At 35.6% G+C, this 55,573-nt stretch overlaps 3 protein-coding genes and 1 long non-coding RNA gene across 5 annotated transcripts; 2 read left to right on the top strand and 2 right to left on the bottom strand.

The window, feature by feature from the left end:
* Nucleotides 1-4,566: 4,566 nt before the first annotated feature.
* On the top strand, nucleotides 4,567-8,057 carry LOC140959678 (auxin response factor 18-like). The gene is made up of 5 exons (XM_073417627.1): nucleotides 4,567-4,859; nucleotides 4,995-6,244; nucleotides 6,729-7,546; nucleotides 7,658-7,720; nucleotides 7,853-8,057. The coding sequence occupies exons 2-5, from the start codon at nucleotides 5,171-5,173 to the stop codon at nucleotides 7,932-7,934; spliced, it is 2,037 nt and encodes a 678-aa protein (XP_073273728.1). The 5' UTR covers nucleotides 4,567-4,859; nucleotides 4,995-5,170; the 3' UTR covers nucleotides 7,935-8,057.
* Nucleotides 8,058-30,699: 22,642 nt separating this feature from the next.
* Nucleotides 30,700-34,653, bottom strand: LOC140959604 (ubiquitin-like protein 5). The gene is made up of 2 exons (XM_073417521.1): nucleotides 34,336-34,653; nucleotides 30,700-30,905 (listed from the first exon to the last, which is right to left on the bottom strand). The coding sequence occupies exon 1, from the start codon at nucleotides 34,564-34,566 to the stop codon at nucleotides 34,345-34,347; it is 222 nt and encodes a 73-aa protein (XP_073273622.1). The 5' UTR covers nucleotides 34,567-34,653; the 3' UTR covers nucleotides 30,700-30,905; nucleotides 34,336-34,344.
* Nucleotides 30,902-33,120, top strand: LOC140959605 (uncharacterized). The gene is made up of 2 exons (XR_012172015.1): nucleotides 30,902-31,035; nucleotides 31,167-33,120. It is a non-coding gene; the product is annotated as an uncharacterized lncRNA (long non-coding RNA).
* A 587-nt stretch (nucleotides 34,654-35,240) lies between the features above and the next one.
* On the bottom strand, nucleotides 35,241-44,030 carry LOC140958854 (uncharacterized). Of its 2 annotated transcripts, XR_012171846.1 has the most exons (20): nucleotides 43,660-44,030; nucleotides 42,716-42,819; nucleotides 42,501-42,587; nucleotides 42,271-42,346; nucleotides 42,094-42,168; nucleotides 41,921-41,974; nucleotides 40,885-40,944; nucleotides 40,644-40,760; nucleotides 39,603-39,697; nucleotides 39,297-39,502; nucleotides 38,694-38,791; nucleotides 38,212-38,315; nucleotides 37,900-38,065; nucleotides 37,496-37,618; nucleotides 37,331-37,413; nucleotides 37,004-37,142; nucleotides 36,867-36,896; nucleotides 36,640-36,710; nucleotides 35,447-36,444; nucleotides 35,241-35,396 (listed from the first exon to the last, which is right to left on the bottom strand). XR_012171846.1 is itself a non-coding variant. In XM_073416428.1 (19 exons), the coding sequence occupies exons 1-19, from the start codon at nucleotides 43,696-43,698 to the stop codon at nucleotides 35,631-35,633; spliced, it is 2,541 nt and encodes an 846-aa protein (XP_073272529.1). In that variant the 5' UTR covers nucleotides 43,699-44,030; the 3' UTR covers nucleotides 35,241-35,630. The 2 variants fall into 2 exon arrangements, 1 of the variants encoding a protein (XP_073272529.1); XM_073416428.1 differs by having other exon boundaries at nucleotides 35,241-36,444.
* Between the last annotated feature and the right edge of the window lie 11,543 nt (nucleotides 44,031-55,573).

Below are 55,573 nucleotides of genomic sequence, written 5' to 3' on the forward strand. Positions count from 1 at the left end.
TGAATTTGTTTGAACTTTCATGTTCGTAATCTTGATTTTGATGTTAACAAAACTTGTTATTTTGTTTTTAATAACTTTATCTAAGTACGCAGAAAGCTATCGAGCCAAAAATGAAGCTATCGAAGGCACAAGCTGAAAGGGCCAACTGATTGCCCATAACTGAACCAGTTCAACTTATTGACCAGCTGATAGGTAGTTCAGCAGAAGACCTTCAGAAGCTCGGCCAGCTGATGAAGAACTCAATTGATGACGAGCTCAGCTGACAAGTTCAGTTGAAGCAGTGAAATCAGTTCAGCTGACGAACCAACTGATTTCACCAAGCTAATTCAAGATCAGTTCAACTGACCAGTTCAGAACCGACCATTTTGCAGAACACGACAAGCTTATCTCAATGGAAACCAGCTGTGCGCATTTAAGAAAAGAATTGTCCAGTCAAAGGACAATAATAAACGTTGCAGTAGAGCTTAAAATCAAGACGTTCTAGAATGACTGTCGGAAAGGACAAGACGCAAATATCAAGGAACAGATTCTAATTGCAACGGACACATTTGATGATTCTTGATGAACAGTCTCATAGCCTATATAAATACAGACCAATACCATCGAAATAAGTGTGTGGAAAAACATATACATAAGTGTATGAAGAAAAAAGGCACGCTCAACTCATATTTGCTTTAAAGAAGCAATCAACCCAGATTTGAGGGAACATTTCAAAGTGTTATCAGATTAGATTAGAAGCACATTTCCCTCAGTGTGTGAGAATACTTTCATATCAGTTCTCACGCACACGCACACACACCATCACTCACATATACATAAAATAGACCGTATTGATAAGTTGTTTTGCTGTTTTGCTATTTAAATGTTGTGTGTTTTGCTGTTTAACTGTTGTTTTCAGACTGATTTAATCAGTTCGAGTTGTTATCAGTCAGTTATCACCATAATTGAACTGATATATGCAAGAAATGATTCCCCTCATTTCAGTTATTTAGTTCACAAAAGGTAAAAGGCTTTCAAATTAACCAGCTTTCTTAACGAAAGATTATTTTGAGTGTCTTTCGCTTGGTTTAAAACTAAACTCAATTTAATTCATCGGTATTTACATTCTTAGAACACGAGCTATTGAAGCTCATGGAGGATATTGTGTTTGAAGCTCCTTCGCTGGTGTCAGAACCGATCCTTTAGAATTGCATTATATTGACGTATATATTAGGTTTATATTATAGGTTTGATCATTGAAAAGCTTTGAAGTATATTTCAAAGAGACGTTAATTTAGTATTGAATTAATTGTACGATTATTTTGGGAATTAGAGTTATTTTGTTGATCGGAGTTGTCGGGATTTAATGGAGAGATAATTAGTTGATTTAAGCTCATTGTTTGAAAAGTTGGAGTTTAGCAAAATAAATTCAACTTTTGTGGTTTTGAGAAAATAGTTGGTTTAATTAAGATTTTTGGTATAATATGGTATTTATCGGCTTATTGTTATATTTTTTAGGACGAGGAGCTTTAAAGTTGCTTATTGATCATCGTTTGTTGGTACATGTATGTTACAGTTCGGCAACATACAACGGTAACACTTAAATAATATTTTAAGCATATTTATATGTTGTTATTATTGTTTATGTGATCATGTGAATTGTTTGAGTTGTTAAATGCCTTATTGAGTTATATGTTCAGTTATATGGCATTTAGTCTAGGGCATACTGTTATGAAATACATCTTGAGACATGTTGTTCTTGTTGACCAATTACTGTTATTCATTGTTATTCGACACTGGGTGTTGTATAACTTGGGATCTGGGTGTGGCTGATAGGCATATATTGATACTTTTGAAACCATAGTTAAGATTGATCAATCTCGTTGTTATTGTAGCCCTCGGGGTGAATGTTGGGATTGTAATATCCAGTTCTGGTTGTTGTGCCATTTATGTTATATATCGCAGCTGTATGAAGGCCGAGTTGGGGGTGTTGATTAGCACAGCCTGTCATACCTCACATACTTGGTAGAGCGGTTTAGCTGCATGACGATGTATCTCCCTTGTATGTTGTTGGAGCACTACTCTTGTTGATCATATCGTTCGTTTGGCTCTGTTTATCCCTTTGATATTGAGCTCTGTTCATTCATTTCATATTTCATCTACATATCATGATGCACAATTTATGTTATTGTTACGTTTGTTGAACTGTTTCATACCAGAATCATAGCATCAGTTGTTTACTGGGGACCGTTGTGGTTGCTTTTGGGCACCATGGTAGATCTCACGAATGGTTTTGCAGCACCAAACAGAGGTTCCGCTAGCGGAGCTCGTGAATGAGGTGGGATTGCTTGGTTCTGTCCATTGGATTCTCCCAGCTAGTCTTTATGGTTGTTTTGGTGTTTGTGTCAGTTCTATGTCATGTTTTATTATCAGGGGAGATGCCTCACGTATCTGTATTGTTATTTGGATTGATCGTTGTTGGGATCTTCTGAACTTCGATTTTCTGCCATTCTGAAATAAGTTGTCAAAACAATAAGTTGATACAAAATATTATAATAAAAAATAACACATATAAAATTTAATCGAAAATTTTAATAAGCATAAATTTTAAAAAAATATTTAATATATGACAAAATAAAAATTCAATATTCACTTTTCATATAAACAAATACTTGTTTTTGTATAGACAAATACTTGTTCTTCTTTTTTTGTTTGATTATTTTACTCTTCCTCCCCATTATTTATAATAAGAAAAGTTATGTCCCGAAATTCAGCATTCGCTTCCAGTATAAGTAAAAACTTATGTGAGACGATCTCACGGGTCGTATTTTGTAAGACGAATATCTTATTTGAGTTATCTATGAAAAAGTATTACTTTTTATGCTAAGAGTATTATTTTTTACTGTAATATCGATATGATTGACACGTTTCACAGATAAAGATTCGTGAGACCATCTTACAAGAGACATACTTTACGGTATAAGCAGACGCATAAAAAGCCGTTATAGCTTGCAGTGGACGCTGCACTCTGAAAATGCAAGGTCCCCCACATTTGGTGGGGTTTTGCAATATTACTACAACACCCCATACAAATTATTTTTAAAATATTTTTTCAAAAAAATTAATAATAAAAAACTCTTATTTTGTCATATTATTTATACATCTACTAATTATTTATCTTATATTAATCAAATAAATGAATTTAAATTACAATTATATCCTTAATAAATAATATTATTAATATTTTTTAAATGATTAAAAAAATAAAATGGTAATTTACAATCTTATTTCAAATTTAATCAATAAAATCAAACAAATTATTATTTATTATCAAATGAAATACATAATGAGATAAAAATTAGGAATCAACTTATGTAATAGACATCACATGATTCAATTAAATATCTTGAAATTTATTTTTATATAGAATTGATAAAGTTCTCTTAATCAAGCTACTGCCTGCGAGTCGCCCGTGCCTAATTTCAATTATCAATCTTACTTTATTTCCCTCATGATACTCTTATCTTGTAAAATTTTTACTACCTGAGAAATAGAACAAAAATATTATTAAATTCGTCGAGCTTCGATAATAGCTCAACAACATTATGTTTAATATATTTTTTATAAAATTAAATTATTTATCCAAACATTATTATCTTATTTCTAGTTCCATAGTTAACATATTATCGATCTATTATCAATAATTTATTTGTTACTATAAATATAAAATAAAAAAACAGTTAGAGAGACGCGCTTTGAGCAAAGTAGGCTCGAAAGTCGAGGGGTGTGGGGGGTAATATTAACCACGGTAAGAAGCAAGAACTGACAGGGAGAATTATAAATAACCAAGGTTAAATCTGTCAAGTCAAATAACTATTCTCCCTCAGAACCCGTACAGTTCGGACCAGCAGTAAAAAGGATGTTTCCTTGAATCTCGCGATATCTTTTTCAAACAGCACGACACGATATTTTCTCAACTACTCGACCTTTTGTTTGGCTTATATAAAGGAAACACAACATTATTACAAAATTTATTGTTAATTTTACTACTAATTAAATTTCAAGACATATTTAACTTTTTTTTTTAAAAAAAAATTAAATTCAGGGATACATTTCCGATCATTATGTTGAATTAAATATAGAATAATAATTGGAAAGAATTTAGGTTATATTTTTATGGAATAATCTGAATTTTGTGAGATGATTTCAACTCGAATTATTTCAAACGAATATGTAAAAGAACTGATTTGAAATCGAAACAAATATGAAATGTATGTATATTCGGACTATCCAACATATTTTTTATATCATTCGTCTTAATTTTTAATTAATTAAATTAAATTTAAAATCAAATCTTTCGATTAAAATACAATTTTATTGAATTTTGAAAGGAATATATATATTTGAAAAATATAATCATAAAAGAATGAAATATTTTTTTTTTCTAATTTATAAACGGCGTCGTTAACGTGGAGTGGAAGGGGTAATGAGGCCGTCAAGTATCTTTTAACAGAGCCAACGATTTTTGTGGCAATGTTTTGTTGTGATCGTTGCAACCAAATATTCCTACTCTACTAATCTGTAATGTATTCTTGTGTTTTTCTTTTCCTTTTATCTTTCTTGTTTCTCTTAAATGAATGAATCTCAGATTCGTAAATTACTCGCATTTTTCGTCGTCAATTCAAGAATCCTCTGTCCTGTCGACTCACTTACCCCACAAACACAGTTACATACATCCACTCTCAGTGTTTTTCCACTCCCACTTTGTGTGTAAAAAGTCCTGCAAACTCAAACCACTTTATCTAAATTCTGCAAGGAAATTGATTGTTAGCTCTCTGCTTTTTTGAAAGATGCAATTTTTGGCGTGCTTAGTGCTGTTGGTATGCTTTTTAATGAATGATAAATAATTCGTGATGGGATTTTGTTTTTAATTACTGTACTTGGTATTAGTGGCGTTGTTTCACAGTACCGGCTGTAATGATTTAATGTTTTTTTTCTTTTTGTTTTTGGCGCAGAGTTGAACGGTGTCCGGAATTGCCGATCCTTTTGAGATTGGTCGCTGCATTTACTGAAGAAGAAAGCTAAAAAGTTGAGATCTGTGTTGTTTATCGGAAGGAATTGAAAACATATATATAGAAGGAGCGAAGGACGAAAGAAAGTGCATTTTGGGTTTTGATAAGAAGGAAAAATCATGGATATGACTGAAAAATGCTTAAATTCTGAGCTGTGGCACGCCTGTGCCGGAGGCATGGTGCAAATGCCGTCTGTGAACTCGAAAGTCTTCTATTTCCCTCAAGGCCACGCGGAGCACACATTAACTGCTGTGGATTTCGGGGGTCTGCTCAGAATTCCGGCGATGATTTTATGCAGAGTTGGTGCTGTGCAATATTTAGCCGACCATGAAACTGACGAGGTTTACGCCAAAATTAGGCTGATCCCAGTTGGGAGCAACGAGCTTGGCTTGGAAGATGATGGGATTATGGGGATTAATGGATCTGATTCTAACGAAAAACCCAGTTCCTTTTCGAAGACGCTGACTCAATCTGATGCAAATAACGGTGGGGGATTCTCCGTCCCAAGATACTGCGCGGAGACTATTTTCCCACGGCTGGATTACACGGCGGACCCGCCAGTGCAGAATGTAATTGCTAAAGATGTACATGGGGAAACTTGGAAGTTTAGGCATATTTACAGGGGTACGCCGAGGCGGCATTTGCTGACTACTGGATGGAGCACTTTTGTGAATCAGAAGAAGCTGGTGGCTGGTGACTCAATTGTGTTCTTGAGGGCAGAAAATGGGGATCTTTGTGTCGGGATAAGGAGGGCGAAGCGGGGCGGCGGCGGCGTGGGTGGCACCGAATCCTCTTCTGTGTGGAGTTCGGTGAGTGCTGGAAACTATGGGGGATTTTCAGCGTTTTTGAATGGAGAAGAGAATAAGGCGATGATGCATAGGAGCTTTGGTAATGGGAATGTGAGGGAGAGGGGGCGAGTCAGGCCCGAATCTGTCGTTGAATCGGCTTTCTTGGCGGCCAATGGCCAGCCTTTTGAGGTGGTTTATTATCCAAGGGCGAGCACGCCTGAATTTTGCGTGAAGGCGGCATCTGTGACCGCTGCTATGAGGGTTCAATGGGGGTCCGGGATGAGGTTTAAGATGGCATTTGAAACGGAGGACTCGGCTCGAATCAGCTGGTTCGTGGGAACTATAGCTTCTGTTCAGGTTGTTGATCCCATTACATGGCCTAATTCAACATGGAGACTTCTTCAGGTGATACTCTTCTTCTCGAGTGTTTTTGTTGGTTGGGTTTTGGAATATTAGGTTGTTAGAACTTTTCTTTTCTTTTCTTTCCCAGCACAATTAGAATGAATGAAGATTCATTTATTCTCGGATTCACGTCTAATCATAATTTTGGAACTAAATGTTAGAAACTGAGTTTTCGGAGTAACTAGGATTTAAATAATTCTTCTTAATGTGCCTTGATTCGGGTACTTGATTATGAAGTTACTGCAATACTAGTTTGTAATGGTTGTGGAAAATCCGTTGTTGGTTTACTTATGAATCTTTGATTCAGCACAAGTCCTTTAATCAGATGCAAAACAAAGATATATCTTGTTTCTTCTCTTGCGTCCTTTGTATATTTTCTTCATATCTTCGCGATTCATCTGCTTCCGTCTAAGAAGGGAAAAAGTTTTTGAAAATGTACGGGTCTTTCACATGTTCTTACATTTGCTCGCACTAAATGTCATTACAGGTCACATGGGACGAACCAGATCTGCTGCAAAACGTGAAATGTGTTAGCCCGTGGCTAGTTGAAATGGTCACGAATATGCCAGTCCTCCATATTTCACCCTTCTCACCGCCGAGGAAAAAGTTGCGGTTTCCTCATCATCCAGATTTCCCTCTCGACGGCCAGTTTCCGATGCCGTCATTTCTAGGCAATCCCCTAGGTCCCAGCAGTCCCTTTTGTCATCTCCAAGACAACTTAACTGCAGGCATACAGGGAGCCAGGCATGCTCAAATTGGAGTCCCATTTTCGGATCTCCATCTTAACAACAAACTGCAGATGGGATTGTTTCCGGTCAGCATCCCACGGCATAACCCTCGGGCTAAAATTCCTGAAAAAATCTGTAAAAGCAATTTAGACGGTAATGAAAATATTTCTTGCTTGTTGAGCATGGGAAACTCTTGTCAGAAATCCTATGTGCATGATGGTGTCAAGAAACCACAATTTGTACTATTCGGTAAACCAATACTTACTGAGCAGCAGATGTCCTGTGGTAATGTTGATGAAAGCTTCGATCTTGATGGACAAGATCGTTCTAAGGGTTTGTCCAGTACCCAGTGTATGCTGAAACGAGCTGAACTTGGTCTCAACACCCATCTCTGCAAAGTGTTCTTGGAGTCGGAGGATGTGGGTCGTACCCTTGATTTGTCGGTTCTTGGATCCTACGAAGAGTTGTTTTTAATGTTAGAGAACATGTTCGGGATAGAAAGTTCGGAACTAATGAGCCATGTGTGTTATTTTGATGCAGCAGGTGCTGTTAATCGAGCGGGAGATGAACCGTTCAGGTTAAACTCATCGCCCCTCGGCCTTAATTTACACTCTATACTATTGCAAATCTCTTGATTTTACGTAGGAAAGACTCCGTGACATTCTAACCTCACCTCACGTACCTGCAGTGAGTTCAAGAAGACTGCTAAAAGATTGACGATTCTGATGCCGAGCAGTAACATTGCTGAAAGGTAAATGCCGATTTTCTTACCTATTCCTATATTATTTTTTCCTTTCCGATTTACTTGTATTTATGTGCCATACCCGACAATTCAAAATTGAGAAGTTCAAGAAACTGAAAAATGTAAAAATTTGAATTACAGGAAACGGATCACTGGTTTGCCGATGGCCGAACGTGGACTAGATTCATCGAAACAGGCAGGACCCTTGAGCATATTTGCATAGTAATAAAGGCCATTCAAGTGAGACATGAGATTATTAATGAATGTTTAATGTTATAAAGGACAAAAAAGTCACTAACTACTTTTTAAGGACCATTATCTGAAGAACTTTATGCATTTTTCATCAGTATCTCTTATTCAACACTCGGTGTCATGCATCAAGTTGAGTTGATGCATGGAAAATTTGTTCTGTGTTACCGTGTATGGTAGCGTCATCCCGATCCAGTTTCAAAGATGCTACAAAATTTTTTCAATACAATGCGGGTCTGCATGGAAAAATACATGTGATGTTCTTGTAACCTTTGGATTAGGTGTTGGAGTACTACCTATAGAGTAACATCGAAGAACTAGTGTATGGAATGTGGTGTTTACGAGTATCGTTTCAACGAAAAATGTATGACCGAACGAGTTTTACAGAGGGTACGAGAGGTTTGTGTTATGCCATTGTCTATCTGATTCTATGGATTTGTGTATTGGGGCGTAAATGAGCTGATCTCGAGTCAGGTCTTTTAAAGTTATGCATTTTTGCTGCTTGGTGAACTTTCCAACTCGACGAGCTAACTTTTGAGATCGAGTTGGTCTGTAATTATGTAAAATGTTAGGGAGGTAGCTCTAACGCAAAAAAAAATAAAATAAAATAAAATATTTTGAAGCCGAATTTGTAGGTGAAACACACATGGGATGATGATGCTTACAATTTTGGCATGCCCACGAGTTTGTCTACTGGTCGTACTCTTCGTGAATTGCTTTCATTTTGCGAGAAAGACCCTTCTGGGCCAACCCCAACATCGTGGAAATACGATAATGCCCTTATCCAAAATATTCCTCATTTTATACTTTAAAAATTTTCTTTTTCAAATCGAATTATATCTACATATTTAATTCATTTAAAAAATAACAGTATGTTTCTTTAAAAAAATTAGTTAATATAGGTAAATTAGTAAAACTAAAAAAAGATATAAATAAATTTAGAAACTGAATTATATATATATATATATATTTATAGAAAATTTGAATCGATAAGGGGGAAGTGGTCATGGATGGAGGGTCAAAATGAAATCTTTTGGACACGTGCGGTGCTGGGCAAAAGTTAATGAGCTTCGATTTTCAACTTTTTGGTATCGGTTCATATGATTTCGATGAGTCACATGTGGAATCTTCATTCCATGGCATCATTCTTTGACTAAACAAACACAAACCCCCCCATTTCATTACTAGTTTAGAAAGCCTGTCGCCAAATACATTATGCTCCTTTTTTTACTCTTACTTTTTTTTTTTTTTTTTTAAAAAAAATGTAAGCTTGCTTCTATATTTAGCATCTTGTTTCTTTTTTTTTTACTAATATATTCATATTAACTAAAGTCTTGAATACCCTCAAATGTATGAAAAACAAACAACCATGTATATATATTTGAGACGGAGAAAATAATAATAATAATAATATTCTTGAGTTTCGTTTAATTTTTTAATTTTTTTTTTTTTGAAATGGTGAACTATAATAGTATAATCAGTAATCGATTTAAACAAATTCAACTTGTTAAATCTAAAATCATTTCACAAATCCCATTAACAAAAGCATGAATTTCTACACACTCTTTCTTCATCCCAATGTATGGGCTCTGAGTTTTCAGTTCAAAAACCACGAATTGTGGAAACATCATGTTCCAAATGCATGGGATCACAAAATTTTTTATTTAAATATTCATATTTGACGATCGAAACACGATGATTGAGTTTATGTAGTCTTAAAAGACTAAAATCATATTTTTCTCATGGGCTATTTTTTTTTATTATTATATGTTGGGTGCAATAATTGTCTCTGTTTGGTAGAGCGATCGAACCGTGGTGCTTGAGCTGCTATGCGGTTTAAAATATTTGAATTGCACCATTATCGCTAGCTATAGCTTTTGGTAAAGCGGTAAGCACTCGGTGCTACATTATAACGTTTCAAGCACTCGACATGTTATTAGTATGAGAGATCGTATATTTGCTATATATTGATTGATTGCAAGCTTGTGCAGGAGAAACGTTTAGGATATAAAAATAATTAATAAAGTTTATTATATGGTTATCATTAACTGTACATTTTTTTATTGAATGACAATAACTAGACACAATGGCCATTAATGTTTGTCAATTAAGATAAAATCAAGAATAACATATTATACTCTCTTTTCTTTTGATGAAAGTCAAAACATAAATTTTGCTGACAATAATTCCAAATATTCTATAATACTTGAAATTTTATTTTTTATTGACTAAGTTTCTTATTTCTTGAACAATTAATATTTTATATATATACACGCACACACAAAATTAAATTCTTTTTATGGTCATGTTTTTCTCAAGATTTTCCTCTTCGAATACCACTAATTATATCTTATTACCAGTAAAAAAAATTTATTTTTTTTTCAAGAATAAAATATAAAAAATAACGTAATTGTGGAAAAAAATCAAAATTAATTTGAATAAGGGAGTTTTGCAAAAATAGTGCAAAACTCTCCTGGTGTTGGCAGACCCTAATTTATCAAACTAATTAATATGTTTTTTAAAATATTATCTTATAATAAAGTAAATAGTCAATTATTTCTTTTTAATTTCTTTCTTTATTAAAATATTAAATGATTGTTTAATTTATAACAAAAGAAAATAATGACATGTGAGCGCAAAATATCTTAAAATTTGGTGCATAACCCCAAAGTCCATTAATTTAAAGAGTATATCTCTTGTTAGACGGTCTCACAGATTTATTTTTGTGAGACCAGTCAATTTGATCCAAACTTAAAATTAAAAATAATATTTTTATCATAAAAAATAATATTTTTCATGAATCACAATAGGTTGGAGATCCGTCTCATAAAATTAACTTGTGAAACGGTTTTACGAGAATTTTTGAGAAATTTAAATAAGAGACGTGGCCCAAAATATTAAAAGGAAAAAATTACAAAAAAAAGTTTCATATTGGCCAAATTTCCATTTAAAGTAAGTTATGTGGTCCCAAGTAATGTCCAAAATATGATAATGTAATCCTACTACATGCAAATATAGGAAAAACGAAAAATGATTAATTAAATTATTTTAATTGCATTAATTAAAAGTGATATGCATGTTTACATGTTTAAAATATTATTTTCTATAAGAATACATAAAATTGGGTTTTAAAATTCATTCGTGACGTGATCGAGGAACGGAGACCAGACACCATAAAGGGAAAATATTTTTATTAAATGATTATTTTTAATTATTTAATATATGGTATATTTATATGTTATTTTCGAAAATGATATCTTTTGAGGTGTTTTTACGCGTCGAGTCATATTTTTAACTTGTAGTCGATTTTTGACGAAAATAAGAACTTTTTGGGAACTCGGCTAATATTTTTGAAAACTATCCTAAACAAAATATTTTTCTTACTCTCTAATTGGTCTAATGGGCTTATTATACCAAGGTTTTTGGGCCAAGCTTTCCACCAAATTATTTATATCAAACTTGAACCCCCAAAACCCTAATCTACACACACAAACCCACGCCTCAAGAAACACTAGGAATCCTAGGATTTTTCTCTCAAACACAAGGCCACACACACATGTCCAAGAGCCTTTTCGCGTGAACTTTGAAGAAGAAAACGCAGCAAGGATCCCTCGTCTTTCCGCCAACGTCCTTTGCGTCAAGAATTGTTTTCATGCCAAAAGCACGCCTTAATAGTCCTTCACTCATCGTTCATACCATATTATGTGTGTTTATACATGATTGGATGAAAAACATGATCTCCTCTTATATATTTTCGTTTTTATGACTTGTACATGATAAAACTTGAGTTTTCTTGCTTTTAAATTCATGTTAATGATGCACAAAGAGGCTGCCATGGTAGGGACATAAAAAGGGACGAATTTCAGTGTGATTAAGGGTCCATAGAAGCTTGGCTAAGGGCTGGACAAGGAGGGAAATAGGCTGCACGTTTTTGGGTTCATAAACAAGCTAGGGTTTTCGGTTTTAGGGTTCTTGAGGGGCAGGCTATGGGCTGCTGTTGGGTCATGTCAAGGGGTCCTAAGGGGGTCTAGTCATGGCCCTAGATGGGTTAAGGGGCACCTAGTGCGAAGAGAAGGGCTGTCGATGCTAGGTTGGAGTCGCGCGAGCCTTGTGATGCACGGGTTGAGGGCATGTCGTGCTTGGGCTGTAAGGCTGGTCTAGGAAGGGTCTAAGGGGTTTGTTAGGGTCCCAGCAGGGCCAGCTAGGGTCTAGTTGGGCCGATTAAAGGTTAGGAATGAAGGAAAACTTGAATTGTTATGGTTAGGGTTGGGGGTAAGGGGAAAAAATTCATAAGCTTGCTAGGAGGTTTCTATGGGTTTTAATTGGCTTGATTTGGGTTGAAAAAAAGGGTTAGTTAGGTGATAATAAGCTATGGTTCAAGTTTGGTTAAGTTTCTAGTCGATTCGAGTTAAAATCGTAACGTATGTTCAGTTTTAAAACGAATTGAGAAATTAGTCGAGGAGCTTAAGTTTACACATAAAAAATGTTTATGGGTGTATTTTAAGGTGTTATGTTAAGTTTGGATAGATTCGGATTGTCGTTTTAAGGTCTAAGGATAAATCGAGAAAGTTAGGGTTTCAGGGGCAAAACGATCATTTTACACCTGAAAATGTTAGACGTCCTGACAGTTCCATGAATGCTGTATTGAATGTTAAAATATTTATTTTGAAAGATTATGGAATTTTATTATGCAAAACGATAATGCTAAAAGACGTGTTGCATGTTTGGCTTAAAAGAAAAATATTATAGGCATGAATTTTTATAAGTGATGGATATAATGAAAGGTTTGAAAGAGGTGACTTGATTGTGACTAATACAAATATGAAAGGATATGATGATATGTAAGGCCAAAGCTCAGTTGACGGGCGAGAGTGTCGCTGATGTCCCTGTCGCCTGATACCATGGTTATACGTAAGAGTGATTAATCGACCAAAAGCTGAAACGAAAGTCACAATTAATGATCTGAATTAAATAAAAGGGAAACATATATGTATATGATGAAAGGAAGGGTTATGATGAAAGGAATAAGATTTTAAGTTATACATGTTCATGAAAAGCTATTTTATTACTAATATTTTTCAATTTTGCTTGTGGATGTATATGTATTACTTGTTATAACAGTTAAGGGTTGCTGAATCATTAGATCCGGTGTGAATGATGCATGTGAGCATGATTTTGATCATGTTGGAGGACTTGATGGTTGAACTAGCTGGACTGATGGTGCACATAACCCGAGGACCTTTGCTAGTTTTTCTGCATAAGTACGATTTTAAAGATTTTATGATCTTTTATGACTTTTATGCTTTCGAGTGGTTTTTAAGAGGATTTAAGAGTTTATGCTTTTTTTGAAATAACTACCATATCTCATGCTGCGAAAGTACATGTCGAATCCTTCACATGTACTGAATCATGAACCTCTGCAGTTGATTCCAAATATGTCATACGAGGAAAGGCCTATACAAATTCTAGATAGACAAGAAAAAAGGCTCCGAAATAAGGTTATTCAAACGGTCAAAGCCAAGTGGCTAAATCATTTGGAGGATGAAGCTACTGGGGAAACCCAAGCTGACATGATGAGTCGCTACCCGGAGTTATTCAGTAAGTTTTAATTTCGAAGACGAAATTTCATTTAAGGGAGAGAGGAATTATAAGGTTCAAAATGCAATAACGTAATCCAACTACATGAAAATCTAGGAAAAAAGAAAAATGACTAATTAAATTATTCTAATTGCATTAATTAAATGTGGTATGCATTTTTACATGTTTAAAATATGATTTTCTATTGGAATGCATAAAACTGGGTTTTAAAGATCATTCGAGATGCGATCGAGGAACGAAGATCGGACACTATAAAGGGAAAATATTTTTAATAAATGATTGTTTTTAATTATTTACTATATTGTATATTTATATGTTATTTTCGAAAATAATGTCTTTTGAGGTGTTTTTACGCGTCGAGTCGTATTTTCAACCAGTAGTCGATTTTTTTGACGAAAATAAGGATTTTTGAGAACTCGGTTAATATTTTTTAAAACTATCCTAAACGAAATATTTTTCTCTCTCTAATGGGCCTATTATACTAAGGTTTTTGGGCCAAGCTTTCCACCAAATTATTTATATCAAACTTAGACCCCCAAAACCCTAATCTACACACACAAACTCACGCCTCAAGCAACACTAGGACTCCTAGGGTTTTTCTCTCAAACACACGGCTATAGACACACGTCCAAGAGCCTTTTCACTTGAACTTTGAAAGACGAAACACAGCAAGGATCCCCCGTCTCTCCGCCAACATCCCTCGCATCTAGAATATTTTTCGATCGTGAAACACGAAAAGGCACGCCTTAATCTTCCTTCACTCATAGTTCATACCATATTATGTGTGTTTATACATGATTAGATGAAAAACATGATCTCCTCTTATATATTTTTGTTTTTATAGCTTGTACATGATAAAACTTGAGTTTTCATGCTTTTAAATTCATGATTCATGTTAATGATGCACAAAAGAGCTGCCATGATAGGAACATCAAAAGGGAAGAATTTCAGTGTGATTAAGGGTCCATAGAATTTTGGCTAAGAGCTGGACAATGAGGGAAATAGGTTGCATGTTTTTGGGTTCAAAAACAAGCTAGGGTTTTTGGTTTTAGTGTTCTTGAAGGGGCAGGCTGTGCGCTGCTGTTAGGTCACGTCCAGGGGTCCTAAAGGGCTCTAATCATGGCCCTAGATGGGTTAAGGTTCACCTACTGTGAAGAGAAGGGCTGTCGATGCTAGGTTGGAGTCGCGCGAGCCTTGTGATGCACGGGTTGAGGGCCTGTCATGCATGGGATGTATGGATGGTCTATGAAGGGTCTAAGGGGTTCGTTTAGGGTCCCAGCAGGGCTGCATAGGGTCTAGTTGGGTCGGTTAAAGGCCAGGAACGAAGGAAAACTTGAATTGTTAAGGTTAGGGTTGGGTTGATAAAGGGCAGAAAATCAGAAGCTTGCTATGTGGTTTCTATGGGTTTTAATTGGATTGATTTGGGTTGAAAAAGAGTTAGTTAGGTGTTAATAAGCTATGGTTCAAGTTTGGTAAATTTTGATTAAGTTTCAAGTCGATTCGGGTTAAAACCAAAACGTAAGTTCTAGTTTAAAACGAATTGGAAAGTTAGTCGAGGAGCTTAATTTTACACCTAAGAAATATTTATAGGTGTATTTTAAGATGATAGTTTGGATGGATTCAGGTCGTCGTTTTAAGGTCTAAAGGTAAATTGGGAAAGTTAGGGTTTCTGGGGCAAAACGGTCATTTTACACCTGAAACATATTAGACGTCCTGGCAGTGCCCTTAATATTGTATTGAATGTTAAAATGTTTAGTTTGAAAGATTATGTAATTTTATGATGGAAAACGATAATGATAAAAAACGTGTTGCATGCTTGGCTTAAAATAAAAATGTTATATGAATGAATTTTTATAAGTGATAGATATAATGAAAGATTTGAAGAAGATGACTTGATTGTGACTAATACGAATACACAAAAATATGATGATATGTAAGGTCAAAGCTCAGTTAATGGGTGAGAGTGTCGCTGATGTCCTCGCTGCATGGTATCATGGTTATACGTAAGATTGATCAATCGACCAAAAGCTGAAACGAAAGTCACAATTAATGATCTGAATTCAATAAAAGGGAAACATATACATATATGATGAAAGGAAAAAGGTTTTAAGTTATACATGTTCATGAAAATATATTTTATTACTAGTATTTTTCATTGTTGTTTGTGGATATATATGCATTACTTATTATAATGGTTAAGGGTTGCTGAGTCATTAGATTCACTAGATATAAATGATGTAGGTGAGCATGATTTTGATGATGTTGGAAGACTTGATGGTTGAACTGGCTGCACTGATGGTGCACATAACCCAAGGACCTTTGCTGGTTTTTCCGCATTAGTACGATTTTAAAGATTTTATGACTTTTATGCTTTCAAGTGATTTTTGAGAGGATTTAAGGATTTATGCAATTTTTGAAAAAAAAATAGTAATTTTTGGTTTGGTTGGACGGTTTACGATTTTATGTTTTGCATTGCGTTTCTTTTGAATTTTCAAATAATAAATTAATTGGTTTATTTTTAAATGGTGCAAAAATTATATATATATATATGTATATATGTATATATATATACATATATGTATATATATATAAGTATGTTTCCATCGAGATGTTTAAAAGAAAAAAATTCTAGTATATTTTAAAGAAAAACGAGCCGTAGACATTTCATGTGGGCCCAAATATTAAAAAATATTAATTTCCAAAAAAAATTCATGAGGCTACGATATCTGCTACACCTCAGGCGGATGATATAGCTTTGCAACGTCCGTTAATATTGGCAATGGACGCTGTTAGGATCGGGAGATTAATTAGAGGGAGTTGAATAAACAATCTCTACAAAATCTCCAATATTTGGTTGGTTTAGCAACACTTGAATTTCAATTCTTGTCGGTCAGGCTTCAATAAACCAACAGCTAGCCAATTGTGTGGAAAATGCTAAATTAATCGGTTTGAACTATAAATAGTAAGACTTAAGAACAGTTAGGCTTAGATAAACTTAAGTAAATGCACAAAACAATTGTTTATGGAAATTTGTAGAATTAAGTATTCTTATCTTTCCTTCTTTCTTTTCAAAAAGGACTTCACTAGTAGACTTTAACGATTACAAACAATATGCAGTAACCCACTTCAGCAGAGCTTATCTCTAGCCTACTAAAACTCCTAGCTATTCTCACAACTAAAACAATCTGATCAATAAGACTCTTACTATAAGTTACACATATATTTTAACAAAATACCCTTAGCAAAATTGATCCTCAAAGGCCTTATGTAAAGACTAAGCGTGTGATTCAAAGAATGTTTTATCAGTTAGGTTCTGAATACATAACAAGACTTGTGTAAAAGAATGTAGATTGTACGTATGTTTGAGATAGACTAAAATGTTTTCAAAAATGATCTATTTATAGGCACGATTTCCAACATTCGATCTTTTGAATATGATATATGTTTATAAGAAACTAATTCATATATGACAACCGAAATATAACTTAACTTCTGCAGAAACTGAAAAATGCTATCTCTTATGATATTCTCTGTGACTTCTTGAGTGGCTTCTTAGAGTCAGACGGCCTAGGAGGTTCTCGAGAATGTCCAGAGTCACGCCCGGAGTCAACATTTTTTGACTTGCTTCCCTTTTTTGTCAACACCAGGGGACTTCAGAATATCAATCATTGCAGTCAATTGGGTACTTACTGAATAATCTTGGTCGAGAGTTGAGAGTTAGCTGAATCAATCTTGGAGGAAGGCTGAAAATTACGACTCCGGATTTGTCCATCAAGGTTGCCAACAATGACATCTTGTGATTTTTCATTGATTTTAGCTTCATAAAAATATCCAAGACTCCTTTAAAAGGAGTCAAAGACATTTCTTTTAGCAAAGACATTTCTTTTGAGGCCCACCTTTTGATATGGCCATTGTTGTGTTGAATTTGAGTATCTTCATTGGAACTTATGTAATAACATACCACGTGTAATCATCTCATGCAGTTAGATATGTCAGCATGCATACTTTCCATTCATCTTAGTACTCCATTTAGAACATAGGGATCTTATTAAAAGATGTCATTATGAATATATGAATATCAGAGTTCAAGAAAAATCCTCTATGAAACCACATGTTGCATAGTTTACAGTGAGGTAAAGAAACTCTTTCAAAAGTTCTTACAAAACTGAGCTGGATTTAACATTTTTATCTGTTAAAATTCTTTCTTGAATGACTAGAATGAGTTGGAACACTAAAAATAAATAAGAGAGGAAATAGTCTGACTAGACTAGTGATATTGTATATATTCAATACAAGCAACAATTAATAAGCTGGCTAGAAATAGGCAAACAAAAGAAATCATTTCATAGATGAGATGTCACGTTCTTTGATTGTGACACCTTTTGATATTACTTAGATGGAGCAGAAACCATCGGAGCATTCACATGCATGATCGGCTTGATTCTTTTTACCTTTGGCTATCAGCCCTCTCTTGGGTTCAACAGTCGGCTTGGATTTTTCTAACTTCTTGGAGGCACTGAACACATGAGTTAGGGGAATATTCTCCCTTGCAGCGTCTGAATCATAATCAGAGGGGAGTATCAGCTTTCTTTTTGTTTCCTTTGCTAGAGTTTTTGGCTTGGAAGCCTAGGTGATTTGCTTCTTGATTTCCTTTTTCTTCTTCTTTTCTTCTTCTTCTTCTATTCTTCTTCATTGCCTTTCTCAATCTTGGTGGCGAGAAGTTTCTCGGCTATCGGAACATTTTTCTTCGCATAAGCTTCCACAGTATTCCAATCCAACAGCTTGATTTTGTGGAACTTGGTGGTGTCCACTAGCTGGATCTTCAGTTGCTCCAAGAGACAGCAAACTGGAATTACAAATCCAAGAGATTGAGCTTCTTTCTTCACCATGGCTATCAATATTTTGAAAATTATATATGAACAGCTGACATTGAACATTGAGGCAATGAACGTCATGGCTAGAAACCTTTTTATAGTAATTTTGTCAAATGCCCCAGCTTTGGCCAATAGAGGCTTGCTCGCGATATACGCCAGTAATATGTATTATGGCTTGAGATCCTTCTTTTAAGTGGTGGGCTTATCCAGAGAAAAGTAAGAAATTATGAACTATGTCCTCCATTGGTCAGCATTGTCATGTGGTATAGCAGCAAATTATGTTGATGGATCGGTTCTAACACATGCAAAGGTGCTTCAAACACAATATTCTCAAAGAACTTCAATAGCTCGTGTTCTAAGAATACAAACACCGATGAATTAAATTGAGTTTGGTGTTAAACCAAGCAGAAAATACTCGAAATAATCTTTCGTTAAGAAAACTGGTCAGTTTAAAGCCTTTTAGCTTGTGTGAACTGAATAACTGAAATAAAAGAGATCGGTTCGAGCTTGTATCAGTTTAGTTATGGAAAGAACTGAACTGATCAAATCGGTTTTAAAACAATAGTTAAACAGTTAGGAGCACAAGATATGTTTATGGATGTTCGGAGACTTCAATTGCTCCTAAGTCACTCCTTCTACCATCTCGGGTAGGTTCCACTAGAAGACTTTTATTTATACAACACCTTGTACAAATCGACTCAGCTTAGGACTTACCTTACTACCTAACTGAACTCTTAGTCTAGACTGAAGACAACACCTTCCAGCCAACACCTGTTTAACGTCCATGTGTTGAAGACTACACACACAAGTTTAATGTCTTTGTGCAAGACTCACTCAGCTATTCAATACGTTCTATTTTCTGTATGTATGTGATTGATTGTGTGTGTGCGTGTGTGTAAGAACTGATATATGAATACAACACGAAAGTGTTCTCACACACTGAGGGAAAAATGCTTCTAAACTAAGCTGATAACACTTTGAAGTGTTCTCTCATATCTGGGCTGATTGCTTCTTGTAAGCTGATATGCATTATGCGTGCCCTTCTTCTTTCACACACTCATCAATGTTTTTCCACACTTGTATATTGATGATCTTGGTATGGTATTTGTAGAGACAATGTGACCATACACCAAGACTCATCAAATATTTTCGTTGCAATTTGAATTCGTTCCTCGAAATATGTTTGTACTTTCCGACAGCTATTCTGGAACGTTTTGGCTTTGAGCTCTGCTGCAACGTCCATTATTGTCCTTTGACTGGACAAAATCTTTTCCTCAATGTGCACAGCTGGATTCCATTTGAATAAGCTTGTCGTGTTATGCAAACTGATTGATTTCTAACTGATGTTCTGAACTGGTCAGTTGAACTGATCTTGAACTGGTTTGGTTAAATCAGTTGGCTCGTTAGCTGAACTGATTTTACTGTTTCATTTGAACTAGTCAGCTGGACTCTTCATCAGTTGAGCTCTTCATCAGCTGGTCGGGCTTCTGAAGGTCTTTTGCTGAACTGCCTATCTGCTGGTCAATTAGTTGAACTGGTCTTTTGATATATCAGTTGAATTGGTTCAGTTTGGGCAATTAGTTTGCGCTTTCAGTTTGCGTCTCGATAGCTTCAGTTTTGGTTCGGTAACTGATCAGTTCGAATCCTGATCAGTTTCAACTTCTGCGCACTTAGGTAAATTCATTAGAAACAAAATAATAAGTTTTGTTAACATCAAAAACAAGATTGCGAACATGAAATGTTCCAATATATGTAAGTCTGATTGTTGGCATGTCGAACATTTCGGCGAACAATTTATGTGTGATACAGATGTTTGAACCACTTACAATGCACCAAACTGATATGTGATCCATCTTAAAAGTCTCAAAGAGCTCGCTCAGAGAGGTTAAAGTGAAATGAAAGTTGAATCCGAGTAATTTGCGGAGCCCCTGATGCTTTAAGTATTTTAAACATATTCACCATGACCTCGTCCTTCATGGTTAGCACATATGAGAAGTTGATAGCAAGAGTATTTGCAGAGCATGAAGCCATCTTGAAATGATTTGAATGAAAAGGCTTGACTTGATCTGTATAGCGGTTAGAATGCAAGAGAAACAAGAGATAAAGATAGCTATGGAAGTTGTAAGTTCGCAGGTAATATAAAAGAGATGAAGTTGTAAAATATGAAACATATATACGATCTGATTTAATATACATGACAATCCATGTGTTTGTATGTCATTTTTTAATATTTGAAAATTTGAAAGATCAAAAAGTGATTTTAGACGGTTCATATATTCGGGTAAAAATAAATATATTTTGGAAATGGATAATAATCGTCATTACAATAAATACAAAATTAATTCAACATTTGAAAAAACAAAAATAATGAAATTTTGGACCATTGAAAAATGTTAATGTGCCTGAAGAGGGACTGGTCAAAGCTTACGATAAAATCAAACTTTCACAATTTCATACCGAAGCGGTCGGATTGTATACTAGTTTGATTAAATGTTTTATCAACTTGACTTTTATTCTCCCTAAATATGCACTAATGTAAATCAACTAAGCCAAAAATATTTAAAAAATAAGAAACTTTTGGCGTCGAGTAGTGGTTTAGTAAAAAAAATTTGTGATTTGTTGATATGTTGAAATGTACTTTTCCTTCTTCATTACATGACCTCAGATGAAATGATGTTTTATATCAATATCCTTGGGCTGAGAATGAAGAATAAGATTGTAGGTGATTTTCATTGCACTTGTATTATTGTAAAAGATTGGGGATCCAGCATCTTGAATTTCATAATCTTTTAATTGTTGCTGAATTCATAGTAATTGTGCACAACAACTCCTAGCGGCTAGATATTCTGCTTCAACTGTTAATGTAGCAATTAAAAAATTGCTTTTTACTAAATCAAGATATCATGCTGTTTCCCAGGAATTAACATGATCTGCTGGTTATTACCATGCAATGTAACAAAACATGTAGAAGTAACAAGATTATTATCATTCCAGCTCTCTTTAAATGTGTTTTGTTCTCTTAGTCTGATCAGTATAATATCATCATTTGCATATTTAACAATACAAATGTGTTTGTTAAACTCTAATGAATTACCACTGTCACAAAGTGTTGTCTTATGTTAATTAAGTTTTAGCACATATTTTCAATTAGCAAGACATCCTTAATGATTTTTTCATGAATAATCATACTCTTACACACAACTTTACTCTTAGAGATCATCAAATATGATTATTGGTCCTTTGTACTCAATAACATCTGATTTCACAAAATTATTAAACTACACCAACCGAAATAGCCAACCAATAATACATTTTTTTTATATCAAGAACATAACTTTAAAAATTGGACATCCAATTGCCATAATAAAATACAAAATTTTTAACATATTCAAGCAAAATTTCATATATCAAATAAATTACAAAAAAAAATGTCTTAAGCCAATATGATTTGAAGTTTTTAAAAAAAAAAAAACAAAAAATTAGGCACAACGAATTACATTTGATTGTAAGAACAACAATAATATGGTCAAAATTGGGTAGCCAAAAAGAGTAGTTTATCAACTATTTTTCTAATCTTCACAAATCACCATTGAGAAAATTCCGATCCTTTGTTCATCTTCTTTATTTTGGGGAAAAACAAATCTTCCACTTAATTATAAAAAGATTCCCAGCTCTAATTTTATTCATACGCGGGTTTCTTCTAAAATGTACAAAAGATAATAAATGTAAGATATATAATAAAACAACTAATATAAAAATGTTGGTCATTTTTGTATTTTCAAGTTTTTACAAGGGATTTGATTTATTTTGTCGAGTTTGGGGAGCTAAAACTAAAATTGTAGGGAATTTAAATATATATTTTCTGAATTAAGGACTGAACTTTAAGTTGAAAATATTTATGTCGATTTAATGACAATTTGCCGAAGTACATGCTCAATACCTATATAATACAAAGTAAAAAAAAAATTATTTAATGTATATTAATTATAAACATAAACTTTGTATCATTATATCATATAATAAAAATTAAATTAAATTGTAAAATTATGAACAATAATTCACCACGATAACTATAGCAACTTCACTGTTCTCCCTTGTTTTAAATACTAAGTATGGACTCAATTGATTTGGGTGAAGTATATAGGGGAGAATTTATTATAATATTATTTGTATAAACAACAAATTTTTTAATGTTTATTTTTAAGCACAATTTTCTTTTTACCTATGTATCTATATCATTTGAAGAATATTCTTTGTTTTTGCAAATTAATTTGATTATTTGCATTAAACCAACGAGATTATAACTGAAAATTGAATCGCGATCCATTTTCGCTTGTCCAATAAGTTAGATTTAAGTTTTAATTTATTATGACATGTGGTATGCCCACACAAAAATTTAGAGCAAAAATAGAATTTTTGGACAGTCTAAAATATTAGACATTTAATATCATGTTTTATAAAATGAAACTTTTGGTTCTACACATCCTATTAAAGAAACGTTTTGACCTAAAAAATAAAGCTAATTTAACGTTATAATCTATGAAACATTTCAAATTTGTAGTTTTGTAGTATAGGTGTCACAAACAACATGAATCAAGAAAATATATAACATAATTTTCTAGCACAGCATATAAAAAAACTTACCAATGTTCTATAGAGACGTAAAAAGAACCAATCCGTTCTTGAGCTATTTGAAGCTTGGCTCGGTAAAAAGTTTGTTTGAGATAGTTTATTAACATTATCGAGTTGAACTCAAACATAATGATATCCAGATCGTGAGCTCACAAACATGTTCGTTTACAAGCTCAAACTCGGCTCGTTTATGTAACTCACGAGCTCGGCTAGTTTATGTGGCTCGTGAGCTCTAGCTCGGCTCTTTTACTGTTCGTAAACATGTTCGTTTATATGTCTCACAATGTCTCACGAGATCAAACTCGAGTTCAGCTCATTTATCTTATTCGAACCTGGCTCGTCTACTCTGTCGGCAAGATATTAAATGAGGTAGGGGCCACTCAAATAAAAGGAAAAAAAAACGTGGTGTTGCATATTTGACGGGTTGGCGGAAATTTCGTAAAGAAATAGAAGACGCGTTTTTAACGCGTATTCACACGGTCAAGAGGCTCTATAAATAGAGCTCCCCCTTTCATTTTGAAATCATCCCTTCTTCGAGTTTTCTCTCATCTTATAAGCATTTGAGTGCTTAGTTCTATAATAATTGTGAGGTGTTTGTTCTCCTGTATTAAGAGAGTGTGTGTTCTCTTTTGAAACACAGTGAGTGAGTTGTACACCACAAAATATTATAGTGGAAATTCTTTTCATCTTGCCCGTGGTTTTTACCCTAATAATTTTTAGGGCTTTTTCACGTAAATCTCGGTGTCCAGTTTACTCTTTACTTTCGGGTTTTATTATCTCAAATTACCGCAAGTGGGACCAACAAGTGGTATCAGAGCCTTGGTTTAAAATTTCTTAAAATTCTGAGTATGCTCTGTGGTTGCAGCCTAGACTGATCTTCCACATCAGAAAAGATTTTTTGAGATTTTTTATTTAAGACAGGATAATTTTGTCCAGTCTACTAAAATTGTGGTAGACATAATGGCAGGCAGGTACGAGATATCAAAGTTCAACGGAAGCAATTTTCTGCTGTGGAAAATAAAGATACAAGCAGTTTTAAGAAAGGAGAATTGCTTGACGGCTATTGGAGATAGACCGATGAACATTACGGATGATGGAAAGTGGAATGAGATGAATGACAACGCTGTTGCCAATTTACACTTGGCTATAGCAGACGAAGTATTGTCAAGCATCTCTGAGATAAAAACAGCAAAAGTTATCTGGGATACTCTGACAAAGATGTACGAGGTCAAGTCGCTACACAACATGATTTTCCTAAAAAGAAGGCTTTATACTCTTCGGATGGCGGAATCCTCATCGACGACCGATCATATCAACACACTAAATACTCTATTTGCCCAACTCACTTCCATGGGGCATAAAATAGGGGAAAATGAACGTGCGGAGCTTCTACTTCAAAGTCTACCAGATTCATATGATCAACTTATCATCAACATTATCAACAATATTCTTATGGGCTTTCTAAGATTCGATGATGTCTTAACTGCTGTTCTCGGTGAAGAAAGCCGGCGCAAGAATAAGGAAGATAGGTTGGTAACATCGAAGCAGGCGGAGGCTTTACCGATGATAAGAGGAAGATTTATGGACCGTGACTCCAGTAGGAGCCAAAGACGAGGTAGATCAAAGTCGAGAAGTAAGAAGAAAAATATTTACTGCTTCAAATGTGACGGTAAATGGCACTTCAAGAAAGAGTGTACGAGTATTGACAAAAGTTCTCAAGGAAATGTGGCCAGTACTTCAGGGAGTGGTGAAATATTATTCAGCGAAGCAGCAACTGTTGCAGAAGCCAGACACAAATTTTGTGACACATGGATTATGGATTCAGGAGCGACGTGGCACATGACGTCTCGGAGAGAATGGTTTGACCATTATGAACCAGTCTCAGGAGGATCTGTATTCATGGAAAATGATCATGCCTTGGAAATCGCTGGGGTCGGTACTATCAAAATTAAAATGTTTGATGGCATCATTCGCACCATACAGGAGGTACGACATGTGAAAGGACTGACGAAAAATCTTTTGTCTTTGGGACAATTGGATGACATCGGGTGCAAAACTCGTATCGAGAATGGGATCATGAAAATTGTGAAAGGCGCGCTTGTGGTTATGAAGGCGGAAAAAGTTGCTGCAAATCTGTATGTACTTTTGGGAGAAACACACAAAGAGGCAGAAGTAGTTGTTGCATCAACTAGTTCAGGAGAAGAATTAACGGTGTTATGGCATAGAAAGCTCGGGCATATGTCAGAACGGGGGTTGAATATTCTCTCAGAACGGAAGCTGCTGACGGGACTTACAAAAGTGCCACTACCCTTTTGTGAGCATTGTGTTACCAGTAAACAATACATATTAAAGTTTGGCACTTCTAGTGCCAGGAGCAAAAGCATATTGGAGCTGATTCATTCGGATGTTTGGCAAGCACCGGTTGTATCCCTAGGAGGAGCGAGATACTTTGTCTCGTTCATTGATGATTTCTCTAGGAGATGTTGGGTGTATCCAATCAAGAAGAAATCAGATGTTTTCCAGATCTTCAAAGATTTCAAAGCGCGGGTTGAACTTGATTCTGAGAAGAAAATCAAGTGTTTGAAGACTGACAATGGAGGAGAATATACCAGTGATGAATTTGATGCATATTGTCAACATGAGGGCATCAAAAGACAATTCACGACGGCTTACACACCTCAACAGAATGGAGTGGCAGAGCGGATGAATAGAACCTTGTTGGACAGAACAAGAGCTATGTTGCGGACTGCAGGTCTAGAAAAGTCATTTTGGGCAGAAGCAGTCAAAACCGCTTGTTATATTATCAATCGTTTTCCTTCAGTGGCGATTGATCTGAAGACTCCGATGGCGATGTGGACTGGGAAGCCGATAGATTATTCTCATTTGCATACATTTGGAAGTCCTGTGTACGTTCTGTACAATGAGCAAGAAAGATCAAAGTTGGATTCGAAATCCAGAACATGTATCTTCTTGGGTTATGCTGATGGAGTTAAGGGGTTTCGCTTGTGGGATCCTACTGTTCACAAGCTTGTCATCAGCAGGGATGTTATCTTCGAGGAAGATAAAGTAAAGGGAGACAAAGGCACACTGAATTCAGAAACTACTATTTTTCAGGTGGAAAATAAGACAGACGAAGGTCAAGTTTCTTGTGAAGCAGTACCAGAGCACGAAGAACAAGAACATGTTGAGTCTGAAGTTTCCAATGTGAGGCAGTCAACTCGAGACAGAAGACCACCATGTTGGTTTTTAGATTATGTCACTGAAAGCAATATTGCATATTGTCTATTATCAGAGGATGGTGAGCCATCGAGTTTCCATGAGGCTACTCAAAGCTCGGATGTATCTTTGTGGATGATAGCAATGCAAGAAGAGTTGGAGGCATTAGACAGGAATAAAACTTGGGATCTTGTTACACTACCACGAGGGAGGAAAGCCATTGGAAACAGATGCGTCTATAAGATCAAGCGTGATAGCAATAACCAAGTGGAGCAGTATCGTGCTAGATTGGTGGTAAAAGGGTATGCTCAGAAAGAAGGCATTGACTTCAATGAGATATTTTCTCCTGTGGTTCGGCTTACAACAGTCAGAGTGGTGCTGACATTGTGTGCGGTGTTTGACCTACATCTAGAACAGCTAGATGTGAAAACAGCATTTCTTCATGGAGATCTTGAAGAAGAAATCTATATGCTCCAGCCAGAAGGTTTTGCGGAAAAAGGCAAAGAGAACTTGGTTTGCAGGTTGAACAAATCTCTGTACGGTCTCAAACAGACGCCGAGGTGTTGGTACAAGAGATTTGATTCTTATATCATGAGCCTCGGATACAACAGACTGAGTACAGACCCTTGTACGTATTTCAAGAGGTCTGGTGATGATTATATCATTTTGCTGTTGTATGTAGACGACGTGTTGGTAGCAGGCCCCAACATAGATCAGGTCCAAGGATTGAAGGCACAGTTGGGTAGGGAATTTGATATGAAGGACTTGGGACTAGCAAACAAGATTCTAGGGATGCAAGTTAACCGAGACAGAAGTAACAGAAAGATTTGGCTTTCTCAGAAAAATTATTTGAAGAAAGACTTGCAACGCTTCAACATGCAAGATAGTAAGCCAATTTCGACCCCTCTTCCTGTTAACTTCAAGTTATCATCCGAGATGTGTCCTAGCAGTGAAGCAGAGAGGATGGAGATGTCTCGAGTACTATATGCATCAGCAGTGGGAAGTTTGATGTTCGCCATGATCTGTACAAGACTGGACATTGCTCAAGCATTGGGAGCAGTTAGTCGGTATATGGCGAATCCTGGACGAGAGCATTGGAGCACTGTGAAGAGGATCCTTAGATACATTAAGGGTACCTCGAATGCTGCATTATGTTATGGAGGATCTGATTTTACACTCAGGAGCTATGTCGATTCAGATTATGCAGCTGATCCTGATAAGAGGAAATCTACTATTGGTTATGTGTTTACACTTGCAGGAGGAGCAGTAAGCTGGGTTTCAAAACTGCAGACAGTTGTGGAGTTATCTACAACAGAGGCAGAATACATGGCAGCTACTCAAGGTTGCAAGGAGGCAATATGGATTAAAAGGTTATTGGAGGAGATCGGGCACAAACAAGAGAATGTTCATTTGCTTTGTGATAGTCAGAGTGTCTTGCACATCGCAAGGAATCCAGCCTTTCATTCCAGGACGAAACACATTGGAGTACAATTTCACTTTGTGCGGGAAGTAGTAGAAGAAGGAAGCGTGGATATGCAGAAGATCCATACAAAGGATAACATAGCTGATTTTCTGACCAAACCAGTGAACACTGATAAGTTTGAGTGGTGTAGACCCTCAAGTGGCCTAGCGAAAACGTAAGCAGCATGTAATGGCAAGATTGAAAGGATGTGTGGAGATGTGTTTGATTCTCAATCAAATCTCCAAGTGGGAGAAATGTCGGCAAGATATTAAATGAGGTAGGGGCCACTCAAATAAAAGGAAAAAAAAACGTGGTGTTGCATATTTGACGGGTTGGCGGAAATTTCGTAAAGAAATAGAAGACGCGTTTTTAACGCGTATTCACACGGTCAAGAGGCTCTATAAATAGAGCTCCCCCTTTCATTTTGAAATCATCTCTTCTTCGAGTTTTCTCTCATCTTATAAGCATTTGAGTGCTTAGTTCTATAATATTTGTGAGGTGTTTGTTCTCCTGTATTAAGAGAGTGTGTGTTCTCTTTGGAAACACAGAGAGTGAGTTGTACACCACAAAATATTATAGTGGAAATTCTTTTCATCTTGCCCGTGGTTTTTACCCTAATAATTTTTAGGGGTTTTCCACGTAAATCTCGGTGTCCAGTTTATTCTTTATTTTCGGGTTTTATTATCTCAAATTACCTTAAGTGGGACCAACATACTCGTGAAAATGCTCGCCTATATGGCTCGTGAGTTCGAGCTCGAAACAACATATTTGTTGAGTTAAAAAATAAAAATATTAGTACTAATGTATTTAGAAAGATTTGAACAAAAGATCATTGTTGAAATAGAGATGAATTTACGCTACTTATCCATAATTGCATTTTAAATTTAACTTGCATATCGTTATAATAAAAATCTATTTAAAATATAATAAGTAATATAATTTAACAAAAATACACTAGTCTATTTTTCTCCAAATTTACACCACTAAGCCATACATATGATGAGTAAATTTAAAAATTATTATATCAAAACATTATTTAAAAATAGCATAATCAATAAATAAAACTCAACAAAAACATACTAATTCATTGAAAAAGAGTGAACACATTAAAATATATGAACTAGCAATACTTTGCTGATTGCAAATTTGAATAAACTTGCATATATTGTGCCAAAACATTCTTTCAAAAATTAGCATGATATATAAATAAACTATAATCTAAATCTTATAATGACATTGTCGCATTGACATATCTAGAAAAATTTAATTAAATAATTGTAAATAATCAAGAGAATTCATATAATAATAATATAATTTTATAGGTTTAGAATAACAAATTAGATTTATCATTGATCAAATAAATTGTAAAACCAAATCTTAATATGATTTATGAACAATTTACAGTAAATTAATTTAAACTTGATAAATTTGTTACAACTAAGATATTTTATAATATAATATTTTAAATAGAGTATAATTAATTTATATTTATTAAAAAACTAAAATATAAATTCTGGATGATATACTATGAAGATTAATTTTAAAAAATTTATACTAAATTCGTATGTTATTCGACGTTAATAAATATTTGAATTTAATTATATCGAACTTATTATGATTAAAACTTAAAATTATGAATTCACTCTTGTTTCGCAAAATTAAGTTTATTATATGATGATTGAATAAGAATGGAACAAAGACAAGAAACGAATTGTATGATAACATATAATATTTTTCTATTTAATATTTATAATGAATGATGATTCGATCAATAATTTTATTGTATATATCGTGCCGAAACATTCTTTCAAAAACTAATATAATAACTAATAACTAAATAAATAAATATATCCAAATCTTATGATGACATATCTAGAAAAACTAATTATATATGATCAAGATAATTCATAGAATAAGAGTATAACTTTATAGGTTTACTTATCATTAATCAAATAACTGAAAAATAATAAAATCTATATTCAAGGATGGTATACTATGACGGTTAGCTAAAAAATTTTATATACTAAATTGATACTTCATTCGAAGTTGATAAATATTTTAAGTTAATGATATCAAACTAATTATGATTACACATTAAAACTTAGAATTATGAATTTACTTTTGTTCAACTAGTCTCAGAAAGCTTACTTTCGCACAGTTTATATTAATTGACTTATTGAGAACTCAACTCACAAAGAACAAAATTTCAGTGTTGTTAACCCAACCGAAATATTTTTGAGATAAATTTGTTCACTTCCCCCTCTAAATTTATTTTTGATCTTAATATTATGAACTGGGATTAATGAGAAGAGAACGAAGATCAGAAACGAGTTGTATGATAACATAATATTTATTTGTTAATGTGCATAACGCATGGTGATTCGATCAATAAATTTTCTAATGAAATAAACTAACAATTTAATTTAAAACATCTAAAAAGATTTAGAACTATATATGAATAATGAAATTTTAGACTTAGTTAAATGAAATCGTCAAAATAAAACTTTTTAATGTGTTAAAATTAACTATCATGATCACACTCATATTTTTAATTATGAATGAAGTAACGGTTAAATTTAAAATATACAAACGAATTAGAATAATATTGACAAATGATTATTTTGGTAATTTAAGTTAAAATTATCCAACAAAATTGTGTGCTTATCGAACTCAGAGCTCTATTGTTGAGCTCTATTATATGTTTAACAAGCTCAACAACAGACATGGTTAACGAGTCGAGCTCCAATCAGGCTCCTTAAACATGACAAAAGAGCTCTTAACGTATCAATCTCAGATAAAGATCGGGCGAGGCTTGTTGAGCCTGATCGGTTCGGGTTCAAATAAATTCTATACATCTCACCAAACTCGAGAGAACATACCCACTCACTGTACATTACAAAACAGATAGCATATAAATTAAAACTGATAAAAAAAAGATAAATAGAGGGTCGACACAATTTATCAGACTAGTATTTTCACATAATCAGTTTTCAACTGCCACGGACACAATTCTACATAACATATTTAGATGGTTTTCAGACACCATGTCCTCAAATATTTGAGTAAAACATGCATTACAAACATCCAAGTTTATTATTCACGCAGATAGCAACCGATGCTGATACATATATTCCACATCCCCACGACTCCCATTACAGTAGACCTGCAGGCAAAAAAAGAAAAGGAAAGGAGCAGCTTCAGTTAAGGTTTCGATAAAAATTCACCACGCTCTCATGTACCTCTAGAATATACTTGTGAAAGAAATACACCTATGAGACAAGGGAATGCACAGGGTAGGTTTACACGGACATTATACAACACATGGCGCACATTTACAATGGCCAGTCTAAAGGATAAGAAGGCATTCAACCCACCAAATAATACGTGATTATGAAAAAGGTATAAAGATCACACAAACAGACAGGGATATGTTCGCTGGTAAAGAATAAAAAATTATCATAAATAGAAAGGCTGAGAAGTTGATCCCCATAAGTACCAAAAAACGAATAAAATTGCCAATTCTAGTGTCATCAAGCAAAAATAACATTGTTCAGAACCAGAGAGCAGAATAGGCATACCCATTGACAGGCTAAAAGATGGGAATGATGATCCACCAGTTGGAGTGTGATGAGAACATTTACAGCTAGAGCAGATAAAAAAATTCCAAGCGAAAGAAACTACGGTTCCGCAAAGTTCCAGTGATTAAAGAAACACTAAAGGCTGGATTTGGCTAACATGTTAATGGAGAAATCAGTGCAAGATATACATCAGTAAACTGATGGCAGAAGCTAGAAAGAGAGATGCCCGAGGAAAGTTGCAGTATATCCATCTTACGACCAAAAATTAACACACAAAAAGAGCAAACAAATGAAGAAATCAACATGGCAAGTATTCTGAAATATATGGATACCGTATTGATATTTTCTGGAAATAGTAAAGGAAATACAATACAAATCTCTCACTCAAACACTCAAGAAGGAGAATCCCTTTAGCCCTAGCAAAGCTAGCAAATTCTCACAAAAGTCTAGTCTATCGAACTAACACACCCCTTTCCCCTTTTATTCCCCGTACCAATGCATAACAGGCTACTATTCTGCCCACATGACCCTTGGATCTTCTCGTATAGATAATAAACCGGTGGCCTTTCCATGGGCTATTGACATTAGCCCAATATTTTCTGGGCTAGGGCTTGATAATATTCTTCCTGTAACAATGCCGCCCTCTTGAAAACCAGCTTTTTCCCCAAGGCTGAGAATTAAAACTTGAATTTCTATGAGTTCAAACCCAGTTGTTTTCTTCCCTAGATACATGACCATCAATACTTGTGGGAAACTAGTATCAGCATTTGAGTCTTTTGCTCGAATCCAACTACGACCATAAGTTTACTGGCATCAAAATCTACTGAAGCATTGATTTCACCTTCAACTTCCAAAATTTCGCCAATAGAATAAGCGGCTGTCCCTCCTAGTTCACTGATTAAGGGGATCAGTGCCATAGACAAAACAACAATTATAAGAAACTTATTCAGTTTAAGTAGCACCACATAAAGCGTGTTTGCTGAATAGAAAACAACAAATCCAAATTATCTTCCACACTCCATTTAAGCATGTTCCCTCCACTAACAAACCATTCATGTTCTCTCAATAACAAATCTCAAAATATGTTTGTCTTACACCACTATCTACTATTACCAAAATAAGGACACTAACAACCATTCTTGTACATGCATTCACCCCCACCAACCTCGAAAACAACAAACTCACTACCATGGTCAGCTCCTTCTTTAGCCTTGTTATCTTGAGATTGATTATATTGGTCTAGTATCTTGTGAATGTCATATATCATGAATGCTCGTGAAGCATGCAATTATCTATAGCACAATGTTCACCTCCCAAGTCCCCCTGCCACCCCAGATCAAAAAGCTTCACTTTTTAGTTCACTTCAAGCAAGATGTTTGTGGTTTTGTAATATCGATATATCACTTTGGCTTCAGGTCTTTTAAGATATGTAAGACCTCTTACCGCACCAAGAGTCAGCTTCGCTCGGAACATCCAAGATAAGGCAGGGAAGTAAGATGTCCTTGTACAAGGGTTATTTTCCTTAGCAAAGCTAGCAAATTCTCACAAAATTCTAGTCTATCCCACTAACACACCCATTTCCCCCCTTTTATTCCCCCTATCATGCATAACAGACTACTATCTTGCCCAAGTGACTCTTGAATTTTCTCTTATAGATTTTATAAACTGGTGGCCTTTTCCATGGGATATTGACGTTTGACTAATATTTTCTGGGTTGGACTTGATAATATTCTTCTCGTAACAATCCCCATCTCCAATTAGTATATTTCTGAGTGCAGCCGCGAGGATGGACAATCAACCTACTGTTTAAAATACAGTAAAAGTCAATTGAACTAAAGACTTTACACACTCAGCATCCTTCCTATTGGATTGAAGAGAACTATGTGAGTTCCATGATTACATTACCAATAAGATTTAACTGAGACAGGTTCATTGTGTTTTTTGTACAATGGCATTCTTAATCTCCTCTTTCCTTGCTTTGTCCAACCTCCCTTCATGTGATGTGCCATCAAATATATCGTACCGATGCAGATATCAAATCAAATCTCACCGATAAAAATCTGTCGAGTTGTCAGCTAAATAAACATTTAAATACATCATATGGAACACCACTTACAATGATGTCTCATGTCGATGGAAGAAAGATAACAGAAATTTTCCTACATGAACATACATAAAAACCAGAACCATCTATTAACAGCACCACACATTATATACAACACTTCTCAAGCTGTAGGTTACGAAGGCAAGGAGAAATAACAGAAAGCTTTGCTACAATTTTTTACGGAGAGCCACCAACATAATCAAGAGTGATGTGGATCTTAGTCATTCTTTCTACACAAAGATCACCCAACATTTGAACATTTGAATAGCGAACGAAACATCCAACAATATACTTCATACAAGTCAAGTATATTAAGTAAAATTGTGCAAATAGTGACATCTTCACTTGCAACAGACACCAATTGATCAAATAGGCTATATTTATCCATTTGACCTACTATGTGCAACCCTTGCAATGAGAGCAACACTACAATTTCCTCATAAATACGAAACAATACTTGTGCACTCCAATTTCCTCATAGTTCTTAGATCCATCACATGGATAAAAATGACCAATTCATCGTTTGTTTGCTAAAGAACTCAGGGATGAAAGATTAAATTAATTGGGTCATAATTCAAGAGAAGTCATAAGAGCACAGTCCCAAAACAGCAGCCACCAAAGTGAGAGGACTCTCAAACTTATTAGACATTTCACGATTTTGGAGCCTATGCGGGTCATAATAAGAGCCCGGGGGCAATGATAGATATTCTACAAAGACATAATATTCCACGATCTAATATCCATAAAACTTCGGTCAAAATTCGCAGAGACAGTGTTCGATTATTCCAACGGAAATTTGATATGTTTGGACAAAAATGACAGTTTCTGATATCAGTATCGGATTTTTTTAGTGATACAAAAATTGTATGGTATCGAGAGAAAAAGAGAGAACAGAGAGTATTGAAAATTACCCACAAGTATTAGTTGTAGTAGAGCTCGAGACCCATTCCATCGTGGATCTCGTAGTCTTTGAGGGTGATATGATCCTTGTAGACGGTGTACCACTTCTGAATTCGTATTTTGTCAGCCCTAGTCCCCGTCTGAGCAGCCACCAGTTTCTTCAAATCGCCGATCGTATCATCATCATTGCACTTCACACGAACTTTCTTCCCCAACCGATCGTTCAGCACCACCTCTAACATCCTTGCTTCCTGTAGAAAACCCTAGATTTCGTTGGCGGCCTTTACCTTTCGGCACTGGGTAGAAAAAAGGGATACAAGTATACCATTATTATAAACGGCCCGGGTGTTTTTTGGACTCTTGGCCCGCAAGTATCAATCGGGTTAAACATTAAATCTTTTTTTTTTAGACATAGGGAATTGGTCAACGAAGCTATCGCGTATTTTGTTTTTTAGATAAGAATAAGAATAATCTTATCATATGTATTTTTTTAAAAAATCAATTTTTCACATTAGATTCAAAATCTCACTATATAATTAATATAAATATCGTTATACCTTATATTAATATTATTTTTAAAATTATCCTTTTGAAAATATACATAAGAAGATTTCAAAAATAATGTGTCTGATTAAAAATATTATTTCGAATAGGTTGAATAGTCTGTCAAACTATCATACTTCCCCCAACAAAAATAATTCAAGTAAGATTATAAACCCCATGACATCTTTTTAAAATGATCAACATGAATAATAATCAGTCAACTTTAAATATCTCAACGTGCATAAAAATTAAAAAAAAAAAAAAAAAAAAAAAAAAAAAAAAAAAACATAATCAACATCAAATTATTACAGCAAAATATTGTTACATTGTTAAAATAAACAATCACAACGGATGCATTATTTGATCTTGAAAAAACAAAGAATTGTACTGAATACGCATTATTAATTGAGTACAGTAATTGTAGAGGCAGCCAAGAACAAATCCACAGGGGTTGGAACTGGAAGTTCTAATGTTACACAACTGGGGTTCGACTTTTCTCTCGAGCGAGTAAGATAAAAATAGTGATAAACTATCCAATGAGATTGGATCGGACGAACCCACAAAAACTTTTGACAAAACTGAAAAGAAACCCTGGTAAAAATAAACGTGACAACAGATTATGTAAGCCTATGATCCGATCGATCAGATCAATCCCAGTGGAAACAAAAATACTGTACAAATGTTTGATGTGCAGCCTGCCATAGACAGTGGATCAGTGCAACCTTCGGTTCGATGATGAAATTAAGTGAGATATATATAATATCTACTCTAACACTGTGTGCTCCTGCTCGACTCTCCAATAGTTAGCGTCGTTAAATTCATTCAGAACTGTGCCACCATCATCCGGATTTTCCTTGTCTGATTTCTTTGGGGAGAGATTCCATTTCAACGGCCCCGCTTCCCCTACAATCCCTTCCTTGAGAGCCTGTTCCATTGCCTTTTCCGTACCCTCTGGTTCAACTCCCACAAATTCGACATCCTCTTCAAATAAAGACGGCACAGCCCGTTTCTGACTTGAGTCAGATTTAGTTGAGCTATCAGAGGAAGATGCAGAACTGGATGACCCATTTGTTACAGAGTCACCACTTGAAGTGGGACTGACAGGCAAGGCGCTCACTTTCACTGCAAGATTGGCGTTCATGTCACTTTGATCATCAAATGGGTTCACACTAGGTCCACCAACTTGAACATTAGATGCTTCACCCCCAGCTACCCATTCAGGCGACGACCTATCTCCACATGGATTGTCTTTATTTGGTGATTCGAATTGAAAGATTCCCAAGTTGTTGTGGGAGTCCATTTTCTTGCTTTGGGAAATCAAGTTACCTCCATCGGAAGAATTTATGCCTTTGAATCCACTGAAAACATATGCTTCGGAACTAGATGAATAATTGGCAGAAACCTTGCTCCCGGTCAAATCCTCGTCCTCCCCAACGACTACCTCATCATCGCTACTGCTGTTACCATTAACCGCTGTTCCATTCAGGTTAATATCATCCATCATGTCGGAACCCATTGGTGTGTCTTCACCAGCTCTTTCGTCTTGAAATGCAAACCAGTTGGAATTTGTGAACAAACTGTTGTGAAGAAAAAACACACATCAAACAAAAATGAACCAGGCCCCCGAAAAAGAGGCATCCCACAATAAACTTTTCTTTGTTATTTTTCCGATCATCTTCCTATATTTTTATCTGTTCCTCATCATTTGCATAACCACCAGAAGTCTTGCTATCCATAAGAGGAGCTTAAATTTAATGAGAACATGAACACACCTCCCTTGCTCATCACCCAACCTCAGGGATGAAATCACAACTCCGGCCGATTCGTCATCAAAGTAGACATCCTGCATTTTAATCAACATTTGAAATATCAAGAGTAGAAAATTCAATTGACATGGAAGACATAAAGGACAAAACTAGTTCTCCTTAGGTTTCACTTCTTGCAATGCTGACTTTATTTTCATTCTCCAAAATATGAAGTAAATTGGGTTCAACATTACCTCATTGTCACGTTCCAGAGCTCCATGACCCTGCAACCAAGATATAAAATCCATAAAATAGATTTCAAATAATCAAACTAGTGTAAATTTTCGGTAGAAGCTTTGAAACAAGTTTATCCTTGTATGCAAATGTTTACCTGAGCATCATCATTGTCATACATGGTATATCTGAATGCTTGGCTTAAATTATTTGCCAAAGCAGCAACATCATAATCCCTATCATGAACATCTTCCTCATCACTATCCCTTGTCCTGTCTTGCAATGCTGTGGGCCGCCTACAAACGTGGAAAGAAAGACATTTTCAAGAACCAGAGACTAGCAGAATAGGACAGACTTCAGCAAGCAAAGAGGAGATTATATTGCTTCACAGCATACTAAAAAATTATATAACTTATAAAAGTTCTACTTATTGGGATCATGAGAGTGCTTGCTACAGCAAGAGGGGGAGAGAGAAGAGACATACCCACAAGCCCATCGATAAACATTCTCGACCATATTGCGCTCTTGTAAGACAGCGGAATGCCACTCAATCCACTCTCTATTCTCCTGAAAGGAGCAAAACAGATTGCATGAGACGAGACACATTGACATTTTTTAAATTAAGATAGAGTTTCAAGGTAGACACCACCTGAAGATTCTTTTGGATGTGAGTGTCATTGTTTCCCAACAGAGTTACTTTATTTGATATCCGTGTCAAATGTCCAAAGTAACCGGCTCTAGGAGCAGGCCTTGCAGAAGCTGGCAAAGTTTGCTGCATTTAATTAATAAATTCGAATCAGAAACTACTTGAAATAGATGATAGACCTATTATCGAGCTGAAAAGAACATAAGAAGCAACCAGGATAATAATTTACAGCAATACTCACATCAAAGTTTCAGTAGAATATAAATGCTTGGAACATATTAGTTATTTCATTAAGCACACAACAGCAGCGTCACCTCTCTAGTCCTCAAAACACAAAGGAACTGTTTTCCAGCTTCGCACAAGATACATGAACTCAAAACTTTGATAAGCATGTCTTGAAAAATCACCTTATTAACATCACCAAAAAGCGTAGGATGTTTTTCTGTTTGAAGAATTTTTCCAACCAAATTGCAGTCTAGGAAAAGATGATCAAGAATGGCACTATTTTTCCTTTCCAAGCAACAACATACAATGCTCTCCACGTGATGGTGCAAAGCATTGTTGTACGGGTACCTGCACAAGAAAAATAAATTCACACCACTAGTGACTAGTAGCATTCATAACTTCTTATTCCAAATTCATCTAAGTACAAAATTTAACTCTTTCATCACAGGCTGTGCTGGTCAAAATGTACGAGTACTTTATAACAGAATTCGTACTCAAAAAAGAGATCAAGGACTCTCCGAATTGCCCCTGAGCTGACCAACTCCTTCTCCGCGACTTCATTGCCAGTTTTCATCAGCACAGCTAAGAATTCGACAACCTACAATCAAGAACCACGATACAAATTGTAGGCTGAACAATTTTCAAATTTAAAATACAACATAAAAAAATTGCATGAAAATAGTGGCATCATACTGGCACATGTACAGCTGTCCATGCACGTGTCTGGCTTTATTCGTAGTAAGAGAACTGAGCTAAAACAAAAATCTGAGAGCCAAATTGTAACATGTTACAAAAAAATTTTAAAACTGCAGTCTGGTCAGTCAGACAAAGCTCCTTCGGTTCACACTACATTTCAGCCATGACATAGTTTTTATGCATTGATACTTCAACTCCTACTTGTAAACAACAATTTCAAAGACATGAAAACATTTTGAGGGTGTTAGGAGCAACAAATCGCAATAGCATTTCAACTAACCTTCAGGCGATATTTTCCTAGAGGAGGCCTCAATTCACCATATGTTGTGGGTAAAATCTTCTCGTCAGATGAAACATTCAAAAGGATCAGCAGCTCCCCTACACACAAAACAATTAGATTCTTACAACAGCCGTTGGTTGATAATTACAAACAGCATAAACAAATTCACAAGCTACAAAATCAAGGCATCAGCCGATATCTGACAATTTGATGAGTTGAAAATTGTACTCGTAATTCTCGATATATGTATAATGTATCTTTCTTCGTTGATTTTAATATAAATAACCATATGATAAAACAAAGCCTCCACCGATCAAGTATTTATTGTATGGATAATTCAAAATAAAATCAGCTAAACATTAAGAATCCATAAAAACTACTCCATCGCTGGATAATTTGATTCATGTACACCAAAGAAATAATCCAAGACCATGATACTCATAGCAAAAATCATAATGAATTCTTATCAATTCACTAATCTCTTTTTGGTTTGTTTCCCAAAATGGTAAGTATGCAAAAGAAAGTACTGAAGATGGTAGAAAATCACCAACTGCATAACATGATAGAATTAACAACGGGACATCAACATTTTATCAAACTCACCAAGTTTTGGAAGCATCGCACCAACAGTATCTTGGTTAACATGTATTGGCGACTCATACACTTGTTGACTTCTGAAAAAGTACAATACTGGAGACGGAATTGATCTCTTTGGATCCAACAAAGATATACAGACAGATAGGGAGTGGACAAGGGCAGATTTTGAATGTGAGTCTTCAAGTGCATAAGAAAATATCATTGCAACAAAACTGTACAAAAAGAAGTAAATTAACATTGTTCCTTATAGTTATACAAATATAAAAATATGATCCCAAAATTGAACGAAAAATAAAGTTGAGTTGTACAAACCTTGGACTGGATAGTTTAATGGACAAAGGAGATGGTGCAGTTCTGGTTATAGCACATAATGTTTCTGCTGCATTAGCATGGACTTCAGGAGTATTCTGGATGATTAAAGAACTCTCTAGGTTTCAGATAGCACATACATAACAAAGTCATCAAATAAGCAATCAGAGAACTATAAAGCTGTGAGTGATAGCACATAAATGTTTCTGCTGCATTAGCATGGACTTCAGGAGTAAGTCAGTACTATAGATGATTAAAGAACTCTCTAAGTTTCAGATAGCACATACATAACGACGTCGTCAAATGAGCAATCAGAGAATTATATAGCTCACATAGCACATAAATATAAAACTTTCGAGTAAAAAATATATATGCTACAAACTTTCCTAATATGCTATTTATAAATTTCAGATTAAGTTATCACAGATATGGCAGAACACATGATACGAGTACTCTGACATTGCAAGGCACAAGTTATCAAAAAACCAACCTGGTAATTTTTACCAAAACGTGCTTTTAAAATAATTTTCATCTTGCAGGAAAGTTAATAGTGGCACAAAACCAGACTATATAGAGTGATTCCTCAATCTCTCTTAAGGCAATTACAGAGCACACATATCATTGGAAGCCAGTAGTGAATTTTCTACAAGCGGTCATGCCCATATCAGACACTGCGCAGTTAATCAAACTATGATCATGTATCAGCAACATAACCGAAGATCCAAATTGAACCAAATATTTAACAGCAGAAAGTGCTACAGTGCTAGATATGTTAAGTTAGAACTAACATTAGGATTCACTGTTCACATATAGTTGAAAAGGAACCAACAATATCATATAACCATTGAGTACATAGCTGACCAGACAAAACACTCAAATGATAAAAATAAATGAAACTTTGCAAGTGGTGGTACTGTATCATAGACGAATCCACCTTCCAATAAGCATTTGAAACTAGAAAACTAGATCAATGTAGGATTACTACATCAACAATAATGTTTTCCTATCTAGTTTCTAGATATATTGCAACTTCTTTTAACTTACCGAAGCGTTCAGTTTATCCACAACCATTTCCAATAAATTGCTATCAGCCAACCACTGCATCACATCCAGAGAATTGGGGTAGAGATGATCATCTGTACCAACAAGCCGTACCAAAACCTGATAATAAAAGGCTAATTAGAAAGAAAATTAGAACTAGCAATTGACACAGTTTAACACGAGGATTTGGAGACACAAACTGTTCAATTCAAAATAGTTGCATAACCATCAGACTACTAAATACCTCCATGATGGATGTGATACCAATTAAATCAACCAGCTGCCCAAAAACTTCTTGGTGAACCTGCAAGAAATAACCATCAGCCACAAGACATAACTACTGCATATTTTTTTAAAAACCAGATCAAAGAAAAAAGATCAAACAGAAGCTACAGGTTATCAGCTGCATGAGCATGCTTTTAATGTTAGCAGGTATAATTAATTGATAAGAATGTCCTCATTCTCAAGCTTTTGCAGCATCGCCTTTTTAAGTATGATAAACTTTCACAGAAAGCTCAAAAAATTTCAACTTTCAGCATTTAGATGGTTAAAACTTTTCAGCTACATAAATTGACGTGTACATAAGCTTCGTTGATATTAAAAAGTCTCCTCAATACAAGGGAATGATAACAAGTATAAAAACAGGCAATAGTAAAAAAACATGCTATCCCAAATTTTGAACACCCATGCTGATGTGATACAAGCCTATAGCCTAGTCAAGAAAAATAAACTACTCTTACTATTTAAATTAGTTTGTTCAACAGCAAGACATATTTAGAAAAATAAAATAGATCAAACACCCCAGGTTATGCTTTCACTTATTAATATAGCCAGTGTCAACATTGAAGCACCAAGTTACAAGATAAGCGTTTTTTATCACAACATTGGGGTGGGGACGTGGGGTGGAGATGGGGGATTGTTTCGGTTTTATATGGGTTTGAACCCATGCCTCTCTCTTTTGAGGGAGAGGTTTATGCCACTTCACTCAAGTGGTGGTGGTGTTACAAGATAAAGGCTCAAGTTTCAGCAAATTTAGACAGCTGCAACTAACATTGACTGACAAGAGTTGAATCCAGTTCAGAAGGATAGCATTCCAACAAGGTTTTAGCAATTATGACACAGGACACAGCATTGAACATAAAATGCAACTTAAACACTGTTCCCACATCATCCCCAGCCCAAGAAAGATGAAGCATCAAATTTGGAAGGTTAGCAATAAAAACTAGAATTATCATGAATTAGAATTAATATTGAGGTTATATTTAGTTTCACGATTTCACCTTTACATAATTCATCAGCGGAATAGTCTTCCGTACCATGAGACATACCACCACCTGGAACACCCACAAAAGTTTAATTAAACGAGTTGCTTGTGTAATTACTCCAATTATTAAACACCTGGAGAAAAAATTATTGCACACGTGCAGACTGCAGAGCAATCACAATCTGGTACCTTACTAAAATACCCTGCTAATAATGCAGGGTGAGGACGGTTTGGTTCCAAGAAAGAGAATAGCAAATCCATAAGCTGCAGCATGATAGAAAATTTCATCATACAACCAGATTGAAATTGAGCACCAAGTTTATCATATGGTGATGTTGAATTCAATTAGTGAATAAGATAATCCACCTCCTCTTCCTCCACCAAAGTCTTCAAGATGGAATCAACTTCACATGTAAAAATTTCGCAGGCAATGAAAGGAAACCTACATTACAAAACCAAAGTTTTGAGCAGAAATAAACAAATATGATGGGTTCTACCACATCAACTTTACAATTTTTTAATAAATACCTGAGGAGTAGTAAAATATGAGAAGTACAACACAAGTCTTAACATTCATTTGCTTAAATTTCACATACTTGAAAGTACGCATGCTGTCTGCATTCTCAGCAGCCTCCTCTACTATATATTTTAGCATCTGTTCAACCTGCGGTCGATCTCTCAAACTGATCCAAAGAACTTTGAAGTTAAATGGGAAATTAACGACTCAAGATATTCAAGGAAAAACAAACCAATGTATAAGTGGTTTATAACATTGTCATGCAATGGAAGCAATCGAGGGAAAATGTTATACAAATTTATGAGGCGGCTGTTTGATGCTTTGCATTCTTGGATTATCTCTTCTTCATCCAAAAGCTCTTCCAATGTAAAATTTTCCTTGTCCAACACTGACTCGACCTGAATAGATGGAATGTGGGTTAGGTGATCATTTTTTATTCATCCCAGGCTTTCATTATTATAATATATGAATTTGTAGTCTTGATCAAATTCTCAATAAGCCATGGCCAAAAGGAGTTTAACTACTTCAGTTACTTTATTGCCGGAAAGCATCTGTAGCAGAATATAGCCAGGGCTAATGTCTTAATTCAAACTCCAACGAACAGAGGAACTGACATTCCATTAGAAAAACAGAGTGACTTATACCTCAGACACACTCGTCCAATTAAGCATGTAATAGGTGATTTAACCATCACCAAGCACGTATAATTTCTTGAAACGATGAATGACAAGCTGCAAAGTACCTTAAATTTCATAATCCAACGCCCTCACTAACTCTTTGATGACATATTAGTAATATGAAGCAAAAGAATAGGGGATCGAAAATATCTATCGACTCGTCACATGAGTTTTTCTCCGACTAACAAATTTCTGTGTTTTATACTTTATTAACTCTGTAATAAATATAAGACCGACTTTAACAAAAGTAAGGCGTTAAAAATTTTTAACGAAGAATTAGTAAAACAATAAAGTAACAAATTCACTACTTCCCCCTTTCTCCTGTATCAATACTCAACACGTGAACCATGACACGTAAATCCATAATCCATGAAAACATCATGATCATCTTCAAACCAAATTAAATGAATCCCAGTTTGATTTCAACCAAACCTAAACAACAAAGTACACTTAACAGCATGAAAAAGCTCAATAACCCCATGATTTAACATAACAGAATCGACATCCGAGCCAAACAAAAAAGATACCAACAAAAATCAAATTTTCGCTCTGCTGACTCACAGGAGAAGACGCAGAAAGAGCTGTGAGCTTCCAGAACATTTTTGTCTACGCGAGAGTATACAGATACATGCACCTGTACGTGTCACCTCCAAAACAACAGCAGTGAACCCGAAACACAGAAAACACCCTGAACTTGAATCAAAATACTGAGAAATGTGGAGAGAGGTTTAAATTCCGACGAAGATTCTGGAGCAAAACAGGGGAGGCATATTAAAAAAAAAACCCTAATTTTCGAAGATCGAAACGGAAGGGAAGCCCAGAGAAATTTTATTGAATTTATTTATTTTCTTTTTCATGTTTCCAATCAATCAACAATCGAAAACGAGTGGGAGTGAGAGGAAAATGGGTAGTGGATTTATGAGAATACCAACTAATGCGGGCGGCACCAAAATACAAAAGGAATCCATATTTAAATATTCACATTTTATATTTTCTTTATCCACATTTTATTTTATTTTTTGCAAAAAAAAAATTATTTAAATTGATATCATAAATTTCTATTGTATAATATTTATATTATGGAATCTTTGAATTTTTTAAAATGAATTTAGACAAGATTTTGTTATCATGTTTTAGAATTCTTAATTAATTATGTTGTTAAAGAATAATGTTGCAGATAGGGTTGGTGTGGCTTCAAGTTCGTGTTCGAGTTGAAACTTTTTTTGTAATATCTTTGTTTCTATCCGATCCGCTCGAATCGACACATCTACCTAAAGTTAAGGTCGTAACTAGTACACAAAATTTTGTAAAAAAACACAAGCATTTGGATAACTATCCAATTTTTGCATATGATTCAACAAATTAATTTCTTTTTTGGCTTATGTTGCTAAAGAGGGCTTCAAGATCGTTAATTCATAAACGAATTATGTCTATCGATATCAGCATTGTCATTATATCTTAAAGTTTTTTCCAAGATTTCAGTAAACTATTATCATCAATACTTTTTAACATATATAAATTAAACAAAAACTCAAATGTTTCATCGTATGTTGGAAATTGTTAGAATCGAGTTTATAGTCGAGAAATAGCCCGATCAACTATGAAGATAAAGTAATGAACTTGAAAGATTTCTTTGGTTGTTTGTACATCCTCGTCACCGCTATTTTCAACAAAATGTTTTTATCTTCGAATGATAAATTTGTCTTGGAATACAGACAGATTCAACTCCCGTTTCATTTGTCATTTGTTTATCTTCAGCCAGGATTCTATCAAATCTGAATTTTCTATAATCTTCAAATTTCAAGATAAACCATTTTCACTGTTTGATAGCAACATTGATGTCTATGTTTTTACTTTAAAATTTTTGCTTACAATGTTGAACACATGCAACAATTTGTACCAAATTAATATGTCAATAAAAAAAAATCGAAGATTTTAAATTCATAACTTAAGGACTTGACTTCACTCTTTATTCAAGGATTTTCACTTGTAAACTTCGAGTCAATTAAAGTATATTTTATTTTTTTTTATACTTTCTAAACTATTTACGCTATCCAACATGTTTGTGTCAATGGTTTGAGCGTTAATCATTCCAAATGATCTCTAAAAAAAAATTTAGAGATTGTAGAAATCCTGTGTCAACAGTTTTTTTCCTCCTGATTTGTTTTAGGAGACGATCTTCACCATGGATTCAGACGAGATTGCTAATTTAGTTAAGAATCTTCAACTATCTCAAGCAAACAACAAAGCACATGGGGTGTTTGTTGGTCCCACTTGCAGTAATTTGAGATAATAAAACCAGAAAATAAAGAATAAACTGGACACCGAGATTTACGTGAAAAACCCCTAAACATTATTAGGGTAAAAACCTTGGACAAGATGAAAAGAATTTCCACTATAATATTTTGTGGTGTACAACTCACTCACTGTGTTTCCAAAGAGAACACACACTCTCTTAATACAGGAGAACAAACACCTCACAAATATTATAGAATGTTATAAGATGAGAGAACTCGAAGAAGGGATGATTTCAGAATGAAGGGGGAGCTCTATTTATAGAGCCTCTGTCAGTGTGATTCATATTTCATTCGGCTGCAAATTAATACACGTTTTGCATCTTTTCTTTGACTATTAAATAGTCTGCCAGGCCCCACCTATTGCCTACATTTCTCCCAATTGGAGATTTGATTGAGTATCAAACACATCTCCACACATCTTTTTAATCTTGTCATTCCCTGCTGCTTACGTTTCTGCTAGGCCACTTGAGAATCTACACCACTCAAACTTATCAGTGTTTACTGGCTTGTTCAGAAAATCAGCTATGTTATCCTTCGTATGGATCTTCTGCGTATCCACGCTTCCTTCTTCTACTACGTCCCGCACAAAGTGAAATTGTACTTCAATGTGTTTCGTCCTGGAATGAAAGGCTGGATTCCTTGCGATGTGCAAGGCACTCTGACTGTCACAAAACAGAGGAACATTCTCTTATTTGTGTCTGATCTCTTCCAATAACCTTTTAATCTATATTGCCTCCTTGCAAGCTTGAGTAGCTGCCATATATTCTGCTTCCGTTGTAGATAACGCCACAACTGTCTGCAGTTTTGAAACCCAGCTTACTGCTCCTCCTGTAAGTATAAACACATAACCAGTAGTAGATTTCATCTTATCAGGATTACCTGCATAATCTGAATCAACATAGCCCCTGAGTGTAAAATCCGATCCTCCATAACATAATGCAGCATTCGAGGTACCCTTAATGTAACGCCCAGACATGTATTTGCATATGATATAAGGTAATGATTATGATTAAGTATGTTCATTATTTCTTTTATGGTTTATTATGATGATCGATTGGGATATGTGTTGTAATGGTGATGGTTTATGGCTTCAAGATATGATATGAAAGGCATTGAATGATATAGAATGAAACGGAGAATGGATGGGTAGAATAGAAAGTTGATATTGTGCCAAATAGGTAATGGAAGTGCTGAAACGGTATGAAACTGTGGCAGTAGTTGTGGTTTTTAGCATAATGTTTTGTATTGTGATCCAAATGATGTGAGGTCACTTCCATTTGAAAGAAAAGATATAAGTCTATAACTTTCATGTTTTGAGTTTTGTTCTAATCATTGTGGAAGATAAGCCAAAAGCGCCCCGAAGTGTGTCATGTGTATCATCGTTCCTCAAGTGACACATGTTGAGAGATTGAGCATAACTTTTTTACTCAGACCTTCAAATGACATGAAATTAATTGGAGATGCAAGCCAAGACATAGAGCTACAACTTTCATGTTTACCACTTTCCAAATTATGAAGGGAAGAGGCGTTTTGGAAGCGATCTTTGCTGTGGCTGTGCGCAGAGCTATAAGAAATGACCGCCCGAGTGCCACTGGATCTGAAATTTTGGTTTCGGACAGTGAGGTCCGCGCTAGGGCGGTAATATATGACCGCCCGAGCACCCTGTGCAGTGCAAAAACGTGTTTTGGGGTGTTTTAAGATATAAAATCGAGTGAGACTCTTATTTTCCTCATTTCTCTTCTCTTCATTTCTCTTCTCCATCGATTCTAAGCTAGGGTTCTTCGTCTTCTTCTTCTCCTTTCTTTTAATCAAGCAATTAATCTTCAATCCAGAGTTGGAACTTCACCTTTTTAGTGAAAGTAGCAAAGGTAAGTGAGTTTTCTTCTTGTTCTTGAGTTATTGAAGATGGTGGAGTTAGGGCATGATAGTTGTGATTGATGTATTGGATTAAATGGTCATTTAAGGTTATTATTTGGGTGTTGTTGATTAGTTATCGGGTTTATTGTTGTAGGATCAACGTCAAGGGTTAGGAAACCAATTGCTCCAAGTGTTGTAAGTGGAATCAATTCTTGAATGCATCACATGATCCTATATGTAAGTGTTTTGATGATTTTATGACGTGAACTCCATTCAAATTCCATTCATGATATATATATGTAAATATGTATATATGGTAGTGCAATTATATGTATTTTTGAATGAAAGGAGTTGAACTTTATATGAAGCATCTAAGATGTTCGATAAAATGCCTAAATGAAGTTTTATATGATTGAATGATTGGATTGATAGTGATAGTAGCGGTGTTGCCTCTGGCAATTTTAAATCCGCAATGTAATTGGCCAATTAACGATGAAAACATGTACTCTCTTATAAGATGCATTTTATGCAGAGGTACATGTTCCTCCTATAAGATTCATTTTTACGAAGAGGGTTAGCAAAAATGAACTATCTTATAAAAACTATCAATTCTTCAGTTAATCAATGAAAATGAATATCATCCCTAGGTAGTGTTGTATTATGATTATTTACGGATGATATTAATGATGTTTCGACGTTTATGATATGAGAAGGTTAATGCTTTCAACAAAAATGAAGTTGAGGCTATCCATTTTATGTTTTTCAATAAAATGATATATATATATGTATCTTGTTAGTATTGATTCCATTTGCTGAGTTTTATACTCATTCCAGTTATGTTCATGTGATGCAGGCACAGGTAAGAAAGACTGATCATCCCTGAGTTGTCGAAGCGAGAGAATGGAATATGCCAAACTTTGGATATTTTGATTGGATGTTATTTTTGATATGTTAAGCTTTTGGATATTATGGGAAACATTGAAAAGCTTGTTTTGTTTTTCGAAGTAGAATATGTGTAGTTACTGCATTAAATGTTATTTTATGTGTTTGAAAATATTTTGCATGTATTTTACGTGTTGCTTTAGTCAGGTGGCATGTCCTAATTACGGGTAGATGCTGCCCAAATTTTTTTACAATTACATCTTTTCTCCAAATTATGTTTACCAGCTTCCGCACTGATTATGTATTTTAGTCACGAGTGTTACACTTACTGTATCTAAGGATCCTCTTAACAGTGCTCCAATGCTCTCGTCCAGGATTCACCATATATGAGCAATTGAGCAATGTCCGGTCTTGTACAGATCATGGCGAACATCAAACTTCCCACTGCTGATGCATATAGTACTCGAGATATCTCAATCCTCTCTGCTTCACTGCTAGGGCACATCTCGGAGGATAACTTGAAGTTAACAGGAAGAGGGGTCGAAATTGGCTTGCTATCTTGCATGTTGAAGCATTGCAAGACTTTCTTCAAATAATTTTTCTGGGAAAGCCAAATCTTTCTGTTACTTCTGTCTCGGTGAACTTGCTTCCCTAGAATCTTGTTTGTTGGTTCCAAGTCCTTCATATCAAATTCTCTAACCAACTGTGCATTCAATCCTTGGACCTGATCTTTGTTGGGGCCTGCGACCAACATGTCGTCCACATACAACAGCAAAATGATATAATCATCACCAGACCTCTTGAAATATGTACGAGGGTCTGCACTCAAACTGTTGTATCCAAGGCTCTTGATATAGGAATCAAATCTCTTGTACCAACACCTCGGCGCCTGTTTGAGACCGTACAGAGATTTGTTCAACCTGCAAACCAAGTTCTCTTTGCCTTTTTCCGCAAAACTTCTGGCTGGAGCATATAGATTTCTTCTTCAAGATCTCCATGAAGAAACGCCGTTTTCACATCTAGTTGTTCTATATGTAGATCAAACACCGCACACAATGTCAGCACCACTCTGACTGTTATAACCCGAACCACAGAAGAAAATATCTCATTGAAGTCAATGTCTTCTTTCTGAGCATACCCTTGTACCACCAATCTAGCACGATACCGCTCCACTTGGTTATTGCCATCACGCTTGATCTTATAGACACATCTATTTCCAATGACTTTCCTTCCTCGTGGTAGTGTAACAAGATCTCAAGTTTGATTCATGTCTAATGCTTCCAATTCTTCTTCCATTGCTATCATCCACAATGATACATCCGAACTTTGAGTAGCTTCGTGGAAACTCGATGGCTCACCATCCTATGATAATAGACAATATGCAATATTACTTTCAGTGACATAATCTGAAAGCCAACCTGGTGGTCTTCTGTCTCGAGTTGACTGCCTCACATTGGAAACTTCAGACTCAACATGCTCTTGTTCTTCGTGCTCTGGTACTGCTTCACAAGAAACTTGACCTTCGTCCGTCTTATTTTCCACCTGAAATATAGTAGTTTCTGAATTCGATGTGCCTTTATCTCCCTTTACTTTATCTTATTCGAAGATAACATCCATGCTGATGACAAGCTTGTGAACAGTAGGATCCCACAAGGAAACCCCTTTACTCCATCAGCATAACCCAAGAAAATACATTTTTTGGATTTCGAATCCAACTTTGATCTTTCTTACTCATTGTACAGCATGTACACCGGACTTCCAAATATATGCAAATGAGAATAATCTGTCAGCTTCCCAGTCCACATCTCCATCGGAGTCTTCAGATCAATCGCCACTGAAGGAGAACGATTGATATTATAACAAAAGGTTTTGACTGCCTCCGCCCAAAATGACTTGTCTAGACCCGCAGTCCTCAACATAGCTCTTGTTCTGTCTAACAAAGTTCTGTTCATCCGCTCCGCCACTCCATTTTTTTGAGGTGTGTAAGCCGTTGTAAACTGTCTTTTGATGTCCTCATGTTGACAATATGCGTCAAATTCGTCACTAGTATATTCTCCTCCATTGTCGGTCCTCAGACACTTGATTTTCTTCTCAGAATCAAGTTCAACCCGTGCTTTGAAATCTTTGTAGATCTGGAAAGCATCTGATTTCTTCTTGATTGGATACACCCAACATCTCCTAGAGAAATCATCAATGAACGAGACAAAGTATCTCGCTCCTCCTAGGGATACAACCGGTGCTTGCCAAACATCCGAATGAATCAGCTCCAATATGCTTTTGCTCCTGGCAGTAGAAGGGCCAAACTTTAATCTGTGTTGTTTACTGATAACACAATGCTCACAAAAGGGTAGTGACACTTTTGTAAGTCCTGGCAGCAGCTTCAGTTCTGAGAGAATTTTGAACCCCCGTTCTGACATATGCCTGAGCTTTCTATGCCTTAACATTGTTAATTCTTCTCCTGAACCATTTGATGCAACAGTTAGTTCTGCCTCCTTGTGTGTTTCTCCCAAAAGTACATACAGATTTGCAGCGACCTTTTCCGCCTTCATAACCACAAGCGCGCCTTTCACAATTTTCATGATCTCGTTCACGAGTTTTGCGCCCGATGTCATCCAATTGCCCCAAAGACAAAATATTTTTCGTCAGTCCCTTCTCATGTCGTACCTCCTGTATGGTGCGAATGGTGCCATCGAACATTTTAATTTTGATAGTACCGACTCCAGCGATTTCCAAGACATGATCATTTCCCATGAATACAGATCCTCCTGAGACTGGTTCATAATGATCAAACCATTCTCTCCGAGACGTCATGTGCCACGTCGCTCCTGAATCCATAATCCATGTGTCACAAAATTTGTGTCTGCCTTCTGCAATTGTTGTCGCTTCGTTGAATAATATTTCACCACTGCCTGAAGTACTGGCCACATTTCCTTGAGAAATCTTATCGATACTCGTACACTCTTTCTTGAAGTACCATTTACCGCTACATTTAAAGCAGTAAATATTTTTCTTCTTACTTTTCGACTTTGATCTACCTCGTCTTTGGCTCCCACTGGAGTCACGGTCCATAAATCTTCCTCTTATCATCGGTAAAGCCTCTGCCTGCTTCGATGTTACCAACCTATCTTCCTTATTCTTGCGCCGGCTTTCTTCACCGAGAACCGCAGTTAAGACATCATCGAATCTTAGAAAGCCCATAAGAATATTGTTGGTTATGTTGATGATAAGTTGATCATATGAATCTGGTAGACTTTGGAGTAGAAGCTCCGCACGTTCATTTTCCCCTATTTTATGCCCCATGGAAGTGAGTTGGGCTAATAGAGTATTTAGTGTGTTGATATGATCGGTCATCGATGAGGATTCCGCCATCCGAAGAGTATAAAGCCTTCTCTTTAGGAAAATCATGTTGTGTAGCGACTTGACCTCGTACATCTTTGTCAGAGTATCCCAGATAACTTTTGTTGTTTTTATCTCAGAGATACTTGACAATACTTCGTCTGCTATAGCCAAGTGTAAATTTACAACAGCATTGTCATTCATCTTATTTCACTTTTCATCATCCGTAATCTCCACCGGTCTATCTCCAATAGCCGCCAAGCAATTCTCCTTTCTTAAAACTGCTTGTATCTTTATTTTCACAGCATAAAATTGCTTCCGTTCAACTTTGCTATCTCGTACATGCCCGCCATTATGTCTACAACAATTTTAGTAGACTGGACAAAATAATCCCGCCTTAAATAAAAAATCTCAAAAAATCTTTTCTGATGTAGAAGATCAGTCTAGGCTACAACCACAGAGCATACTCAGAATTTTTAGAAATTTTAAACCAATGCTCTGATACCACTTGTTGGTCCCACTTGCGGTAATTTGAGATAATAAACTCGAAAATAAAGAATAAACTGGACACCGAGATTTACGTGGAAAACCCCTAAAAAATATTAGGGTAAAAACCACGGTCAAGATGAAAAGAATTTCCACTATAATATTTTGTGGTGTACAACTCACTCACTGTGTTTCCAAAGAGAACACACTCTCTTAATACATGAGAACAAACACCTCACAAATATTATAGAATGTTATAAGATGAGAGAAAACTCGAAGAAGGGATGATTTCAGAATGAAGGGGGGACCTATATTTATAGAGCCTCTGTCAGTGTGAATACGCGTTAAAACCGCGTATTCATATTTCCTTCGGTTGCAAATTAATACACGTTTTGCATCTTTTCTTTGACTATTAAATAGTCTGCCAGGCCCAACTTATTGCCGACAGTGTTACCTCTAGAGCTGGTTGTTAATGGAAAACAAAGCTTGCTTGGTATAGGGAAGGTGCAATGTTCAGGTAAATTTGCATGGGTGCAAATTCTGAAAATTATTGATAAGAGAAAGGAATTTGGGTGAGTCTTGATATTTTTATAAAGAAACTTGTATTCTGGTGATGTATGAAAATTTACCTAACATTTGTTATGCTTGTGGACTATTGAGACATCTTAAGTGGGACTGGTATAAAAATTCGCTGGCTTTTGGAAGTTGGATGATGGCATCTTTGGGTCGGCTTATGGGGAATACAAAACATCGCAATTCCGATTCTAGCATGTCGTCTGGTCAGGGAGAGGCGTTCGGTGACTCAAATCCAAGTAATAATTTAACATCTCTGGGAAACCCATTGATCAATTAGAAAGAAATTGACCAATTTCTATTACAGAATGATAATATTGAGCCAATGAATGTAATTATGGATGGATCTTATAAGCCATGCTTAATCAAGGAAAATTCAGGTTCTCTTAGGGAGGGGTCTTTGACTAATGTTATCGCCCAATTATAATGAGGTGAAGATTTAGATTCATCGGCAGCGCAGGTGGTCACGACCTCGATTGGCCAAATGCAGAATTCTGTGATTGAGATGTTTGGTACTCAGAAGAAGAATACTAGCCTTTTTATTGTAATGCCCATGGGCTGTTCCCGATCCAACTAGCGGGAGTCGGTTGTCCCATGGGCCATTACTCAATGACTCCTCCAGCCCAGGCACTGGAGTTTGTACCTCTCCAGACTCGAACCTAAGATCTCATGGACATATAGATACTTAGCACAAGTCTGGTACCAATTGAGCTACAGCTGTAGAGGCCTCTAAATACGTACTTGAAAATTTACGGAAAATTTAAAATTTTTCTTTTTAATTAATTAAAATGCCTCATTCATAAATAAATAACTGATAAAAGTTTAACCATTCAAAATAGCAGCGGAAGTAAATGTTTGTTTGCAAGATAATAATTTAAAACAATTCAACAACGAAGAAATTTGTTTGAGTCAAAATAGTAAATGCTAAAAACATGAGGTCCTCGGGTTCCACTACTGCCGACCCAAGCTAGCTCACTGGTCCCCGCCCTCGGTCCCTGCATCATCGGTACCTACAACAATCAAGTCTAGTGAGTCTAAAGACTCAGCATGCATATATCGTAAATAACGAGTAAATAAATAATAAAATTGCATGCAAGTGAAAATATCATGTCGTGAGGCATAACGTAAAATATCGTGTCATGATTAATTATAATACGTGCATAACTGAACTGAAAATCATAGTGAAAATGTTTGCTCCTTGGAGCCCTGTAGTGAAATAACTTGTAATAATTTTCTTGGTGAGATTATGGTCTACGCAAGTGGCCCCTGAACTGAACTGAACTGACCGGTAACTGGCGACCGGGTGAGGTAATAATCCCATGATAGTAAAGTGACCACAAGCAATATCGCATAAATATCAAAATGAATATATTTCACGTAATATAATTAAATAACATAATTGAATATGAAAAATTTCGATTTTCTTGCATTAAAATCATGTACTTGCGATATTTAAAAATACGCATATGGCTTGATTGAAGAGTGAAAGAAGATATAAACATGCCTTGGTTTGTTTTGACAGAAAACAAACGAAATAACGACGCGGCACGGCGGAGATGGAGTGCTCTTCACTTTCTTACTTTTTCTCTCTTAATTCCTTTAAACCAAGCATGCACCATAATTATTATAATAGCGAAAAAAATCGTAAACATGATGCATGAACATTTAAAAATATCATGATTTGGTGCTCAGGGCTCTGCCATGACCAAAATCTCACCCCGGGTGCAAAATGACAATTTTGCCTCCGGAAACCCAAAAATTATCGTTTCAACCCTGGACTTCTAAAATGTACCCGAAGCTTACCAAACTCCCTAAAATGTCCCAAAATATTTTTAAAAGTATTCTTAGACGTAAACCCAAGCCAAAATCAGAACTTAACCGACTCGTTTTAAAACTTAGACCGGAGTCCCAGTTTTAAACCGAATCGACTCGAAACTCTACCAAATTCTTCCCAACTTTCTACCATATCTTAAGCATACTAAAATGCTCCTAAAACCATGTCATTAGCCCCCTAACACACGGCTGAAACTTTCCAGATTTTTCCTAACTCTCGGCCAACCCATTTCCTAAAATCCCACCACAACACATGGCCCCCAAACCATAATTCTTTCGGTCCTCCCTTCTCCAACCACCTGTCCAACCATTATTACACAGCATTAGACACCTAATGACTCCATCTAAACTAAGCTAAACCCAAACAAAAGCTGTTGCACGAACCATGGAATACATCGGCCGAGCCTATCCCATTTCCTCTTGGTCGATCTCCACCTCCCATGGCCGAGCTTCACCCTCAACCAAACACCCATGGCTCACTTCTAAACATCTTACCAGACATTACCAGGACTGATACATAGCTTGGTTCAAGCCCATGCACGGCCGAAACCATTCTACACCGATAGAATCCATTGTCGAACCAAAAGAACACAAGGACCGAGAACCACCCTTACACAATGCTGTGATGATCTCGTTTCTAGCCTACCATTCCACTCCCTTCGGTGACAACAGCCCTCAAACACACCCTACAGCAGACCCCTTACACAACTGAAACAAAAAACGTGAGTGACAAACCACAAGAATGCAAGAAACATCTGAGAAATCATAACCCATGAGCACTCACGCTTGGATCGGAAAATTCACCAACAAATATACATATTACAGCAAGTATATGGCGTATATGATGAGTAAAGGATGATACTATGTGTGCCTGATGATGTTAGGAGAACAAGAACGATGCGAGGGAGACAGTGGAGAATTTTTTTCTTAGTAAGGATTGGAGTGTCCGATGGTTTCCTTCAGCTGTGAAATGATGAAACAGATGGAAAAATGCTGAGGGACAAGGTGTCGGCTGTTGGTGGGGAAAGTGTTAGGTTAAATATTAATTTAGGTGATAAATATATGGTTTAATATTAAATAAATAAGCCTTATATGTTATTTAAAGGTTTTTTTAAAAAAAGATATTTAAGCCCAATAAGCTTAAAAATAGATCCATTAAATCCAAACTCACTCCCGAAAAATATTTCGTGTTGGAAAATTTTTGAAAATAT

The sequence above is a fragment of the Primulina huaijiensis genome, chromosome 15 (assembly GCF_012295235.1).
Source record: "Primulina huaijiensis isolate GDHJ02 chromosome 15, ASM1229523v2, whole genome shotgun sequence".
Classification (NCBI taxonomy): Eukaryota; Viridiplantae; Streptophyta; class Magnoliopsida; order Lamiales; family Gesneriaceae; genus Primulina; species Primulina huaijiensis.

Bases quoted from the DNA above. Each gene is read 5' to 3' on its own strand.
- LOC140959604 (XM_073417521.1), bottom strand. From the start codon at position 34,566: ATGTTAGAGGTGGTGCTGAACGATCGGTTGGGGAAGAAAGTTCGTGTG.
- LOC140959678 (XM_073417627.1), top strand. From the start codon at position 5,171: ATGGATATGACTGAAAAATGCTTAAATTCTGAGCTGTGGCACGCCTGT. The intron at 6,245-6,728 runs GTGATACTCTTC...ATGTCATTACAG, and splicing joins CAACATGGAGACTTCTTCAG to GTCACATGGGACGAACCAGA. The intron at 7,721-7,852 runs GTAAATGCCGAT...TTTGAATTACAG, and splicing joins AGCAGTAACATTGCTGAAAG to GAAACGGATCACTGGTTTGC.
- LOC140958854 (XM_073416428.1), bottom strand. From the start codon at position 43,698: ATGTTCTGGAAGCTCACAGCTCTTTCTGCGTCTTCTCCT. The intron at 42,820-43,659 runs GTGAGTCAGCAG...CCATCTATTCAG, and splicing joins CTCTTTCTGCGTCTTCTCCT to GTCGAGTCAGTGTTGGACAA. The intron at 41,975-42,093 runs GTACCAGATTGT...TGGGTGTTCCAG, and splicing joins TAGCAGGGTATTTTAGTAAG to GTGGTGGTATGTCTCATGGT.